We start from the raw sequence: 72,089 nt of genomic DNA on the forward strand, positions 1-72,089 counted from the left end.
TATGTTTTCTTTCCTGCAGGCTATTTTGCACTTTGTGAATAAGAACATGACATCTCTGGGACTGAACGTGACAGACCTCGATAAACAGGTGTGCAAACTCAAGTTTTTAGAGCATTTTATTTCTTCTAGAGGTCAACTTATTAAGTTAGAAGAATAGTTCACCAAAAAATTTACATTTTTCTGAAAATGTACAAAGAAATGTAGCATTCCATCACTTGCTCACCAATGAATCCACTACAGTGAATGGGTGCCGTCAGAATGAGAGTCCAAACAGCTGATAAAAACATCACAATAATTCACAAGTAATCCACACCACTCCAATCCATCAATTAAGGTCTTGTAAAGCAAAAAAACTGTATGTTTGTAATAAACAAACACATTATTTAGATGTTTTTACCTTCAGACCGAATCAGGAGAGAAATATATGTAATGTAAAAAAGGTTAATGCGACTTGTTATCTCACAATTCTGACTTTTTTCTCTGAATTGCATGATACAAACTAGCAATTCTGACTTTTTTTCTCAGAATTCTGATATGTAAACTTACAATTGCGAGTTATAAAATCAGAATTGCATGATATAAACTTGCAATTGCGAGTTATAAAGTCAGAATTCCAAGATATAAACTCGCAATTCACAGATAAGAAGTCAGAATTGTGTGATATAAACTCGCAATTGCGAGTTATTAAATCAGAATTATGAGATATAAACTTGCAATTCTGTGAACATATCAGTCTTTTTATTTCTTCTTAGAATTGGACTTTATAACTCACAATTAAAAGTTTATATCTCACAATTCTGAGGAAAAAAAATCTGAATTTTGACATACAAACTCAAAATTGCGAGAAAAAAAGTCAGAATTGCGAAAAAGAAATTCAGATTTTATTAGTGTTGGGTTTGAATCCGAGTCTTTAACCATTCGAGTCCGAGTCCAAAACGGGGCGAGTCGGACTCGAGTCCAAGTTCAAATGGGTCGAGTCCGAGTCCAACTAAATACTACTGTTTGTCAGTATCTTAACCTTGTTTTAACCTTTACAACTAGAATAAGGCAATGCCAATTTAAATGTAACAAAAGCAAACCTCTATTGCATATTGCCATTTTGATTTTTGATTTCACACCATCTCATTAGTGTCCTGCTCAGCAAACTTAAAGTCATGTAACAGAAGTTATAACTTATGTATTGTGACATATTTCAGAGTGAAACAGCTTTTAGAATGTGAATAATTATAGGGCAGGACAGGACTTGACTTTATTTGTTGTTATATAGTAAATGTATAAATTCAGTGGGGTGGGCAGGAAGCTTAGTAAATGAGACCTGGGGAGCAGAAAATGCACCTCTTATCTCTGATTGTGGCTGTGTTTATGATGAATGGTAAGACCTTAGACAGAGTAAATGGCATTTTACATTTTTTTTTCTTGGATGAAAATGAGGCTGTGAGGGTTAATGACCGTTTTTAAGTAGCAGTCTATGGAAGCCATGGAATAAAAGAGTAAAATTTGAGTTTATATTTCAAAATTCTGACTTTATTTTCCCAATTCCGAGATTATATCTCACAATTCTCAAAAGACATTCTCCCTTTTCCCCTCAGCTCAAAATCATGAGTTTATATCCCACACTTCTGGCACTTTTCCCCTCAGAACTGACAAACTAGAGAGTTGAGTTAAATTGAGTTATAAAGTCTGAATTACAATCTATAAATGACTTATAAAAAATTCTGAATTGTGAGATAAAATAGTTAAATGTAATATGACGCAGTCTGCTGCATCAGGTTTACGCTGCTGTCACTTTAAGACCTGACGCACAGATCATATATTTTGACACATCTGTATTTCTCCCAACTGTTCAAATTCACTCAAGACAAAACGTCTGCATTTGCATGAATGAGAGGCGCTTTCAGTGAGCACGCTTTGGGTGTGGGTATGCAAAGAAAGTACTGGCAAGACTTTTAAACACGTGCAAATACTGAATGTCACTTTCGTAATAATGCATGAGTCAGTAAAATTTCAGTCAACTGTCCCTGGACATGGCAATAATTCCCGAGTCTGAAAAGCTCGAGTCCGAGTCAAGTCCGAGTCAAAATGCAGCCCAAGTCCGCTAAAATTTTACTCGAGACTGGACTCGAGTCTGAGTACAAGTCCGAGTACCTCAACTCTAGATTTTATATCTAGCAATTCTGAATTTATACCTCATAGGTTTGCATTTTTATATCTCACAGTTCTGAGAAAAAAAGTCAGAATTGTGAGATACAAACTTGCAATTGCAAGAAAAAAAGTTTATATCCCGCAATTCTAATGTTATATCTAGCAATTCTGATTTTATTGCTTGCAAGTGTGCATTTATATCTCACAGTTCTAAAAAAGAAAAGTCACAATTGTGAGTCATAAAATCAGAATTGTGTGATATAAACTTGCAATTGCGAGTTATGAAGTCAGAATTCCAAGATATAAACTCGCAATTCACAGATAAGAAGTCAGAATTGTGTGATATAAACTCGCAATTGCAAGTTATTAAATCAGAATTATGAGATATAAACTTGCAATTCTGTGAACATATCAGTCTTTTTATTTCTTCTTAGATCTGGACTTTATAACTCACAATTACAAGTTTATATCTCACAGTTCTGAGAAATAAAATCTGAATTTCGAGATACAAACTAGCAGTTGCAAAAAAAAAAAAGTTTATTGTTTATTTCTGGCAATTGTGAGTTTATATCCCGCAATTCTGACCTTATATCTAGAATTCTGACTTTATAACGAACAAGTATGCATTTATATCTCACAGTTCTGAGAAAAAAAGTCAGAATTGCGAGACACAAACTCGTAATTGCAAAAAAAAAATAAGCCTTTATTGTTTATTTCTCACAATTGTGAGTTTATATCCCGCAATTCTGACTTTATAAATTATAATTATATTCTGACTCGCAAGTGTGCATTTATATCTCACAGTTCTGAGAAAAAAAAGTCACAATTGCAAGATAAAAAGTCGCTATTATTGTATTTTTATTCAGTGGCGGAAATGAGCTTCCATAGAAATATGCACAGATTTTACAAGTGAAAACAGTCAAAAACAGTTGTGAACAAATATTCTGGTGGGTTTTGATACAAGCCCTTAAAGGGTTGTTTTTAATCTCTCAGATTCATGTTTCATATGTTTGTGATTTAACAGTATGATTTTGTTAGTTTGCAGACGGAGTGATTCTCCTCTTGCTGATCGGTCAGTTGGAGGGCTTCTTCATTCCTCTCTGCGAGTTCTTCCTTTGTCCTGTCGGGAGCTCGGAAATGGTGAGAAAATGTTCAGAGTTTTGCATTTGCATTGAAACCATGTTGTTAGTGAGCTCCATTCTGCTTTACAACAATAAGCAAAATTTAATCCAGGCTTATAGGATTTTACATCAGCGTAACTTCGCATGCAACTCCAGGAAATGTCTCGCCATTGTATAATTAACGTCTCTTAGGATGACTGCGGATATGACAGCACAGCAGCATAAGGCATGTTAAGAAAACTGAGGGTAATGCAAAAGACAGAAATCAAAACTAATGATCCTGCGGTTAGCAGAGAATATGCAGTGTTGCGGGTTTGCATTACATTTAGTTGTTTTAAAATGTTTTGATCTTTTTTTCATTGTTGTTTATTTACCCATACAGCTTCATAATGTGACCCTTGCATTGGATCTTCTCATAGATCAAGGATTTCCGGTTCAATCCGTTGACCCTCAAGGTAATTATTTTGGAAAGATCCAAACCTTTGTGAACTGCCTTGCTGTCTAGAGCGTAGATCCCAAACAAAGGCACTTAAGAAATTAAAATCTTATTAGGCAGCATCATTTTTCTACCATTTGTTTGATATCGGGTAAAACTGTCTGTTTTTATTTAAATTGAATGGTTTAATCAAACATTTTTGATTACTTGTCATTTTAAACACATAATCAAGAATTCTCTCACTTCACCTTCAATCTTTCAAAAGTTTACATACACTTAATTCTTAATACTGTGTTGTTACCTCAATAATCCAAAGCTGTTTTTTTGTTTAGCGATAGTTGTTCATGAGTCCCTTGTTTGTCCTGAACAGTTAAACTGCCTGCTGTTCTTCAGAAAAATCCTTCAAGTCCCACAAATTCTTTGGTTTTTCAGCATTTTTGTGTATTTGGACTCTTCCAAACAATGACTGTATGATTTTGAGATCCATCTTTTCACACTGAGGACAACTGAGGGACTCATATGCAGCTATTACAGAAGGTTCAAAGATTTGTGAGACTTTAAGGATTTTTCTGAAGAACAGCGGGCAGTTTAACTGTTCAGGACAAACAAGGGACTCATGAGCAACTATCACTATCACTAAATATCTTATTCAGGTCAGAACTAAATAAAAAATAACATGCATTTTGTATGACCCCTATTGTTTTGCTAAAATAATTAACATTTTGCTTATACATATGCAAGGTGTATGTAAACTTTTGACCTCAATTGTATGTGCACTACTGCTAGAACTTAAACCCTTTAGTAAAATAGCTGTTTGCATTAATTGTTGATCTGTCTGGTTGTTTATTCAACAATAAGCTAATTTCTCATGCTCCTCGCAGATATTGTTTCCCAAGATGTTCCAGCCACAGTGAAAGTGCTGTATTCCTTATTCAAAAGGCACAAAAACAAATAATCTATACCTTTTGATTCAATAAAACCTTTCAGAATGCTTTAAATGATCAAATTCATTGTAAATGTGCGCTTTTCTTCTGACTGACTTCTTGACGGTCGGATTACTTTGGCACTCAGAGCGTTAGGACACATTAGAAGCAATTGTACAGAGTGTCTCTGAACCATTGAAGAGGCTCCAGAGAGAAAGTGAGAGAACATGGCCACTCATCTCATCATGGAAATTGCTTTTGGATGCCGACAGCTTCAATTTAATGTCACCTTTTCACTCTTTCATGTTTTTTTTCTTTTGGACAGATGTGCATTAGACTTAATGTATCGTTCAACAGTTTTCTGCTGACTTGCAGCTTGTTTTCAAATAAAAGTGCCACATATAGCAGCTCTGAAATGATGTCATTTCTTCTTCAATACTACTGTGTGTGCGCGCGCGCCTGTGTGTCTGTGACGCGCTTTAGCACGAAGGACCGTTTGTGGAGAAACGCTTATGTGCAAAAAACTAGATTTATTTATTATTTTTTATTTATTTATAAAACTTAGGCTAAGGTTATAAAAGTAATACATTTTTTTGAATAAAATTCAAATTACGTTTTGACGCTCTTTCAAGTCGTGTGACAGATACCTCAGTACAAGCGGAAGAAGCAGGAGCGCGCATGAACCGATCGTCTCTTCCTCTTTACAAGTTATGAAAAACATGAATGAACTTCATAGGGTATGTTGAAAGATGCAGTACAACTAACCAAAGCCTATAAACTCTCCTGCAGTCGAAAAAATACGTTAATGAAATCGCTTGTGAACAAACTGTCACGTGATGATACGTTTTACCTCAAGAAGGTCACGTGTTTTCTATGGAAGCCCGTTTCCGCCACTGAATAAAAAAGGTTATTTGGACTTGTCAGAATTGTGAGATATAAACCTGCTATTCTGTGAACATATCAGTCTTTTTTTCCCCTCAGAACTGGAAGTTATAAGCAATTGCGAGTTGATATGTCACTATTGACCATATGCACGAAATCCTTCCTTGTTTAGACAAGCCAGCTAAGTCATTTCCGGTCAACTGTACTGTGCCATAATATGAGCGTACTTTGTTCGTTTTCTCTACATAATCCATTCACAATCGAAGAAAAGTGTTGTTTGTCTAAGAGGACCAAACGTCCATGTATACCGTTTCAAGAATGACAAATGCCAGTTTAAAAAACTTTGGGAGTAAATTGGCTAAATATGCGCTATGAGTCATTGCTGTGACTGACAGTAATAACCGGACCAAACAAATGACACGCTGATGTAAAAAAAGAGCTTAAATGATTCAAACTAAATTCAGAGTAACAAAACTACAGCAGTAACAAGTATGTGTTGGTTAAATATAGGCTATTTAATAGATTTTACAGTTCAAGATAAAACTTAAAAGTAGTTCAATTCAATTTTATAAAATATTTCAAATTCCTATCGATTCATATTGAGTGCATTATTTAATTATTATACCATAAATATTTAACGTATTTGTAGTGAACTATATATTAGTATTTAAATAATTCACCCTTATAGGCTGTTTGTGTGTGAGCTTAATGACTTTCTGCACTTGCTATACTATATACTTTAGGGTGGTATTTATTACTACAATTTATTATACTGGTAAGTTTATAATAAATCGAAAAGCAAGACGTCTTGAAAAATATAGGGAGAGGCAGCTGCATAATAAATAATCCTCTGCTGCCATCTATTGGTTATATGGGTAATTCCATATTATTTTAGCCAAAAATAGACGTTGTTTTCCGTGAAAAGTCATTTTTTCCCGATGCCTTTTTTATGAATGAAAAGTGAGTCCTTGAAGTACATTTTATTTCACAGCTGTAGAGTTAGAAAATAGGCTAATAAAGGCTTTGAAATATTGCAAGATTTTAAAAATGTGTTCATGACTATAAAGGCAAGTTAGTGATTATCAAGAATACGATTAAGATGTCCTGGAAGAGAAATATCGCTAGCTAGCTAACGTTAGCCTAAACACGTTATGATAGTGTTTAGCTGTCAGCATTTAAACGTACAACTATGCAGATATGGTGAGTACGGATTACCAGGCTCCGCATTTAAATTATATGTTGTTAAATAATATGAAACTTAATGTTCATGCTGCTAACATTGTTTATAATGTTGCAATTATAATTTTTCTCAGTTTCTGATAAGAACGAGGCACTAGATCAGTCTCAAGAGTGTCCACCTAATATATAGCACATATAAAATGAGCTTCAGCGGAAGTTTACGAGCTGGCTTATCGTTATGCGGAAGTTCTAAAGAACGCTCTGTGCATATGGTCAGTTCTGAGAAAAAAAGTCAGAAGTGCGAGTTTGTATCTCGCAATTCTGATTTTATTTCTCGCAATTCTGATTTTATATCCCGCGATTCTGAGAAAAAAGTCAGAATTGTGAGAGAAAAAAAACTTTTTCTCAGAATTGTGACATATAAGCTCGCAATTGTGTGAACATAGTCCTTTTTTCTCCTCAGAACTGGACTTTATAACTCGGAATTGTGAGTTGATATGTCACAATTCTGAGAAAAAAAGTCAGAAGTGTGAGTCTGTATCTTGCAATTCTGAGAAAAAAAGTGAAAATCCTGAGGTAAAATGTATTTCTCCACAGCTCGTTAGCTATAAAAACTTAGCTAAAATCGTAAATATATTGTTTAACATTGATAATATTGGTCAGAGTTTGGACAAATTTCAAGTGAACACTACAAAAACATTATTTCTAAACTTTAGAGGAAGCTCATATACTTGATGTCAACAGTAAAGGGCATCTCTCACTGAGAGTACCCACCATCCACCCTCGTAATTTAATTTCCTTAATGTGTGTTCTCTCAAATTGGATACGGTGAATGACTTCCATTTAATCTAAATGGCAAAAGCATTATGGGCGGTTTTAAGAGAGTCTTCTCTCTGCGAATAGGCCGGGATTCGAGGTGCGGGTGGATGGATGCTCTGATGGCGTTTTAATGGTGAATTGCCCTTGGGTAATTTTTTACCATTGCTGTTACCGAGCAGAATACGTATAAGAAGCTGACATTTCTCATCCTAATGCCCGTTTGTTATTCGTTTATATTCATAACTGCAATGTTTCAGCCTTTCTTATCCCTTGCCGTGGGTGTTAGTGTCATAAAAATGAATGAAATCTGTAGGACGGCGAGTGGTGAGGAAGCAGATTGCAATAGAGACGTGTAGGTGGCTTGGACAGACAGACAGACAGACAGACAGACAGAATGTCTGGAAATTCTCACATTAATAACTTCAGAAGCAGCCTACGTGTCACGGATTGGTCAGGTTCTGCACCCACAATCACTCCCAGATCACCGTCACCTGAGTATTGATTAATGAACACCTGCACGTAATCATCACCAACACATAAAAGACACTCTCCACACACCACTCATTGTCCGGGCTCGTTCCAGAGAAAGCGGACTTCCAGTAACTCTTGGCGAGTATCACTATTGAGATTACTTACCCAATTGTACTTACCTTATCTCTGTCTCGTTCCAGTCTTCCAAGCGCCAGTCCTCTGTGTCTTCTCAGTATCCTGTCATTAGCGGTGTGTGGCCGTTAAGCTGACTTCCGCGTCAGCGGAGGGTGGTGGATCCACGAACTCTCTGAACCCCTCTGGCTTTCGTTCTTGGAATCCTCCAGTCTCGCCACCTAAAACGGAAAGGACCTGTTACTCTCTTCACGTTACCATCCAGCTCAGTATTCATCACTTCAAGTCTTGCTCACCTTCACGAACTCACCATTCACCTCCGGCACTGCTGCTTGTATAAATAAAACACCATTTGTATAACACTTACCTTCTTGTCCCGTCTGCTTCATAACAGAAGCCCGGACCATAACAGTAAGCAGCATGAGTGCTCAGGATCCATTCCAGGAACTGGTGGATAATCTGCGGAAGGTTTTGTTGTCATCCCCATCTGTCACCCCTTCCGCACCACCGGCACCCGTACCTCCATGCACTTCTTCGGAACCACCATCCAGTCCCATGGCCCGACCAGCGCCCTACGCTGGCGGGGCGGAGGAGTGCAATGGATTTCTACTGCAATGTTCTCTTGTCTTTACTATGCAACCAGCGCTCTATCCTACAGACCAGTCTAAAATAGCGTTTATCACCTCTCTTCTCACAGGACCAGCTTTGAAGTGGGCCGAATCGATGTGGCAGCAAAGCGGGCCGACCACTCGTTCCATCCAGGCATTCATCAATCACTTCAAAGAGGTGTTCAACCGTACAGACGGGGAAGTATCAGCGGGTGAGCAGCTCTATCACTTATCACAAGGATCGATGTCCACTCATGAGTATGCTTTACGGTTTCGAACCCTAGCCGCTGCCAGTGGATGGAACGAGCGGTCGTTGCTGACCACCTATCGTCTCGGGCTCGAACCCCGTCTTCGCCTCCAACTAGCTGCGTTGGATGACGCTATGGGTCTGGAGCGTTTCATACAGCAATCCATCAGATGTTCTGACCGCATGCAATCATATCATACTCTCTCCGATGTCTCTCCTAATGCACTCCTCCGCCCAGTGGAGACCGCCAGCCCTCCAGAACCAGAGCCGATGATACTTGAATCTGGTAGACTATCATCCGCTGAGCGACAGAGAAGGCTGACCCGGGGTCTGTGTCTCTATTGTGGAGCCAGTGGGCATGTTCGGATGAAATGCCCCCTTCGTCCTGTTCCTACCGCGGTGAGTGTCATCCAATCCGAAGTTGAAAAGATGTATCCTCTGTCTACATGTGTTCAGTTAACCACCTCCACATCTTCTGTCATAGCCCACGCTCTCATCGACTCCGGGTCAGCGGGGAACTTCATCTCGGGGAGCCTCTGTCGCCAGTTACAGCTCCGAACCGAAGCTTCGTCGAGCGTCTACCAGATTCAGCCCATAACACGTTCCATCACAGCACGACCCCGTATCCATCGTAAATGCCAACCCATCCACCTTCAGATAGGAGCTCTTCACCAAGAACTCATCCAACTTCTGGTTCTGGAGGGGGCCACCATGGACATCATCTTGGGGCGCCCGTGGCTGGTGAAGCACAATCCCATCATCTCTTGGGGCAATGGAGAGGTAATCCGGTGGGGTCATGACTGTTTTCCAGAGTGCTTTCCAGAAGCTCCACGCCCTATACCAAGACCCATTCCTGTCTGCGCCACATCCATCGAGAGCCCTTTGGAGCAACGATCCACCGAGGTTCCGGATACCTACTCCTCTTTCCAGGACGTCTTCTGCCCCAAGAGAGCTTCCCAGCTACCTCCCCATCGGCCATGGGACTGCGCCATAGACCTGATTCCTGATGCTCCTTTGCCCAGAGGAAGGATCTACCCGTTGTCACTTCCGGAGACTAAGGCCATGGAGGAGTATATTCACGAGGCTCTCCAGCAAGGATACATTCGTCCCTCCACTTCTCCCGCTGCATCCAGCTTCTTTTTCGTGGCGAAAAAGGATGGAGGGCTGCGGCCGTGTATTGACTACCGCATCCTGAATCAAGCCACAGTCAAGTTCAAATATCCCCTTCCTCTCGTCCCAGCGGCCCTCGAACAACTCCGGTCAGCCACCATCTTCACGAAATTGGACCTCCGCAGCGCTTACAATCTGGTGAGAATACGGAAGGGGGATGAGTGGAAGACGGCCTTCGTGACCCCTACAGGCCACTATGAGTATTGCGTCATGCCCTATGGCCTGGTCAACGCCCCTTCCGTATTCCAAAACTTCATGCATGAAGTCCTCCGGGAGTTTCTCCATCGGTCAGTAATTGTCTACATTGACGATATCCTCATCTACTCCCGGAGTGAGACTGAACACATCCACCACGTTGCGGAGGTCCTCCAGAAACTCAGGGAACACCAACTCTTCTTGAAAGCAGAAAAATGTTCATTCCACCTTCCATCCGTTCAATTCCTGGGATACATCATCGACCGTGAGGGTATTCGTATGGACGAGAGGAAGGTATCATCTGTCATGTCCTGGCCTAAACCCTCTTCTGTCAAAGAACTCCAGAGATTCCTCGGTTTTGCTAATTTCTACCGCCGTTTCATTCAAGGTTATAGTATCATCACAACTCCATTAACCAACCTACTCAAAGGAAAACCAACTAAACTTACCTGGAACCCCGAAGCCGCCGCAGCCTTCCAATCCCTCAAGGACGCCTTCACCCAGACTCCTATTCTGCGCCATCCAGATCCAGACCTTCCTTTCGTGGTGGAGGTGGATGCATCTACCTCGGGAGTCGGAGCGGTTCTCTCCCAACATCACGGAACTCCACGTTTACTCCATCCATGTGCCTACTTCTCCCGGAAGTTCAGCCCGGCGGAGAAGAACTATGACATCGGCAACCGGGAACTTCTCGCCATCAAGCTCGCCCTGGAGGAGTGGCGACACTGGTTGGAGGGAGCCAATCATCCTTTCCTGGTACTCACAGATCATAAAAACCTCCAATACCTCCGTGATGCAAAAAGGCTGTGCCCACGTCAGGCCAGGTGGGCACTGTTCTTTTCAAGGTTCCACTTCTCCATCTCCTATCGTCCCGGTCCAAAAAATATAAGAGCAGATGCCCTGTCTAGAATCCACGACTCCACTGATTCCACTGAACCTCCCAGCAATATCCTCCCACAAGACATCTTCATCAACCCCATTGAATGGTCTGCTCCCCCTAGTGTCGCTACTCCTGCTCCTCGCCCTCCGCCGGGCTGCCCTCCTGATCGACGTTACATTCCTAGGACACAACGGGTAGATCTCATTCGCTCCATCCACACTTCCCTGGGCACTGGACATCCCGGGACCAACAACACCCTCTCGCTGCTATCCGAGCGCTTCTGGTGGCCTGGGATGGCAAGGGATGTGCAGCGGTTCATCCAGGGGTGCAAGGAGTGTGCCATGTCCAAAAGTCCCAGGCATTTGCCCGCAGGTAAACTCCATCCCTTGCCAATCCCGAACCGCCCCTGGTCACACCTGGGAGTGGATTTTATGACGGACTTACCAGCATCGGATGAAAACACCTGCATCTTTGTCATAGTGGATCGATTCTCCAAGTTCTGCAAGTTACTGCCCCTGAAAGGACTACCCACTGCCTTTGAAGCAGCCCAACTCCTGTTCAATCACGTCTTCCGTCAGTATGGAATACCTGAGGATATTGTATCGGACCGCGGTCCTCAGTTTATCTCCCGTCTATGGAAATCCTTCTTCCGTCTCCTAGGTGTGACCGTCAGCCTCTCCTCTGGCTATCATCCGCAGTCCAATGGCCAGACGGAGAGGAAAATCCAGGAAGTGGGGCGGTTCCTCCGGACCTTCTGCCACAACCACCAGAACTCCTGGAACCAGTTCCTGGGCTGGGCAGAGTATGCCCAAAATTCACTGCGGCAACCGTCCACCGGCCTCACACCATTCCAGTGCGTTCTCGGATTCCAACCACCGCTATTTCCCTGGAATGGTGAACCATCTGAGGTCCCCGCAGTGGATCTCTGGTTCCGGGAGAGCGAGAGGGTCTGGGACGAAGCACATCACCACCTACAGAGGGCAGTACGCAGACAGAAAGCCTTCGCGGATCGGAGGAGGGCCCCAGCCCCAGAATTCAGGCCAGGCGATCAAGTGTGGCTTTCCACTCGAGATATCCGTCTGCGACTGCCCTCCAAGAAATTAAGTCCCAGGTTTGTTGGTCCCTTCAACATCCTGGAACAGGTCAACCCCGTCACCTACAGGCTTCAACTCCCACCTGAATATCGCATTCACCCCACCTTCCATGTCTCACTACTGAAACCATTTCATCCACCCCTCACTCTCTCCACAGAACCTGACCACGAAGAAGAACCTCCTCCCCCCCTCATGCTGGAAGATGGAGCCGTCTACTCCGTCCGGGAGATTCTCCGGTCTCGTCGTCGTGGTGGTCTACTCGAGTACCTGGTTGACTGGGAGGGTTATGGACCAGAGGAGAGGTCATGGGTCCCAAGAGATGATATTCTAGATCCCACGCTCACTGAGGAGTTCCACGCTAGTCATCCTGAGTTTCCTGCACCCCGAGGACGAGGTAGACCACCACGGCGCAAGAGACTTCGGCCCTCAGGAGCGGGCCCTGGGGAGGGGGGTAGTGTCACGGATTGGTCAGGTTCTGCACCCACAATCACTCCCAGATCACCGTCACCTGAGTATTGATTAATGAACACCTGCACGTAATCATCACCAACACATAAAAGACACTCTCCACACACCACTCATTGTCCGGGCTCGTTCCAGAGAAAGCGGACTTCCAGTAACTCTTGGCGAGTATCACTATTGAGATTACTTACCCAATTGTACTTACCTTATCTCTGTCTCGTTCCAGTCTTCCAAGCGCCAGTCCTCTGTGTCTTCTCAGTATCCTGTCATTAGCGGTGTGTGGCCGTTAAGCTGACTTCCGCGTCAGCGGAGGGTGGTGGATCCACGAACTCTCTGAACCCCTCTGGCTTTCGTTCTTGGAATCCTCCAGTCTCGCCACCTAAAACGGAAAGGACCTGTTACTCTCTTCACGTTACCATCCAGCTCAGTATTCATCACTTCAAGTCTTGCTCACCTTCACGAACTCACCATTCACCTCCGGCACTGCTGCTTGTATAAATAAAACACCATTTGTATAACACTTACCTTCTTGTCCCGTCTGCTTCATAACACTACGTAATGACCCCGAGCGACCAGACGACACCCCGTCTAGAACTGTGGAAAATATCCCTCCCTGTCCAGTTCGCCCTCTACGTCCACTCCGAACCATCTAATGACCTGCAGGGGTGGGGTGATTTATGGGGTTGATGAGGGGGTTACTGAAGGCGGCGAATGGTTTAAATTAATACAGACGCCAGCAACGTACGCCTCAAAACCCCCTGCTGATGTCTCATCATCTCACGCCTAGAGCAAGAAAGACGTCTGAGTCACTGCTGGAGGTAATGCTTCAAAACTGTGGTAAGGATAACACAAACAAAAACTGTAACTTTCTAAAAGTTTATTTTTCCTGTGTTGTACAAATTTGACAAAGTATAACATAATGCTACTTTGTACATAGTACCCACTTGTGAATCAATGACGAGAGTTGTGTTTGTGTGTGTTTACCAGACCACCTGTTGCGAGGTAAAAGCCACGAAGTCGTACGAACAGGTGAAGATTGACAGTAAGGCAACTGCTGATGTGGAGGAGCACGACATTGGACTTTTTAGGTAAACACTGTAATTTATGGTAGGTAAAAACAGTTACGGAATCCAATTACGGAAATGATGACTTTCATAGTTTCCTTGACTATCATGCTGAATAAAGGTCGAGGAATGACTCCTGGAAGGTGGGAACAGGTTGTTCAAAAGCCACCCGTTGTACGCCGATCCCTGATACGAGTTCAGTCAAATTATTTAGTATGACTAGCAATCAGAAAATGTCACCATTAGTGCAGTTTTTAAAATAGAAATCTCAATACAAACACCTCCTGGATCCTAGTCAGTTGTTATTTAGCATGGTTGCATGTCAAATAAAATCAAAAGGAAAATAAGAAATTATATTTCGCTTCAAAAAACAATTCATTGCAAAAAGGAATTATTAAAATATTATGCTTTTAAACCCTAAAAAAATTTTCATTTCATGCTTATTTTAATTAGTATTTTTTACTGTAATAAAGTAAAACAAATATGTATTGTAATGAGAATTGTTTTATATAATCATATATTATACTTATAATGACAAAATGTAAGAATTCATTACAGTATTTTGAAGTTAAAATGTGTTTAAACGTCATATAATCTGATTTAGTCTTAGTAGTATGCTTTATTTTCGTCATGCAAAATATGGTTTCTTATTAATTCCTTTTGATTTTAGAGGTGAAATCTGACCTGGACGTGTTAGCAATGCCTACACTCTTAAAAATAAAGGTTCTTTGAAAGGTTCTTCACAGCGATGCCATAAAAGAACCATTCAGTCAAAGGTTCTTTAAAGCAGCGGTTCCCAATTCCAGTCCTCGCGCCCCACCGCTCTGCACATTTTGCATGTCTCTCTTAGTTAACACACCTGATTCAGATAACCAGCTCATTAGAAGTGAGGTCCGTGCAGGAACTGCGATCCGATTGACATGGTCCCTGCAAAGTGTTCATTGCTCCCTGCTCCCTAAGCCGGGGAAATCTGTTTACTGTACTTCTAAACATTCATTCACATATTTGCGCTACGCCACCGCATGTAGCGTCTTCACACAGATGAAACTTACTAGAGAAGTGTGACATAAGTGCATCTGTAAATAAATGCATTTTAAATTTGCGTCTCGCACGCTTTAATGACCTTCAAATTGAACACATACGCTTGCTTCGAACTAATGAATAATGGCGGAATATCCTTTGATGTCCACTTCGAAGGGCAGTAACGTTGGAATAGAACAAACGTCGGAAGCGATGCGTGAAACACACAAAATGTGCAGAGCGGTGGGTCGCGAGGACTGGAATTGGGAACCGCTGCTTTAAAGAACCATCTTTTTCTCACCTTTTTATAATCTGAAGAACTTTTCACCACAAAGAACCTTTTGTGAAACAGAAAGTTTCTTCAGATGTTTAAGGTTCTTAATGGAACCATTTAGACAAAAAGGTTCTTCTATGGCAGAGGTTCTCAACTCTGGCCCTCGAGGTCCACTTTCCTGCAGAGTTTACCTCCAACCTTGATCAAACTCACCTGCCTGTAACTTTCTAGTAATGATGAAGAGCTTGATTAGCTTGTTCAGGTGTGTTTGATTAGGGTTGGAGCTAAACTCTGCAGGAAAATGGACCTCGAGGGCCAGAGTTGAGAACTCCTGTTCTATGGCATTGTGAAGCACCTTTATTTTTGAGAGTGTAGGCCCACACAGAATCTGCACATTGTGCATTTTTGCTAATTGTGGCCAAAAAAAGAATTTTGTGGTATGGTTTTAATTTTAGAAAATATGTCAAACTGAGCTGAAAGCATTCTCAAATGAACATTTTAAGTAAACAAACACACCAGGGTGCAAGCTTTGTAAATAATGAGTGAATTTTGCAGAAATCTGTGGGCAGTGATTTCATGCAGGCCTAGCAATGCCCAAACATCTTCAGCAGAGTTTCCATATTCTCCAGAATAGATGATGAATCACAGTCGATCCTCCTGCCAGCTGACACCATAATTAAACTCACACCTGCTGAAACCAGAGATCAGGTCTCCTTCTCGTAATCTCGTCTGATCACCTTCACCTTGAGCTCGTTTCTGAACCACCAATTACTTCAGTCCAAAGATGGTGAAGCCACAGCCATGATGGTGCTGTTCAGCTGTATGAGTGTAATGAGGGCTGCTGTCTGCCAAAAACTGCTCTGTGGACTCCAACCAGCAGACATATTCTTAATTTATTGCTCAAAACACGCTGTAACTAGTTTGGTGCAGACAGAAGGGCTTGTTTTATAGACTTCAGCTTGCTGATCAGTGCACTTGAAGTAAGTTTATGCTTTGTTCTGTTTTCAATGACATCTGGAAATTAGCCAAGTAGATGTTCCTTGGTCTTCAGTTGCTCTTGGAGCATTTCTATTAAACAACCATTGACTAAATCCTAAAATCAGAGAGAAAATATTGGATGATATAAATGCCATAAGCTTAAAATTTGCTTGGCTGACATTAATGTTCTTCCAGAACAAGCGAGGATGTTGATGATTGACCATGTTCTACTTGGCCATATCAAGTTTAGCTAAATTTCAACAGTCATGAGAAGCTTATACCCAGCTAACAATGAACATTTTAAGAAATTTGGCTAATGTTCTGACAAGGTTCTCTCAAAGTTATGAACAAATGTTCTTTCGGTATCAATAATAGAATTTTTAGTTCAGAAATATTAAAAAATGTTCAACTTGGATGTTCATCTGTTTTTTTTATATGTTACTACATGTTTTAGAATGTTTAGAGAACATTCAAAAGTAACGTTCCCATAATGTTTGGTAAATTATAAAATAGAATGTTCCCACAGAACGTGATTTTCAATTCTAATGCGCTACTTTCCGTTGTTTTTCTATGTAAAGGTGTTAGATGTATGACCATTGTACTTGCATCTTTTGCAGTGTCTAGCACATAAGCGATGCATTTTCAAGATTATGTATCAAGTTTTTTAAATGTTACTTCATGTTTCAGAATGTTCAGAGAACATTTAAAAGTAACATTTCCAAAATGTTTGGTAAAATATAAAATAGAATGTTCCCACAGAACGTGTTTTTCCATTCCAGTGTGCTACTTTCCATTGTTTCTCTATGTAAACACATTAGACAGACCTGTATTTCCATTGCACTTGCATCTCACATGAGAGACACTTTTTAATACGCTGTCAAGTTTTTAAAATGTTACTACATGTTTCAGAATGTTTAGAGAACATTTAAAAGTGACGTTCACAATGTTTGTAAAATTCTAAAATGGAACACACAAAACACGTTTTTCCATTTCAATGCGCTACTTTCCATTGGTTTTCAATGAAAACATGTTAGACGGACATGTATGACCATTGTACTACATTCAAAAGTAACGTTCCAATAATGTTTGGAAAAGAAGAAAATGGAATGCTCCCCGAAGGGTCTGTTTACACAGAATGCATTGTTCCATTCCAGTGCGCTACTTTTCATTGTTTTTCTATCTAAACACATTAGATAGACATAAATAACCGTTGAACTTGTGTGTTTTGCAGTGTCTTTAAAGTGTCTTTAAGACGCCATGTCAAGTTTTTTACATGTTATGACATGTTTCAGAATGTTCAGAGAACATTTAAAAGTAACATTCTCAAAATGTCTGGGAAATTATAAAATGGATTGTTCCCTTAAGGGGCTGTTCAAACAGAACATGTTTTTCCATTCCAATGCGCTACTTTACATTGTTTTTCTATGTAAATGCGTTAAACGGATGTGCGATGCGGTGCACCATTGGACTTGCTTCTTTTGCAGTGTCTCGCTCATGATTGTGTGTTTTTAAGACAGTGTGTTTTTAACTCTTTAACTTTTACAAACTGCGCCGCTCATCAATGTCAGTTCTAAAAACAGTCGACGTTACAAGCTTTTGTTTACCATAGCAAGTTATGTCAGTTGTTTTATTTGACGGCAACATGGTGGAGGAGGCATTCTGCATTGACATTTTGAATGTTCAAAGAACATGCAGTAACGTTTTCATAACATTAGCAAAACATTCTTAGAATGTATTTTTGTTAGCTGGGTAACGCCTTACAAAACCAAGGTAAACAAAGGCCATTTTAAAAAGTTTGCGTTTTGCTGACCTTTCTGTAAGTGTGTGACTGTCTGCTTTGTCAAGTTCAAAGGAGTGTGGAATCATATTTTTATTTTGCCATTTCACTCAGAAACTAAAGTCTAAATGAACTCAACCGATCAATATCAATAATAGAGCGCGTACCGCTGAACAAAACCTCTTCAGAGGCCTCAAAACAACGTGACAAACATACACAATGAGCTCTATGGTGGGGAACAAAAAAAATGCAATTTAACACAATTTGCTACCTCACTGATCCTTACAGATGAGAATATGTCAAATCACAACAGTAGTCAAAAACAGACATTCACCGTACTATTTCATTTCACTGCAAAACCACCCACGACATGTGAGTTTTGATATTTACTGCGAAAAGGTAATTTAACTTCTAGTATTGAGTCATGAGAGTGGTGCTTGGATCTTTTAAATGATGTTTGACGTCTTCATTCATCACTCAACGTTTTCCCTGACTACGAATAAATAAACCAACACCGCACAGTCACAGAGTTTAATCCAGAAGAGCTCACAAAATGGTGCAGAAACGGCTACATAGGTCCTCCAAAGACGTCCTGGGTGAGTTGTGTGTCCATCGAAGTCCAGTTCGGTCTGAAGTCTGGTTCCGCATTTCCACAAATCTCGGTATAGCCGCTTTTCAGAATCTCTCGTTCCACCACTGGACCATTTCCAGTGGGTTCTGACTTGAGGTTCTGGGTTTGTCGAGGGGTTGAAGGTTGTGCTCTGTGAGATTTAGACCACATTGAGAGGCTTGGGGCAAACGGGCCCCTGTGACATGTAGGTCCATGTGGCAGGGGCATGTACTACGTTTCCCATAATGCACTTCCTCACCGGGGGACTCCAACAGTTGGTCCTTACATTTGGTCAGTCTCTGTTAAAAAATAGAGTATAAGGAATTGATTAGTAAAATATTGGAACAAAAGGCATCTGCTAAATGGAAAAAAGGTAATGTAATTTATAAGTGCATTTTTGAGTGCAATATGCACTGAAGCATTGTCTATTTATGTAACTGGCAAAACTTAGCAACTGTGTGTGTGTATCTGAAGGGGTGGACAGCACAAATGTCACACTCTCTGGCCTGTGTTTGGTACGGATCTTGGAGCACACGCACTCAAGAGTGGACATGACAAGTGCAGGTTTCACTGTGTGCTCTTACAGAAATCTGCCCACAGTACAAGAGAGGGAGAGACATTGAGTTGGCAGACCTTCTCTAATACACCATGTGCTGCTCTGAATCCAGGCCATGTCTCTGGTGTGAAGCAGACATATGTACCCCTGACCAGACCGGGGCACAGTGCATGCTGGTAGATCAGTCTCAGAGCAGCAGGAGACTGAGAGGTTAGCCAGTGTTAACATTAGCACAATGTTAACCCAGAACTATCATATACATACAGCCAGACACATTAGTTTCTTTTCAAAATAGGTTTGAGAAAATTCCAGTTGCTTAACAATTGATTATGCAGTGTATAATGCACATGCACTGATGTGATGTAATGTCTTTAACAAAACGTTATATTGTTATACATCACGTGAACAAATTATTTAGGTCTCAGAAACCTTAAGCACAACATGCTGTACAACACTGTATCAATTTGAACAAATCATTTGCGGTTTAAATTAGTTAATTAGTGGCAGAATCAGACTTCTCAGGATCACTGATACTCCACGAGACGAGATCTTGCATGGAGCCCCAGTCCAAGGGAGATTGACAATCATCTTGAATTTCTTCCATTTTCGATTAATTGCGCCAACAGTTGTTGCCTTCTCACCAAGCTGTTTGCCTATTGTCCTGTAGCCCATCCCAGCCTTGTGTAGGTCTACAATTTTGTCCCTAGTGTCCTTAGACAGCTGTTTGGTCTTGCCCATAGTGGAGAGGTTGGAGTCTGATTGATTGAGTGTATGGACAGGTGTCTTTTAAACAGGTAACGAGTCCAAACAGGTGCAATTAATACAGGTAACGAGTAGAGGATAGGAGGGATTCTCAAAGACAAATTAACAGGTCTGCGAGAGCCAGAATTCTTGCTGGTTGGTAGGTGATCAAATACTTATTTCATGCAATAAAATGGAAATTAATTATTTAAAAATCATACAATGTGATTTTCTGGATTTTTTTTTTTTTTTTTTTTTTTTTTTTTTTTTTAGATTCTGTCTCTCACAGATAAAAATTACAGATCTCTCCATTCTTTGTAATTGGGAAAACTTGAAAAATCGGCAGTGTATAAAGAAATGACTCATAAGAGCCACTCTCTTGAGAATTAGAATTGACTGGTAGTGCTGTATGTTTGTGATTCGCTAAAAAGAACCGGCTCATTAGAGTCATTCTCAGGAAATCACACTTCACTGGTTGTGCTCTATGTTTGTGATTTGCCAAAAAGTACGGATTCATGAGAGTCATTCTGTTGGGGATTTAACTTCACTGGTCACACTGTAAATTTGCGATTCGCTATAAGGAAATTACTGATAAGAGTCATTCTCACAGAAATCGGACTTCGCTGATTGTGTTGTATATTTGTGATTTGCTATAAAGAAATGTCTCATAAGAGCCATTCTCTCGGGAATTGGACTTGACTGGTAGTGCTGTATGTTTGTGATTCACTAAAAAGAACCAGCTCATATGACTTATTCTCTCTGGATTCGGAAATCACGGTCACACTGCATATTATCTCAAGACTAATTCTCACAGGAATCTGACTTCAGTGCTCATGCTGTATTTTTGTGATTTGCTAAAATGGAACGACTCGAGATTCATTAACTAGGAAACTGGACTTGACTGAGCATGCTGTATGTTTAGTGCTTACAATATTGAACACGTTCAGAGTATTTTAGGAATTAAAAAGAATGCATGTGTAAGAATGTTAACGGATTTCTAATTGTCTTGGCTCCCAACTCTACTTGAATAACTTTTCATTACATATCTTTCTCATTGACAGTAATAGTTTAAACTGAGAGCAAATAGAGACATTTTTTGTCAGGAGGAACGTCTGAAAAGCAAAGACAAAAGACCCCTGTAATCCCATGTGTGCCATCTAGAGATTCAGAAGAGATTTCAGCAAAGTCCTAAAAGCAATAATGAATAACACAGCAATAGATGTTTTCTCTTGTGTTTGACAATGTCTAAAAAAACCATCAATCTGACATGCTGAGCAACCAGGATCTAATGGCATAAACCATCAGAGAAGCTCAATGTGTCTTAAGGGGGCACTGAAATATGGCTCTTAATAAAATGTGTCCTGTTTATAGGCATTTAAAGCTGATTCCCATGCATGACACGTCAGTCAAACCAGATGCTGTCGAGCGAACACACAAGATCTTCCCCCATCATTCCCCTGGGCCTCTGCCCTTCTCTAGATCACACAATATAAGAATCAGATGCCATTTAAAGACCCTGGCAGTGTTTTCTCAGGCCAGCAGGAGGGAAACGGCACGTAGCCCTCAAATAAAACAGTAAACGGGCAAAGAGTGACCTGACCCATATAAACGGCTTTATGAATAGACCATAAGCAGTAATTGAATTCGCTTAGTTCTATTTTGGTCAGGGACCTCCATTTGTGGTTGTCTTTTTCTCTTTTTTTGTATTTTTTGTCCTCTCTAACAGATGTTCCCCTCTGAGCTGGGCTCAATTCAGTAAATTCCCACAATGCTCTTGGGGAAGGGGCTTTAAAGATCTCGACCATCCAACTCTGAGCCCTCTTATGAAAGGCTATTCATCTTTTCAGCTAGTACAATAACATGCTGTGCTTCTTCAGTGCCACTAAAGAACTAATTTAGTATAGACTGCTGAGAAAACAAAACTGTAACTGGCTTTATACCTATAATATATAATATATAAAATAATAATGGTAATAATAATAATAATAATAATAATAATAATTTAATAAGACAATTCATTATTATTATTATTATTATTATTATTATTTTATCACTTTAAAACGTTTTCACCAATTTCAACTTAAGTATAGCAGCTGCCTTAAAATTGTAAGTTAAATCAACTCATTTTTATTGTAATAAGTTCAAATGACTTGTTTTAAGCTGATTTAACTTAATTTTAAGGCAGCTGCTGAACTTAGGTTTTTAAGTTGAATCTGGTGAAAACTTTTTACAGTGAGATTATTATTCTAATATCTCTATATATTATTGTTATTCTTACAATGATTTATTATTACATGTGATTTAGTAGTAATAACAATAATTAATACTCACAAATATGATAATAATAAGACAATTTGTTATTATATAACTTGTATATATGAAAAATAATACATTTATTATTCTGACAATGATTAATTTTATATGTGATTTAACAGCAGTAGTATAAATACTCACGTATTATTATTATTACTAATAAAAATAATAACTATAGATATGAAAAACAATTTTATTATTATTGCATTTTTTACAAATGTTTATATACACACAATGATGATTAAAAATAACAACAACTTTTAGAAATAATAATTTTATTACAATGATTTATTATATATGTGATTTTATTATTATTAGTAGTAGTAGTAGTAGTAGTAGTAGTAGTAGTAATAATAATAATACGCTCACATAATATTAATAATAATAATTTTATAGATATGGAAAAGAATTTTATTACTATTATTATTGGTATTATTATTATTATTATTATTATTGTTGTGTGTGTGTGTGTGTGTGTGTACACACAAAATAATAATAATGATGATGATAATAACTAGAAATAAAAAAAATTATTCTTACAATGATTTATTATATTAATGATTTAGCAGTAGTAGTATTTATACATATGTTTATATACATAATAATAATAATAATAATAATAATAATAATAAAACTGTATAGAAATAAAAAAAAATATTCTTCAATGGTTTATTATATATGTGATTAAGTAATGGTAGTATTATTAGTAATAATAATAATAATAATAATAATACAATTTATTGTTCTAGTTTTTATACATATATATGTACATAATAATAATATTAATAATAATAATTTTTAGAAATAAAAAATATTATTCTTACGATTTATTATTTATGTGATTTAGGAGTGGTGGTAGTAGTAGTGATAAAATAATAACACACACACAGCACATACTTGATTGACATGCACATCTAAATGGACAGTTTTTAACCAATGAGATTTCACAGTGGGTGTGGCCACCCAGCACAACCATTTAACCCTCTGGGGTTCTTCCCCGACCAGTCACACTCAGGGCCCTCACGGTCAAAAGTGACCGGAGCCCTGAAATCATTATTTCCTTTTTTTCAGTAAAATCAATCAAATGTATTTTTGTTCAATAATATTTTTTCTTTTTTTCTGTCGTGTTTTGACAGAATTTTATGATAATAATTAATATTTATGCTACAATTATGATCTATTTTTTGCCATTGAATATAATAGAATTTTTTTTAATATATATAATTTTTATTCTTTTTTAATTAATGCTGTATTTTAGTTTAAAGTAGATACCTGGCCTATAGAAAATAATTTTTTGAAGTCGGATTTGTGCCATCTGGTGGCGTAGTGAGCATAATTACCAGGCAATATCCTATTTTAACCACTAGATGGATGTAATGCTCTCTATAGAAGGATTTGTGAATTCTAGTTGTTTTTGCACATATTTGCCAATGCCTTTTCAGGTTGTGGATTTTATTATATAAAATTAGATTATCAAAGACTATTTTTTTATTATTTGCCAAGTTTTTTGTTTGTTTGATTGGTTTAACTGGTAATTTGAAGTGCCAGTTTTACTTTATAATACAGTCAAACCAGAACATTGCATTAGAAAGAGAAACAATGGAAAGCATTTTGTTACCCATTGTTTTAATTCTAACTGAATAAAAATGCCGTTCTTTCAGTCATACCATTTTTTTTTTATTTTGTAACCTTTTTATAATGAACATTTTGATTTAAATAATTTTTTGTAAAATTCAATAAACAATAACTCTTATTTAGCACAGGAATTATGAACAGCAACAGCATGGGCAACAAAATAACAGCAAAAGTATAATTATCAAACATTAAATGGAAAATAGAGAAATAAAAATATTTTAAATATCATCCTAACCCTATTTACATTTTATGTGCATTCTTTTTTTACATATTCAATGAACAGTAACTCTTATTCAAAAGGCAACAGCAATTATGAACATAAATCTAAAATAACAGAAAAGTATAACAATTGTCAAATAGTAAATAAAAAAATAGAGGAAAAAAAAGTTTGTTTTAAATATCATTCTAACTATAATTACATATTATTTACATACTAATTGTGATTACAGATCAGGTTGTGACAAATCACAACAGAGTGTCTCCATATAGCACTTTGAGCAAATGATGCTTGTTTTGAAATCTTTTTTCCGTGTGTGTGTGTGTGTGTGTGTGTGTGTGTGTGTGTGTGTGTGTGTGTGTGTGTGTGACATGGTGTGTGACTTTTGGATTTTGGATCCAATGTCTCCCTTTTATTTGATTCATAGTCTCACATTCCTCTGTTACAGTCTCACCAATCTCATATTTCCCTGTGTGTGTGTGTGTGTGTGTGTGTGTGTGTGTGTGTGTGTGTGTGTGTGTGTGTGTGTGTGTGTGTGTCTGTGTGTCTATTTTGGAACTCTGATGGCTTACAGTCTCATGCTTTCATTGCTGTGTGCTTTATTTCTTACATTGATTGCCTCTATTTCACACATTTCCCAAAATTAGCTTTTGAAATGACACACATTCATTTGTGTGTGCGTGTGTTTTTGTGTGTATAAGTGTGTGTGTGTGTGTGAGTGTATTGTAGTGTTTTGCACTCTTGATGTTTTAGAGAGTCACCCCTTCACAGTTGTGTGCTTTTTTTCTGGATTGTGGCTGATTTGTAGATTGTATGCACAAAAAAACTCTGTATTTTCATATTTTTGCCAATTTCCCATTCATTTCCTATGGCCGGTCATTTTGACCCGAAGACCCCGAGTGTGACTATTTTTTTTACGACCACTTAGACTTTTCCAATCCTGTCCCCAATTTTTTTGTGTGTTCATATACCAAGTACCATAAAAGTCACCAGGTTTCATACCATTCCGATGAAGCTACGATTTTTAAAATTTTTTTATTTAAAAAATTCCGGTCAAAAGTGACCGAAGAACCCCAGAGGGTTAATAGTTTAGTAGTGTTTCAGAAAATGTCTTGTAGTGTGTTAGTCATAATTGCTTAAACTCAGATTTACATAAAGACGTGAATTATCTCTTGAAGCTTTCTGGAGTCGTGTCTGCTTGAACACTCACACATGAAGTCTCAGTGTCATACTCATCTCGTTTATCTGTCTCGCAGCAGAGTTTCAAAGTCTCCGCTCAGAGGCTGAAGCTTTCAGGGACTCCTGTGATTGTTAATGAGAGGGTTCAGCACAAACGACAGGCTTAATTAGATGGGTATTCACTCAGACTAACACGGCTGCAGCGTCTCGCTGACACACTCGCGCACTGTAAGAGAATAGTGTGTGTCTGTATGCGTTCCTCCTCAGACAGCACACCCACGGGCGAGTCGCTGGAGTTCACAGAGTTAGCGAGGTTCATGCGATCAAATGCTTGATAGATGTTCAAGAGACACTAAAAGATCTGTCAAACTACGTTTAAGGTGATAGTTCATCCAAAAATGAAAATCCTGCAATCATTTACTCATTTCAAACCTGTATGACTTTCTGTGGAACACAAGATGATATTCTGAAAAATATAAACAAATTTTGTCCATATACACTACCAGTCAGAAGTAAATTTTTAATTTTTAATTAAGTTAGTCTTTAATTTTACATTTTTAAGATTTATGTTTTTTTTAAAGAAGTGTCTTCTGCTCACCAAGCTTGCATTTATTAGATTTTGAAATATTTTTACTATTTAAAATAATTTAATATTTTTAAAACGTGATCCAGCACATCAGAATATTAGAATGATTTCTGAAGGATCATGTGACTGGAGTAATGATGCTAAAAATTCAGTTTTGAAATCACAGGAGTAAATTACATTTTTAAATATTTTTAAATGGAAAGCAGTCATTTAAAAAAGTAAAAATATTTCACATTTTTATTGTTTTTGCTGTACTTTAGATCTAATAAATGCAGGTTTGGTGAGCAGAAGAGACTTCTTTAAAAACATTAAAAATCTTACTGTTCAAAAACTTTTGACTGGTAGTGCAATCAAAGTCAATGGACCCCTTATGACATTAAGCTTAAAAAAATGATGTTCCTCTTCAGTGTTTTTCTCTTTATTTCCAGGACAAATATCTAAACATTATTAAATCAAGATACATTTACGTAAGAAACAAAATTACTTGAGATACTAAGTCTTGGTTTCTGAAAAATTAATTGAAATGAGTTTGTCTAAAAAAAGAGAAAATATCTGCCAATGAGATAAGAAAAATATTTTCCCTTGGATATGTTAATTTCCTGATCCTATTGGCAAATATTTTTTCTTGTTTTAAATATAAACATACTTAATGTTGATTATTGTTGAGAACGTTTTGATATTTGAACTTTTTTTTTATTATTTTTTTTTTTTTATTCTGTTCCCATTGAAAGCAAAAATGCTGCACAAACCAACCAAATCTCAGCCAATCAGAACATATTTTATGACAACACAGCTATATGGACTGAGTTTTTGACCAATGAGATATCACTGTGGGCGGGGCCACCCAGCACAACCACATAAATAGAAACCAAACAAGCAATGATGTAATGATTTGATATTACTTGTACTAAAAAACAAGACAAAACACGAAACAAAAAAAACATTGTTTTGCAGTGTAAAATGTTTCTTAACCATAATTTGAATTGAAAGATGGTTTAAACCTGAATTTTGTATTGTGACTGTCATTGTAAAATAATAGAATGCTGGTTGCTTAGCAACAGACAACCAATCATACACCGCCCCTGTGTTCACCTCATTAAATATTTATGATCTTTGTACTGTCGTATAAATTTTGACTCACTGTTTAGTAGCAGCATCTGAGGAATTGTTAATGTTAAACAGCAAGTGTTATTATTGAAGTGATGACAGATATAAGAATGTTAACGGATATATATTATTTATTTATTTTTGCTACAAGAGTTTGTAGTGAAGTTTTGTTTACTTTTTAAAATTTTTGACCTGTAAATGTCAGAATCAAGGACAGCAGTCTAGCAACAGAAAAATGATTCTTGATTGCGACCTAGTTCTGCTAGTAAACAGATCTGGTGTTTGTGTAGAAAAAGGTATTTTTAAAGCGTTGGATCTGCAGCTCGGGATGATGATGATGCATCTGGTTCATGGCCAATTATGTGTAACCACACTGTCTCCCCTGAGAGGATATACACACGTCAGTTTGAGTAAACTCCTCGCGTGCGTGCGTGCGTGCGTGCGTGTGTGTGTGAGTGAGTGATGTGGGGTTTAGTTTACATGGACTGTTTGTAAAGTTTGTGAGGATTATAAAAGAGTGTGTGCTTAAAAATATTGGAGGTTTAGTACAAGTTAACCTCAATCCACTATAATTATTTGAACTTGTCCTTTGTGTTCTTTAAAGAAAGCCAAATTGGAGGTTACAGATGAGAGAAATGAGCCACATATCTGAGGAATTTAAGGAAAAACACTACTGGGAAAACCATTGTTTTTAAGGCCCTTTCCAGTTTTGAGATTTTGCCACCATAGATTGTCTTCTTTCAGACTAGTGGAAAGAAAAGTATCCAAAGTACACATTAAGTCTTTCATTTATTAAACTTTATCTCTTTGCGTCTGTAGATTTCAATTATTTTGAAAGGCAATTTCTAACATCAAGCACTGAACCAGAAATCTCCACTTCGGTAGCATTTACGTCAGACTTTACAGTTTTATTCTGAAGGTTTTTACAGAGGGGTTTGTTCAAATATCATATATTCTATTCCTAAAACAAATGGATTTACTTTTTTCTGGCTTTTGACAGTATTTTCTAATTTATCAACCTGGTCTCATGACGAAAACGTTCCTGATGCGAAATATGTACCAATAAGTAGGTTATGTGTCACCGCAGTTCTGACTTGAAATGTCCATTGAGTGGAGCTGTAACTCTAATGCTCTATGATGTTTTAAAATAACGTACCATCTGCGATACTCCTAAACCTACCCGATAGTGTGAACAAAAGCCAGTATAACGTAAAAACACAATCGCATACATGCCATTTGAGCTTCTTTTCGATTCGTACTCTGGAATCCCGCATGTCCAATTCCATGCCGGCTGATCTACCGAGCAAGCTTGTTACCTCTGGAAAGTTAATCATAATTGTGTACGAAAAGAAGTGCTAGCCGTTTTAAGGCGGACATTTCTATTGGAAACTGCAGTGATATGTATTATTGGTACGTATTTCGCGACTAGGGTTGGGTATCGTTTGAATCTTATTGATTCCAATTCTGCTTATCGATTCTGATTCTTAACAATTCATAGTTTTGATTCCAATAACACAAAGTCAATAAATTAAGTCAAATATTTTTATTCTGTGTTTTTACAAAGCTTTCTGTTGCAGCTGAAAAACCGAATCAGCAAAAATCAGCAGCCCACAGAACACTTAAGCCTAAAAGGAAGTTTTGCCTATGTTTACTTGTCTTTAACAATTTAATGTTAAAGACAAGTAAACAAAATAGGAATAAGCAAATAAATTAGCAATAGCATAAATAAATACAACTGAACAAATTGCACGTACAGAAATTTAAATCAAAAGTTTAAAAAACACTGCATAGTTTTCTTTTTTATAAATAAAGTATTGATCCTTATTAAAGTTACGAAAGTTATTCATTCAAGATCAGTGAATGATTTTTTTTGTTCATTTCTTAGGCTGCTGTCTCTTTAACACCGAACGCACATAGATCTAAAAATACTGAACCTGGCTTTATTTCGGTTCTGGAAGTTTATGCAAATTAGTGCATATTTAATTATCTATTTCCTCACTAGTTGTTGCATAGTTGCATACATTATATATCAAAAACTTTTTTAAATGATTTTTAAAAGCACTTTAAAAAAAATATATTTATTTGTACAATGTTTAAAAATGTACAGATGTTTAAATCTTCTCTGTACAATTTTTACTGTCATTTTAGGGTGTTAAATTGTGTTTATGAAAATTGGGGTTGGGGTTTGAAGTATTGCATTAGAAACAAGTGATGGAAACAGAAAAAATTTGTAAAACCACCTCAAATGAGAGTTTTTACGGTCACTTGAGGTGGTTGTTGTCTTGTGCGGAAAAGACATAATGCGAATAATGGGAGATGGAAACACATTTGCCAAATAAATTCCTCCATGCGCATCAAAAAAGTTGTGTAACTTTGCATGATTGGATGGGAAAACCTGACTAGTGGACCAAACTTGTTGCACAAGCATCTGAAATATTATGGTAATTCTTAAATGCGCGAGTGAAGTCTGTCGTCAAAGTATTTCTGTATACACTATGCGATTTTTGCCCCAATTTTCCACAGATTTACAGTCTGGAGAAGTTGAAGCTAGCTGCTGAAAGTCAGAGCGAGTCTGCAGGTTTGAGTTGACAGATTCCATAGAAAAGTCGCGTAGTGTATGATAGTCACAGACTCCGATTTTTTTTTTTTAGCTTCAGACTTTGATTCTCCAGTCGGAGGATATCAAACATGTTTGGTATTTTCAGCCGATTTTAGAACCATATTGTTTTCATTTGTTATGCGTCTCCTAGCAACAAGACTCCCGTTTCTGCATGAGTTTGTTGTGATTGGAAGGACTTCAAAGTCTGCTAGTGTATTATCCTCAGTCGTGTAGTGTATGATGGCCAGTTTTCCTCTGTCACTGTTTACAAAGTCGGTAAGTGTATGATGCCTATTGTTTCAAAAATCTGTTCAGATTTTAAAAGTCGTGTAGTGTATTCCAGCCTTTACAAGACTGCATTCCCAAACATCAGACATCCACCTCCGAAAGCAATGACCGCATTTATTGTGCTTTGTCTGCTCGCTCTGAGCACAAGTAGTTTATTATATATCAAAATTATTATATTCAATGGCTTTTCCTTACTTGGTGATATTTAGTGCCAGATTATCAGTAAGTGGTGATTTTGTTCTTTTTTGACTCGCTAAATGAAACGGTGCTTATTCGCAAATGTTGTATGCGATATTCCAGTTTTGCGCATCAGTTAAATTCACAACTTTGGATAGAAACCAAGCTACTGTAGCCCAAATTGATAGCCTAAAATGAGAAAAATGAAATATTCCTTTAAAGGATTAGTTTACTTCCAGAACTAAAATGTACAGATAATTTACTCACCCCATTATCATGTTCATTTCTTATTTTCTTCAGCTGTAAAGAATTTTTTTTGAGGAAATCATTCCAGGATTTCTCTCCATATAGTGGACTTCAATGGTGCCCCCAAGTTTGAACTTCCAAAATGCAGTTCAAATGCAGCTTCAAAGGGTTCTAAACGATCCCAGCTGAGGAATAATCTTATCTAGCCAAACGATTGGTCATTTTTATAAATAAATTAGTATTTATTCACTTTTTAACCCCAAATGCTCATCTTGTCTAGCTCTGCGATGCACATGCGCACTCCCGTTCAAGACAGTTAGGGTATGTCGAAAAACTCCCATCTCATTTTCTTCTCCAACTTCAAAATCGCCCTACATAACTGTTTTACCTTTTTTTTTTTTTGTAAAGGGCGTTTGACCACCTTTGTACATTCACTTTGTAAACACTGGGTTGGTAGTAGGGCTGGGCGATATGGCAAAAATGTATTCTCGATAATTTTTTCCCATATTGAACGATAATGATATATATTTCGATATAAGCTGTTGATGTTGCCAGCTTTAAAATGGTATCCCAACAGTGACTAAAGCCACAAAAATTAAAGGGTTCATTAAATTACATTTTAAAGTATAGTTTATTAACAAAAACAGATTACAGATTTGGCCTTAAAATTAAAACAACTTACTAAAATAAATTTAAAAAATAAAAGTTGTATATGAGTATGGTAAATGTACAAAATGTAAACCATAAAATTATTGTAAAAACATAATTTGTAACAATTATTTATTTATTTATTATTATTAACATAATTGTTTATTTTCTCTATTATAGGTTGAGCTATTTAAATTAGAGGCAACCACTGCATTTTGAAACAATCTACAGTATAAATAACCAAAAATTACGACACAGTTCTTTCTTAATCGTATTAAGTGCAGATAATTCAGCCATAATCAAAGTAGGCTACTCTCTCATTATTCTAATTGCAAATAGAGACCGAATATTTCAAGCATGATACAGAGCTATAGACATACACAACCTATCATAGCCTACATACTAATAACAGCCTAGATATGTCATGTAGCCTAATTTGTGTGCATTGGGGAGTCACTCTTTAAACAAGGGGGATTAAAATTGCTTTTGAATGCGCGTGCGTTTTTTGCTTTCGGTTTCAGTTTTAACAATCGCGCCAAACTCTCAGCTGAGCTGAGAGTCACTTTTTAGATAGCCAAACCACTTATATAACGGAATTCGTGCTACCTATTTTTGTCGACATGTTTCAACATCTTTGGATAATAACTCAAGGTTAGTTTCACTTTCGTCGCTGCTTCCACTCTCTCTTTTTTTTTTTTGTCGTCCTGGTGTTAAGTTTGCTTCGCAAAGTGCGGTAATAAATGAACTTTGTACTTTGACGTGCACACGCACGCTGCACGCTGATTGACTGTTGTCTCATATTTCTGCTGTGTGATTGGCTCTTAGATTAATCCATATCGAGCAAAAAATGTCTAGAGCTTATCGTTATTAACATAAATTTTATCGCGATTCGATATGATATCGTTTATCGGCCCAGCCCTAGTTGGTAGCAATGTGGGATGATTTTAAAGTTGGAGGAGAAAATAAGATGGGAGTTTATCGACATACCCTAACTGTATTGAACGGGAGTGCACACATGCGCAACGCAGAGCTAGACAAGACGAGCATTTGTGGTTAAAATGTGTACAAATATTAATTTATTTATGAAAATGACTGATTGTTTCACTAGTTAAGACCCTTTGAAGCTGCATTTAAACTGCATTTTGGAAGTTCAAACTCGGGGGCACCATAGAAGTCCACTATATGGAGAGAAATCCTGAAATTTTTTCCTCAAAAAACATAACTTCTTATCGACTGAAGGAAGAAAGACATGAACATCTTGGATGACAAGGGGGTGAGTAAATTGTGTAAATTTTAGTTCTGAAAGTGAACTAATCCTTTAAGATGCACTCAGTATTTTTCAAACAGTATGGTTCTACTCACCAGGCTGTTGTGGTATTGTGTGCAGTCTGTGCCGGGCACTGTGCGTCTCCCGCCAGGCTGTGTCTGATTTGACTGCAGCTGTGTTCGTGATGATGCTCTTGAGGTTCTGACGGGGCTGCGGGTTGAGCGGGTTGAGCGGGCCGTCCGTCCCTCTCCTCCTGTCCGTCGCCGTGCCACTGTCCACGGGCCTGTTTCAGCCAGCGGCCGCCCAACCCGCACTTCTCCAGATAAACTCGGCACACCTCATAGTTCATGGCCGAGTAGTAGAGGAAATCAAGCGCTAGCAGCACCATGACGAAGAACCCGTAGATCCACACGCCGATTAATGCAGAGTAATTACTGCGACAGAGAAAACAGGGAAGAATTAGATGCACTTAACATTTTATGTGGCCATAAACAAATGTTTCTTTTACGACATGCACTATCAAAAAAACACGCAAAGGAGATGGAAACTCTTTAGCAGCTCTAGTGGTCTTAAAAAAGCTAAAGTACTTCAATAAATTCAAAATTCATTAGCGTTATATGAGGCATTTAGTCTTAATAAAGCATTTTACAGTTCCTTCTGAGTATAAATCCCTGGCCAGACTGAAAAGAAACTGCAATACGTTCACGTTTTGATGAAGCACAGGCCTTGTGCTGTCTGACAAGGCCACAACTGACAGGGACAATATTGAGGAGCTGATAATGTATCGTGTTATTAGAGACAAGAGCAAAGGGGAACAGATGCCATGCGTGTGATATCAGATCTCTTTGATGCTGGAACCCAGAGTCCAACAGGAACGCTCTCAGAACGGGAGTGAAACTGGATTTGGCGAGTACATGAAGCAGAATTACTGACTAGTTTTAAACGAATTGCAGTGTAATACATGCGATTAAAGGGATTTTCGCTTTTTTATGTGATGTGAAAAGCATCAAAGAGATCCAAACAGTCTGCTAAAGGAAAATCAACTTTGATTAAGCAGAAAATTTATTCAGATGTTTATCTAGGAAATTATTATTATTATTTTTTTTACTGCTACAATTCCAGAAATATCTGGTGACATACTACTGCCAAAATAGATTTATGAGGACAAAAAGCAAAGTGGGTTACAAAGTTTTTGCAAAGTGACTGGCTTTGTCCCATATGATGCAATGTGTATATAATAAATATATATATATATATATATATATATATATATATATATATATGACAGTAAGAAAGTAAAATGAGTAGAAAAAATAAAATAACAGTATTTAAGCAAAAATATTTATATAAAATATTAAAATGCTTCAATTATTATTATTATATTATATATTAGTCAATTAAGCCATTATGGTTTATTGTTTTATACTTTATATAAAACTATAGTCCTGTTTTCTAGTTTATAGTTTGTTTTATGATTTTGCATATTTATAGTTTTTAATATTTAATTTATATTTTTATTATATATATATATATATATATATATATATAAATAATAAATCAAAACAAATAATAATACTGGTGATATAGTACTGCCAAAATTGTTTTTATGAGGAAGAAATATTATGAAGGAGATTAATATTAGATTAATATTAGATATTATATTAATAACAACAATAATAATAATAATGTCTATATAACAAGGACATTTTATTTAAATATATATTTTTTTCTGTGGCAGGTCAGTGCAGGTCATTTTGTCACTTTTGTGTGAAATAATTAATCCAATATATATTCTTTAAAATATATATTCTGATAATATACAAAATAAAACTGGGGCCTACACACAACCTCATAAATCCATTTTACCAGTAGAATGTCACCAGTTTAAAAATTAAAATTAATTGAATTGTTGTTGTTTGTTATTAATAATAATAATATTATTATTATTATTATTATTAATAATAATATATAATTATTATATATTTCTATAATATACATTATTATTATATTATTATTATTATTATTATTATTAATACTTATTATTTATTATATATTATTAATAATAAATATATATATATATATATATGAAATATATTATAAGCAACCTGTATTTCCTAATATTCACAATTTAATACATTAAATTAATTAATTTAATTTAATATTTAAAATAATATATCATATTAAAATAATATATAATAAAATATTAATCTTATATTAATCTTTCCTGTTTTTGTTTTAGTATAAAACATTATCTAGATTATATATTTTAATAAAAAAAAGACTAAAACATATTAAATCTAGAATTTATAATACACTTTGATAAATCATATTTTAAAATATTTATTACAAAGAAAAACATTTAGATATTTAAAATATATATATATATATATATTTTTTTTTATATTAAATATTTATATATCGGTCTCAATGACAAAGACGATGAATTGACCTTTTATTTATTCATTAATTTGCTTGTTTGTATTTATTTATTTATTTTTATGGCAACTAATGCAGCTCATCCATTTCTGTGGCTCCAGAGCATCAGATATTCCAGAAATACTGCATAAATGAAAAAAAAATGGACATAAAATATTTGAGTTTAAATTATGAAGTGATATTAAAACAGATTAAAAATAAAACCACTGTATAGGAAACCAATGCATGGGTGTCATTTTTCATAACTCACATCAGAATGATGCTATTGAATTAACTCGTTTTTGATATATTTCAAATCTTATTCACATTATTTTATTATTAATTATTAACATAATAATTTGTGGTTCTCTGCCATAATCAGACTCTAAGCATGTGTTGTTGACGTCAATGTGGCATTATTTTTAACCTGAACTCACAATAGCCTGATGCACAATAACTCAAATCGGCAGCAGATATGCCTTTATATACAGAAGCACCGAACCATGCTGGTTTCTGTCCTCTTGGCTGCTTCTGAGGGTGATTTAACCTCAGGCCATCAGTAAATATCACTGGCTACATCCTGCTGACCACAGATGAGAATGAAATGGCTTCCCACCAGGACGGCCGGCCTTTCAGGAACTTCCAGCCTGCCTGAGAGCGCAGCGGCACACCACGGTCTCAGACATTTCCACATCATTAGCTGTCATGAGACCGTCTCAGAAGGACAGTGTGAGGCTGTTAGTCGGATCTGAGAGCAGTTAGTAGTTTCAGTTAATATTTGATGAGAAGGGAGCACTTCATAGTGATAAAAATTAAACAGAACAGGTGTGACCTCTGGGCAAAAAACTAAAATTGGCTTTTATAATCTTGTGAAACAATTTTCTATTGATAAAAAAAATATTAACCAATATTATGAGCTCTGAAATACTTGATTCTGATTGGTCATGAGCATCATTCTGATGTCAATTATGTAAAATGACACTCATACAATGGTTTTCTACAGTGGCTCTATTTTTAATCTCTTTCTTTCTGAAATTTCTGAATTTCTGAAATGTATGGTGCTCTGGAGCCACGGAAATGGATAAATGAACTGCATTATTTGCCACAGATAAATAAAATAAAAATGCAAAAATAAATAAAATTTTATATATATATCATAATAAATGATCATTTAAAATATGATTGATCAAAGTGTATTAGAAGTTGCAGATTTAATATGGTAACAATTGTTAATAATTGTATTTTCTCAGTGACTATTTGAATTTAAAATATATAATTTTTATATTATATTTTATATTAAAACAGTAAACGGGTAATATATTTAATAAAAATATTTATATCAAATATTTATATATTAACTAAATGATATATAATTTAGATCATATAATTCTAAATATTATATATATATATATATATATATATATATATATATATATATTATAAATGTACATATTTTTCTTAATAAAAAATATTAATGAAAATATATTAATGTATTATTATTAATTTAATTAAGCCATTGTGATTTATTGAATTGTGGATATTTTTAATTAAAGTTTGTTTTATATTTAATGTAGTAGTAATAATAATAATAATAATAATAATAACGACACAGATATGCAAAAATAAATAAATAAATTAATATATATAAAATGAGAAATACATTGTCGTGGAGACAAAGATATAAATATTTAAGAAAATATTTATATATGATCTAAATGATATATAATTTAGATCATATATAAATATTTTATATATAAATATGTCTTTTAATAAAATAAAATATGAATTAAAATATATGAATTAAAATATTTATTTAAGCTATTGTGGATATTAATTATAGGTTGTTTTATATTTAATGTAATAATAATAATGCCACAGATATGCAAAAATAATTAAATAACTAATTAATATATATTTGTATATAAACAAATTTAAATGATTCATATAATATTAATTTAAAATATGATTGATCAAAGTGTATTATGAGTTATAGATTTAATTTGGTAATAATTGTTATTAATTATATTTTGTCAGTAACAATTTGAATTTAATCTTTTGTAAATTTTATTTAAAATATATAATTTAAATCATATTTTATATTAAAACTAAAAAACAGGAAACAGGTAATGGTATTTAAAAAATGTAATAAATTATATATTAGTAATTATTATAGTACAATAATAGTATTATAGTATAGTAATAATTAATTAATTGCATGTAATGTGTATATATTATGTATATCTTTTTTTATATATATATATATATGTGTGTGTGTGTGTGTATAAAATATGTATATTTATGTGATCTAAATTATATATACAATTTGATCATATGTAAATAGAAATATTTTATATATAAATGTAAATATTATTAATTATTAACAGTGACTTTGAATTTAGTCTTTTAAATTAAATATATCATTTAGATCATATATTAAAACATAAAACCATAAGGAAATGGGTAATAGTATTAATAAATAATAATATTTATATGTAAAATATAAATTTTTATATGATCTCAATTGTATATATAATTTGGATCATATATAAAAATACATATTTTATATATAAATATAAACGTTTTAAAATAAAATAAAATTAATTATAATATGTTAATTAAAATATTAATTTAATTAAGCTATTGTCATTTATTGATTTGTGAATATTAATAATTATGGGTTGTTAAAATGTTTGGCTTTTCTCATATATGATGCAAAAGGATCTAAAAGATACAGAAATATAAACAATATGAGTACTATAAGTACTTCTTATAATAAGTAATAACTACAAATATGATGATCTTTTTGTACATTATGCGTTATCATGTAATAGTAATGCTAAAGCATATTATGTTGGCCTTTTTCAAATGCAGTTCTTAATATTTTCCATATTTCTATACTACTCACCTTGTGAGTTTGGATACTTTTGTTGGGGAAAAACTAATAATACCTGAGAAATACACTTGGCACTAGTAACCAAAATTATATTGTATGACACTGCAACCAGGCTATTAGTGTCAGTATAAACTCCAGGATCACGGTTTTGAATTTCAAGGTAGAAATGACTTTTGTGCAGCTTCTCCCTGCTATAATGATCTGGAGTCAATGCTGTGTTTGTAGCTGAAGACAGGAGACTCACTTGTGAGCGTAGCCGTCCGGAGACGTGGTCAGGTTGACCTGCATGACTGTTTGAAACTCGGTCTCGTTGCAGCAGTACTTGAAGGCTGTGTTGTTGTGGTGACAGCAGAACATGTACGTCTTGTTGTCCGAGAGACGAGGACAGTGGAATCCAAAGTGGTAGCGCCCCTTGTGGTCGGTGTAAGGCTCACACACCCGAAAGTGAGCAGAGAGAGCTGTACAAAAAGACAGGCATAGACAGGACAGTGAGCATGTGATGTTAGATTATTAACAGTCTGATTAACTAGCAATTAGGACTTGGCTAGTCTTTTTTTTTTTTTTTTTTTTTTTTTGGACAGTCTTTTTTTTTTTTTTGTCAGTGTTGCCAAGTCTTGGGCTACTTTAACACTATTGCTACGGGTTGTTTTTCATGGCCATGAGTTGGAAGGACCCCAATAACGTTATATTTAGTCCCTGACTCGACCAAAAATGTATATTTTACACCCTAAAACACTATTTTTACCCCTGAAATGCGATTGGGCTACTTTTGAGTAGCAATTGGGTGGGGTTTTCTATGAAAACCTGGCAACCCTGCTTATTGTGTCTTTACATTCTTAATGAATGTTCTCTTATTACGTCTTACTGTAAACAATTTATTAGTTCTCACCATTTCCAATATAATATAATATTATATCATAGAAGTGAAATTAATTGCTGTTAATATAATATAATATCATATATATGGCATATTGTAGAAGTAAAATGTAATCTGTAATATAATCTATAAAATCAATTTAAAGTTTATTATATTATATTGTAAATGTCATATTGTAAAAGTCAAATTAATTGCAAATATAATTTCTGTCATATTAAAGATATTAAATTGATAAGGATTACAATATAATAAAATATAAAATTACTAATATATAATATAAAAGAAGAAAAATGAATTGCAAATATAAAATTATATGTAATACATGTTATATTAAAGATAATATAATATAATTTCATATTGTGGAAGTAAAATTAACTGTAAATATATTATATAATTTCACATTAAAATATTTATAAAAAAATATAGTATAATAACTCATTGTGGAAGTAAAATGAATTGAAAATGTAATATACAACGTCACATTCAAGATATTTATTTATTTAAAAATATTTTTAATATTATATAGTATAATATAATGTTGTGTAAGTAAAATTAATTGGAAATATAATATATAATTTCACATTAATTATATTTATTTAAAAATATAATATAATAAATCATATTACAGAAGTTAAATAAAGAATACAAAAATTAATATCACATAAAAGTATTCATTAAAATAGTATAATATAATGTTATTTTGGAAGTAAAATGAATTATATTTAATGTGACAATATACATTATATTTACATTTATTTAAACTTAATATAATACAATACAGTATATTATATATTTGTATTATTTATTTTATTATATCACATTATATTGTATTATATTAAATAAAATAAATATTGTAGAAGTAAAATTAATTGGAAATATGATTATATAATGTCATTTACATTTAATGATATTTATTCAAAAATATAATATAATGAATCATATTGCTGAAGTTGAATAAAAAACAGACAATGAATGTCACATTAAAATTATTTATTAAAAATAATATAATATAAAAATATAGTAAATGTTATATTGTAGAAGTAAATGAATTGCAAATATAATATGTAATGTCACATTAAAGGTATTTATTTATATATACTATAATATAATATACTATAATATTATATTATATTATATTATATTATATTATATGTCATATTGTGGAAGTAAAATTAATTGTAAATATAATATAATCATAATAAAAATAACAATAGATAAGGATTACAATATAATAAAATATTATATGCAACACTTCATATTAAAGATATATAATAATGTAATGTAATATAATATAATATGAAAAATGTCATATTGTGGAAGTGAAATTAATAGAAAATGCATAACAAATGTCACATTATAAAGATATTTATTACAAATATATAATATAATTAAAATTGTAATACATTTCTTTATTTGAAACTATTTTTGCACAAATTAGGGCTGTCTCCTAATTAAATTTGCTCCTAATTAAAAAAAATTAAAATGAATATCAAATTTATATTATATTATACTGTATTATATTATATTTAAATACATTATATGAAAAATGTCACTATTTATTTAAAAATATAATATAATATAATATAATGCAGAAGTTAAAATGAATAGAAAATATGTAATGTCACATTAAAGATATTTATTTAAATATAATATAATATAATATAATATAATATAATATCATATAATATCATATAATAATATAAAAAATGTGTGAGTAAAATGAATAGAAAATGTAAAATGTCACATTTAAGATATTTATTTAAATATATAATATAAAAATGTCATATTGTGGAAGTAAAATAAATAGAAAATGTAAAATGTCACATTAAAGATATTTATTTAAGTATAATATAATATAATAATATACAAATGTTATATTGTGGAAGTAAAATGAATAAAATGTATAATAAATGTTACATTAAATATATTTATTTAAAAATATAATATAAAATAATATAATATAATAATAAATCATATAACAGAAGTAAAATGAATTACAAATACTAGATCCGTGGTTACTTTGTTATTTTTAGGCAATAATAAAAAATGAATGGCATGGGGATGTTGCAGGCAGGACTCAAACATTCAGCGCTTGCACGAGGGCCACATCTTCACATATTAAGTTGCATGCAGTTCAGCTCGCAGTTCAATTTCAAACGACTGATCGTCAGCCAAGTCTTTGAATTATTAAGAGATGCATTTTAGTTAATCACTGAATTTGACTTATAATTCACCCTGATTTAATGATGTTCACCACATTTAGCGGACCTCTTACAAATTGCATAAAGACGTGCTTGGAATAATGTTTCAATGCACATGCACGAAAGCAACGCTACAAGGCTTGTTTTTAATAGATGACAGTCGTAGTTCTGCTTCATTATTCATCTCCGAATTCAAAACAGAGAGTGACAGCGAGGTCTGAGCGACTAACCCATGTTGACACGATTGAACAACTCAAACAGAACCAGCAGACACAAGCCAACTTTCCTTGCCGCAGCACCACATGTACTTGTTTTGAATCTCAATCACTAAGAGTTTCAGCCTTAATAGTTTAGATACATTCACAGATGGTGCAAACCTACTAAATGAAACCTTATACATTTTGGTGATAATCACCACACCGCATATCTAAAGACTCGTGACGCTATCGGTGTTTGTTTCGTGATGATTTTCTCCTTGCTGTCCAAGGCTTTCCACTCTGCTGCGGAGAGAATGACTCACGCCTGTCTTTAATAATTAAAGAGGTCTTTCGATTTGATCCAGCTTTATGACCTGTAATCTCACACAATCTCACACCCGATCAATGTTATGGGAGCTTCGGTCTCCCAGCGGAGGCAGAACTCACAGTGAGACTCCATCTAAAGCTCAGTGAGACACAGATGGACAATGGACGAAACAAATTGGACAGCTCAGAGATTCTGGGAAGAGAAAGGCTGTGTGAGAGCGGTAAATCTCATAAAAGGATGTTTCTTCATCCACAGGCACCTTTATGTCCCATGGGTTGGTTTTTATTGAAACAAATGGGTTTGAACTGTGTTGTGGTCACTTTAAATCTGTCTTGAACCATGTCTTTATCATTTATTTTTCCTATTAAGTCAGTATATATTCAAATTGGGTTTTTAACCATTTTTGAACAAATTATGGCTCAATTTGCTCTTAATAAGTTACATTTAAAATGAATTTCTAATTGAATTGCCTTGCCTTAAATTTTAAAATTAATTTAAAAAACTTAAAATGATCCATGCATCTAATATATATATATATATATATATATATATATATATATATATATATATATATATATATATATATATATATATGTAATTGTGTATATTTACAGTATGATAAATAAGTTTCATTTATCATTTATTTTTCCTACTTAATGTTTTACTCAATAAAATAAATTAATAAAAATATGAATTACTACATTTAACTATAATATAAATAAAATAATTTTCAGTTATTCACACAGTAAATATTTACATTTTATTTGCATTTATGTTCAATTTAAATCATTTTTCACAAATAATGCTCCAAATAAATTCTATTTAAAATGAATTTCAAATTAAATAAATGAAAATATTGTCAAATGTAAAATGATCTAGAACTGTGAAAATATTTTGTATATTTACAGAACATACATTTTTAAATTAACCCAAACCAAAATAAAAGTTTATATAAAACTGAATAAATATTTAAAATAATAAAATCAATTTTTGCTTAACTGTCTGTCAGTTTGCTTATTAAATTAAATTTTAAATTAATTTAACATAATACAAATTTAAATTACATATAATACATTGTGTATATTTACAGTAGGATAAATAAAATACTTTTAATTTTAAAACAAATTTAAACTTGACTTTTTTTGTGGTCGCCTTAAATCTGTTGAACCATTTATTTATTTCTCCTACTTAATGTTTTCCCCATAATAAAAATATAAATTACTACATTTATACAATTATAATAAGAATGAAATCATTGTCAATTAAATCACACAGTAAATATTTAAATTTTATTTAAATGTATGTTCATTTTAAATATTTTTGGCACAAATTCGGGCTGTTAATTTGCTTTTAATAAATTACATTTAAAATGAATATCAAACTAAATTAATGAAAATATTATCAATTAATTTAAAATCGTCCAGCACTGTGAAAATAATATTTTGTATATTTCATAAATTTTTAAATCAAACCAAAGACAAATTAAATGTTAATATTAACTGTGCAATGTGATTAAGAAACAGGTAATTAAATAATTACATTTTAAAATAAATAATTTAATTAAATAATTTATTTAAAATTAGTAAAAAGCTCTTAAACACAATTTTAAATGAATTTTACAAATTTAAATTTTAAATGAAATTAATAAATTGATATTACCAAATTAAGTTATCCAAAAGTATATATCATTTGTGTATATTTACAGTATTATAAATAAAATGTTTTATTTTAAGCAAATTGAAACTCTACTTTCTTGTGATCTGTTATGAACCATGTCTTTATCTATTTTTCCTACCTAATGTTTCCATTACAAAATAATAAATTACTACATTTGAACTATATTAAGAATTTAAAACAACCTAAATTAAAATTACATTTGAATATTTACAGTCTGATTAGATAAGCCAATTTTCACCCAATAAAATTAATTTATTACATTTATTTTGAGCATTTTAAATAAAATGAAATTAAGTTAATTAAATTAATATGTTATCATATCATTTAAAATAAGCCTAAAGTGTGCAAAAATCTAATATTTGTGTATATTTACTGTATAATCATTCATTTCTAATTCTTCACATGCCCAAAAGTACCTATAGTTGAAGAAACAACCTAGTGCTTTTGAATGCTGTCAGTTTTAGATATTCCTCAGGGGTTCTGATGCTTCTACCTGCAGAACTCAGACAGCATGTATATAATGAACCACTGTTGCGTATGTAAGTCCAACCAAACCATCTGCCCACGTTGTCTTACCTGTAGTACACAGAACTAGGAAGATGATGGTCAGGATGTTGAAGGAGTGATGACTGGTGACACTCATCTTCTTGTCCTCCCTCAGGGGAGGATGGAGACATGAAGCCTGACAGCTTCAGCTGCTTCCAGATGTCATCTTTATCTCCAGCTTCTGTTCATGACTGCGACAGTTTGCCAGCACACCTGTAGCAGAAGAGGGCAGGTGTTATGATCATGCCAAGACATCTGTACGGTAAGATCTGTCACGGCTCGTGTCTTTCTACAGTCCAACATTCCTGGAGGTTCACCTTCTTATACAATTTATTTCCAACTTGCTTTGTCAAGACAAACCAAAAACTATGAGAATTCAAAGCCAGAAGCCAGTTTTTGACTGAAATGACTCAAAACAAGGTAAAAGATAAATGCAAACACACCAGATTTAATTGTTCAATGCCTTTTGTATATTGTTGAAAAATAGCAGTGAAGCTAGAAAACAAATTTTTTTTTTGTTTGTGTGGCAAAACTCATGTCCAATCACCCTTTGAACTAGTGCAAGCATGTTAAAATATACATAAAGCACGATTTACACATTTACTTATTTTTAGCATTACCACTTAACAGGGGCGCCGCTAAGGGGGGGAAAGTTAGGACAATTCTAAGGGCCCACGCATTTAGGGGCCCCCAGAGATCTGCTTTTGTGTGGTAGGGGGGCCCAACCTCATATTTTGTCATAGGGCCCAAAATTGCGAGCGGCGCCCCTGCCACTTAAAGTAAAAAAAGAGAAAGGAACTAAATAAAATGTTAATCAAATGTGAAAACGTTTCCATTGCTGTTTTGCAAAATATTTGCAATATATTTTTTCGAATTGCCTGAAAAACCACCTCATGTGAGCGTAAACTTTTTTTGCGATATATGGGAGTTTTTCCACAATTAACGCATTTCCATTAGGCGTATTTTCAATTCGCAATTTCATTTTGCGCAATTTAAGGGGTAATGGAAACGCAGCTACTGTTGGGAAAACACAAACAGTTGTGAACGGAAACTGTAATAAATGTAATTTGTGTTTCCATTGCCCCTTAACAAAAGAAAAATCCAAAATAGCATTCCTATGACTTTCCAAAAGAAGAAGATTTGTCAGAAGTAAGGAAGGTGTCAAATTCATAAAAGCCCATTTCCGCCACTGAATAAAAAATGAAAAAAGGCAAAAGCCACTTTTTATCTCTTTTTTTTTTCGGAACTGAAAGCTATAAACTCACAATTCTTGGAAATAAAGTCTTAATTCTGAGAAATGAAGTCAGAATTGCAAGATACAAACTCATACTTGCAAAAAAAAAAAAAAAAAGGCTGAATTGTGAGAACTTGTATTTGTAAGAAAAAAATCTGAATTGTGAGATATAAATTCACAATTCTGGGAAATAAAGTCACAAACTCTTGTTTGATTTGCAAGAAAAAAGTCTCACAATTCTGACTTTTCTCGCAAATGCGAGTCTGTATCTCGCAATTCTGACAATATATCGCAATTGTAAGCTTATATCTCGCAATTCTGGTTTTATAACTCACAACTGCAAGTTTATCACACAATTCTGACTTTATTTCTCACAATTGTGAGTTTATATCTCAGAATTGCAAGGTACAAACTTGCATTTGTGAGGAAAAAAAGGCACATTTGTGAAAAAAAAGTTAGAATTGTGAGAAACTCAACTGCAGTTGCGAGTTTACGTATCACAATTCTGACTTTTTTCTCAGAATCGAAAGCTATAAACTCGCAATTCTGGGAAATAAAGTCGCAATTTTGAGAAATTTAGTCAGAATTGTGAGATACAAACTCATATTTGCAAAAAAAAAAAAAAAATCTGAATTGTGAGAATTTGGATTTGTGAGAAAGTCAGAATTGTGAGATATAAACCCGCAATAAAACTCACAAACTGACATTTGCAAGAAAAAAGACTCACAATTCTGACTTTTCTTGCGAATGCGAGTTTGTATCTTGCAATTCTGACTATATAACTCGCAATTGTGAGCTTATATCTCGCAATTCTGATTTTATAACTCGCAACTGCAAGTCTATGTCACACAATTCTGACTTTATTTCTCACAATTGTGAGTTTATATCTCAGAATTGTGAGAAAAAAGTTAGAATTGTGAGAAACTCAACTGCAATTGCGAGTTTACATATCGCAATTCTGACTTTTTTCTCAGAATTGAAAGCTATAAACTCGCAATTCTGGGAAATAAAGTCGCAATTTTAAGAAATTGAGTCAGAATTGCGAGATACAAACTCATATTTGCAAGAATTGTGAGATAACTTAGATTTGTGTGAAAAAATTCAGAATTGCGAGATATAAACTCGCAATAAATCTCACAAACTCACATTTTCAAGAAAAAAGTCTCACAATTCAGACTATATAACTCATAATTGTAAGCTTATATCTCGCAATTCTGATTTTATAACTCACAACTGCAAGTCTATATCACACAATTCTGCCTTTATTTCTCACAATTGTGAGTTTATATCTCAGAAATGTGAGAAAAAAATCAGAATTGTGAGAAAATTGTTACTTTTTTGCAAGTTTACAGAATTGTGAGATAACTTACAATTCGTACTTCTTTTCTCACAAGTTTACAGAATTTGGGGAAATAGTCTAAATGAAAAAAAAAAGTCTGACTTTATTAGCAAACGCAAGTTTATATCACACAATTCTGATTTGTTTGTCTTGCAATTCTGCAATTTTTTTTTTTGTGCTTATTTAAAAGAAAAACGCAAATAAACACCACCAGATTTATTTATGTTCAATGCATTTTGTACATTGTTGTTGAAAAATAGCAGTGAAGATAAAAAAAAAAGAGATTTCTTGTGTGGCAAAACTAATTTCCAATCACCCTTTGCACCAGTGCAAGCATGTTAAAATATACAGTCGTGGCCAAAAGTTTTGAGAATGACACAAATATTAGTTTTCACAAAGTTTTCTGGTAAACTGCTTTTAGATCTTTGTTTCAGTTGTTTCTGTGATGTACTGAAATATAATTACAAGCACTTCATACGTTTCAAAGGCTTTCATCGACAATTACATGACATGTATGCAAAGAGTCAGTATTTGCAGTGTTGGCCCTTCTTTTTCAGGACCTCTGCAATTGGACTGGGCATGCTCTCAATCAACTTCTGGGCCAAATCCTGACTGATAGCAACCCATTCTTTCATAATCACTTCTTGGAGTTTGTCAGAATTAGTAGGTTTTTGTTTGTCCACCCGCCTCTTGAGGATTGACCACAAGTTTTAAGATTTGGGGAGTTTCCAGGCCATGGACCCAAAATTTCAACGTTTTGGTCCCTGAGCCACTTAGTTATCACTTTTGCCTTATGGCACGGTGCTCCATCGTGCTGGAAAATGCATTGTTCTTCACCAAACTGTTGTTGAATTGTTGGAAGAAGTTGCTGTTGGAGGGTGTTTTGGTACCCTTCTTTATTCATGGCTGTGTTTTTGGGCAAAATTGTGAGTGAGCCCACTCCCTTGGATGAGAAGCAACCCCACACATGAATGGTCTCAGGATGCTTTACTGTTGGCATGACACAGGACTGATGGTAGCGCTCACCTTTTCTTCTCCGGACAAGCCTTTTTCCAGATGCCCCAAACAATCGGAAAGAGGCTTCATCAGAGAATATGACTTTGCCCCAGTCCTCAGCAGTCCATTCGCCATACTTTTTGCAGAAGATCAATCTGTCCCTGATGTTTTTTTGGAGAGAAGTGGCTTTTTTGCTGCCCTTCTTGACACCAGGCCATCTTCCAAAAGTCTTGGCCTCACTGTGCGTTCAGATGCGCTCACACCTGCCTGCTGCCATTCCTGAGCAAGCTCTGCACTGGTGGCACTCCGATCCCGCAGCTGAATCCTCTTTAGGAGACCATCCTGGCGCTTGCTGGACTTTCTTGGACGCCCTGAAGCCTTCTTAACAATGCAGAGGAAAGTTTTTCGGGATTAAGTTAATTTTCATGGCAAAGAATGACTATGCAATTCATCTCATCACTCTTCATAACATTCTGGAGTATATGCAAATTGCTATTATAAAAACTAAAAACTTCCATTTTCCAATATTTATGTAATTCTCAAAACTTTTGGCCACGACTGTACATAAAAGTTTTTAAACAACAACAACAAAAAAACGTAATTGTTGTTAACAATTGCAGTAATCCGTCATCACAGTGTACGAAAGGAAAAAACACACAGTATGCGATAGGCTTTAGCGAGGGCTTTGTACTAAATTACACCCGGTTCTTTTGTGTCTGATTTTGAAAGCATTTTGAAATGGAACCACTGCTGTTAATCTCCATGCTGTGATTATTTATTTTGAGCTGGTGATAGATATAGCGTTTATTTTTGCAAATGTTTTTGTAATTTCACCTCATTTGGGCTGATTGTGCTGCTCTGTAGGAGAAGGAAGCTTGAGACAAAACCCAGACGCATTTGTTATTTCCGACAGTGTTTTGCTTTTCCGTGTTGTCTGCGCGTGCCGTTGTTCTGTGGACGAGGGCGGATCTGACAAATCTGAATGTGGAAGACGAGGTGTTGTTGGGTTTACTTCTCAAAACACTATAGATCTGATAGTTGAGTTGTTGGGGAGGATGAATGGTGCTGCTGCTACAGGCTTGTGTGAGTTTCTGCTCTTGATCTCAGTCAGTTGAAGTGGAGTGGGATTCCCCAGCAGTTTGACAATACAAGCTCATGCACTACACACAGAGTTTTGTTTTCTAATGTGCTGGATGAGATTTCAGTGGCTGTCTTTAATTTAGACTCATTCCCCCGGTTTCACAGACAAGGCTTAAGCCTAGTCCTAGACTAAAATATAAGTCTGAGCTGTTTAAACTGAAAGAAACTTGCACAGACTGATCTAAAAATATATTGGTGCCTTTGTTTTGTCTCAAGATGCACAACAGTAATGTTTTTTTCTAAGCATGTTTATAAAAATTGCATACATATCCTAATTGAACTATCTGCTAATCCTGGCTTAGTCTAAGCCCTGTCTGTAAAACCGGGCCATAATGTATACTTTGGGCATTGGCCAGTGATGGATTCGAGGAATCGAGTAAGAAGGGATCATTATGTCAGATAAAAAAAAAAAAAAAGTATTGTAAGGTGCTACATTTGATGAAAAATTTAAAAGCATTTTTTATATGCACAATAGCATTTTTTAAACGCACTTAGCAAATAAATAGTAGTAAAAGTTCTACTGCTTTTTTTTAAATAAGGATTTATAAAAAATTATTTAATTTAATTTTATCCATATTTATTGTACTTTCTAAATGAATGTCCAAGGTTTTATTGTGCACAATTCAACAAATTAAACTAATAAAAAAAGTTAAACTAATCTTTTATCAAATAAATGCCCAATAATATTGAAAGTTATTAATTTTGCAGGTAAATATTAGTAAAAGTAGTTTTATTTTTTATATTTTATGATTAAACATTTATTTATTTTATTTTACATTTTAAGAATTTTATGTATTTTCTTAATCAGGTTTCGTTGTGCACAATTTATTAACACATTAAAATCATGATCTTTTATTGAAAAATATGAACAATAACCTTAACAGTTGTTCATTTAGGAGATCAATAGTAGTAAAAGTATTTTATTTTTTTGTAATTGTTTATTGATTTTGATTAATTAGTTTTAATTTTTTTGTTTTGTTTTTTTCGTGTAAATGTGCACAATTCACATAACTATTTTATTTTATTTTTGTTTTAAATGAATGTCCAAGGTTTGTTATTTTTTTTTAATTAAATGTTTATTAATTTAAGTTATGTACTGTTTTAAGGGGTGTTATTATTATTATTATTATTATTATTATTATTATTATTATTATTATTATTATTATTATTATTATTATTATTATTATTATTATTATTATTATTATTATTATTTTCTCGCATATACCTGTAACAAAATATCATAACCTTTCATCAAATAATGTGCAGTAACATTTACGGTTATTCATTTAGCAGATAAATAGTAGTAAAAGTGGTCTTTTTATTTTTTATTTTATTTTATTTTATTTTATTTTATTTTATTTTATTTTATGTCCCAGGTTTTATTGTTGTGCACAATTCATCACACCTTTTTTTTTTAAAAATCCAATCTTTTATCAAATAACGTGCAATAATATTGTAATAATTAATTTAGCAGATTAGTAATATTAAAAGTAATAGACTTTTATTATTTTTGTAATTCAATATTTTATTTTATTTAAATTTATTTATTTATTTTTATGTGAAAGTGAATGTCCAAGGTTTTATTGTGCAAATTCATTAACACACACACACATATATATATATATATATATATTTTTTTTTTTAAATCTATTCTTTCTTCAAATAACTTACAAAATAATATTTGAAATAAATAATTTTGCAGGAAAGTAGTAGTAAAAGTTATACTTTTGTTATTTTTTAATAAAATGTTTATTAATGTTTATTAATTTAGCAGATAAATGGTAGTGAAGGTGTTAGTTTTATTATTTTTGTAATTCATTTTATTGATTTTTTTTTTTTATATATTTTATTTTATTATTTAAATGAATGCCCCAGGTTTTATTGTTTTATTGTCACCTTAATCAAATGCAATATTTAATTTAATATAATTAAAAAATTTTAATGAGTGGCCCAAGTTTTATTGTTGTGCACAATTTATCACACCTTTTTTTTAAATCTTTTATCAAATAACGTGCAGTTAATTTAGCAGATAAATAGTATTAAAAGTAGTAGTATTTTATTATTTTGTAATTTAATATTTAATTTTTTTTAAATTAATGCCCAAGGTTATATTGTTGTGCACAATTCATCACAATTAAGCCCCCTCCCCCCAGTAGTAGTAGTCTTTTATTATTTTTGTAAGTCAATATTAGTTTATTTGCTTCATTTATTTACTTACCACATTTAATGTATTTCTTAATAAATGTGCATGGATTTATTGAACACAATTAATCAAAACATTTAATTTAATATTTTATCTAAATTAAAACATTTAACATTATCATGGAAGCAAGGGGAAAAAAGAGAAATGTAATCAGTGATATGAAAGTGTTCCCTTTTCACACTTCTGGTGAGATAAAATAACATCATAAAGGTTGTGAAGCAAGAAAAAAATAATTTAACATCAAGTCAAAAAAGGATATTCTACAGAAATGTCAGGAAATTGCACCCGAGAAACTTTCCCATCTTTAATCTTAGTCAACAGAATGGATATTTGCCTAAGCCAGAGAAATAATTAAAACATTTAAAAGGAACATGCTAATCAGCTCTTAAATCATTAATAAAGGCAGTAATAAAGTACAGCGGCTAATAATATGCTTGATTTAGCAGACTTTATCTTGGCGGCAGAGTTGAAATGTTAACATGAAATATTAGGCGGCGCTTCTAAATGTGTCAGCTGTCTTTAAGAGAACATTTGTTTGGCTCACTGCGGTTTTCTGTTGATTACCGAGCGAGCGAGAACAAGGCAAGAACGTCATGTAATATTTTTAGCATTTTAATTTGGTGTTGAGTGTCAGAATGTGACATTTCTCCTTTTCTACAGAATTCATAACTAGCTATTGTTCCTATTCCTCTAAAAAACAGTATGTACCTTTTCTCCAATACTGCTAAAGTCCAGCAGATTGATGTTAAAACCTTGTTTGCAAAAGGTCATATTATCCATAAGTAATGCAAGATTATTCCCTATAGGGTGTTGTGGATGGTTGCTAGGTTGCTATGCAGTTGCTAGGGTGTTGTAAATGGCTGTAATGTAGTTGCTTAATTAGCCCAAATCAAAAATAAGAATGTAGTAAATTATAAATTGAATTAAAAAAAAAATATATAATTTCTTAATTTGATCTGTCTGTCTGTCTCGTTCTATCTACTGTTCTACCTCTATCATTCTGTCGTTCTATCATCTTATATATTCAAATATGCATTAAATGTAGAATGTATTTATTTTTTTGTAATTCTTTAAATTGTTTTATTTTTGTATATATTATTTTCGGAATATATATAATTTTTTTTATTTAAAGTTATTTTTAAATATATTGTAATTTTTACTTTTTATCTGTCTTATATATTAATAAATGAATATATTTGTATTTTCTATTTTTATTCAAAATTAAATTTATCTTATGTATGTGAAAAAAAAAAAAAAAAAAAAAAAATTATATATATATATATATATGTATATATGTATGTGTGTGTGTGTGTGTGTGACCCTGGACCACAAACCAGTCTTAAGTCGCTGGGGTATATTTGTAGCAATAGCCAAAAATACATGGTATGGGTCAAAATTATTGATTTTTCTTTTATGCCAAAAATCATTAGGAAATTAAGTAAAGATCATGTTCCATGAAGTTTTTTTTTTTTTTTTTGTAAAATTCCTACTGTAAACCTATCAAAATGTAATTTTTGATTAGTAATATGCATTGTTAAGAACTTAATTTGGACAACTTTAAAGGTGATTTTTCTCAGTATTTTGATTTTTTTTTTTGCACCCTCAGATTCCAGATTTTCAAATAGATGTATCTCGGTCAAATATTGTCCTATCCTAACAAACCATACATCAATAGAAAGCTTATTTATTGAGCTTTCATATGATGTATGTATCTCAGTTTTGTCAAATTTAACCTTATGACTGGTTTTGTGGTCCAGGGTCACATATATACTTTTTAATGTAATTATTAAAAATACATTATACTTCTTATTCATCCATAGATCTTCTATTTATCTTATTTATAAATAAACATAATTTATTTACTATTTATTTAATTCAACTTTTTAAATTTGTTGTATTTTTCTATATATTTGTATTCAAAATAAATAATAAAATTTTCTCTCTCTCTATACGTATAGGTCATTATAAAATATATTTTACATGTTAACTTTATCTATCTGATATATTAATGTATTATATTTAGAATTGATTTAATTCATCTTTTTAATTGTTTTATTTATTTGTGTGTGTGTGTGTGTGTGTGTGTGTGTGTATATATTTTATATTTATTATTTTTTTACATTTTTTTAATCCATGTAGCTATCTATTAATGTGTATTAAATTCTGATTTTTTTTTAAATAATTGTTTTATAGTAATATTATTATTATTATTATTATTAATAATAATAATAATACAATTGTTTTATTTAAAATTAATTTTATTTGTATAATCAATTTTTTTTGGACTTGGGCTAAACAGCAAATACCTTGCTTAATATATTAATATATATTGTTTAATTAATTAATCTATTTTATTTATTTATTTTTGTAGAAACTCTGATAACCATAGTGAATTGTAAGGTTTGTCTTCCATCATGTTGAACTTGAATGTGTTTTTTTTTTTTTTTCTCTCTGTGAATAAATTCAGTATTTCCTCTGATTTCCAATTTTCCTGTTTTCCGGTTCTAAATCCGGTCAGTTCCGCCCTCTTCCTCCAGTATTACAGCTTCTTTGTGCTCTCTGAATATATTTTCATCTGATTGAGGACGGTCTCTAAATATACAATAATTACTGTCCTGTGACATTTTGCTTTCTTAACCTTGTTTGTTGATTGACTTCATGCTAATGACCAAACAATGCTCATCTCAAAAAAGCATTTTTGGCTCATGCAATCATAAGCTGTTGAATAACCACAACATCACACTGTACTAAACACCAAAATAAACCTGCAGAAGTAAGTAAAACACCCACCCACTTCAAACAGGCATCTTGTTAAAAAGACCAGCATGAATTTGCAGCTAGTTTATGATGGTGTGACCAACATTGCTTTGTCAGGTGCCAAAAATCAGTCTAAAACCAACACATTTGACCAATAGAAATCTCAGAGCTGGTCTGCATTTGGTATTCTTGCCTGCAAAATGCCTGAAAATCACCAGACAAACTAAAACTGGCCTAGAAACCAATATAAACCAGTTAGAACCACCTAACTGCTGTAGACCAACAGTTCTGGTCTTTTCTGCAGGGACAGCATGTTTTTTTTTTTCTTCTAATTTGGCAGGAAATAATCCTGAATGATGCACCACTGACATTGGCTGATGTGGTGGGACTTAATCAGAGTCGCTGACATTCGTGTCACTGTCCTGTTTCGTATATTTGCCCTCTATTTGTGAGCGGGACCAAATGTCACGTCTGCGCGGAGCTTCGCGATTAGCATCCAAGGTCTGAATTATCATAAAGTGTCTCTATTAGCATACAGTCGTCAGACTTGCTGGCTTTCTCAATTTCCAGCACCGCCTAGAAGCAAATCACAGCCTGTCAGGGGTGAGTGTCAATCAGAGGAGACCTCAGAGCAATCGTTTTCTTTAATTGGAGGGTGAGAAATAATTTTTTTTTCTGTTCTTTAACTCTTCATATCTCTTTATCCTTCTCTAGTTCATAAAGCCTTATTCAGTGATGGAGAAACATGGCCAGAAAGAACAAACTGTGTGGCCAAATCAAAAATAAATATACATTTTTTTTTTATATACACTATCAGTCAAAAGTTTTTGAACGGTAAGATTTTTCATGTTTTTTAAAGAAGTCTCTTCTGCTCATAAAGCCTGCATTTGTTTGATACAAAGTAAAGCAAAAACAGTAATATTGTGAAATGTTTTTACTATTTAAAATAACTGCTTTCTGTTTGAATATGTTTTAAAATGTAATTTATTCCTGTGATCAAAGCTGAATTTTCAGCAGCATTACTCCAGTCTTCAGTGTCAGATAATCCTTTAGAAATAATTCTAATATGCTGATTTGCTGTATTAATAGTTATAATATTATTATTATTATTATTATTATTATTATTATTATTATTATTTACAGCATTTATATTAAATAAAAAGCTTTTGTAACATTATACACTATACCATTTAAAAGCTTGGAGTCATTGTTTTTAATTTTTTTTGGGAAAGAAATTCAAGAAATTAATACTTTTATTTATTAAGGATTCTTTAAATTGATCAAATGTTACAACAGATTTCTATTTCAGATAAACACTGTTCTTTTGAACTTTTATTTATTAAGTAAACCTGAAAAACATCTTCTCATCAGTTTTCAACATAATAATTATAATAATGTTTTTGAGCAGTAAATCTGAATATTAGAGTGATTTCTGAAGGATCGTGTGACTGGAATAATGCTAAGAAATTCAGATTAAAATCACAAGAATGAATTACATTTTAAAAAATATTAAAATAGAAAGCAGTTATTTTAAAAAGTAAAAATATTTTGAAATTTGAATGTTTTTGCTGTACTTTGAATCAAATAAATGCAGGCTTGGTGACTTTAAAAGAGACTTTAAAAAGAGACTTTAAAAATATTAAAAACTTTTGACTGGTAGTGTATATTTTTAGATAGTGTCAGTGTTATTTTAGATTTTTTTTTTTATATACTATTATAGTGTTTATTAATATTTGGAAACTGCTTTTATTTTTATATTTTCAGTTTTATTTTTAATTTAAGTTTTGGTCATTTTAACAATTAACATTTATATAGTATCATCTAGTATTCATCTCTAATATTTATATTTTATTAGAGATTTTTCAATTGCCAAAAATACATTTTTAATATATTTAGTTAATGCTACAATTAGCTAAATTATGGATGAAAATAAATATATAATAAACAAAATGTATTTTATATTAATATTTATTACTTTTAATTGTTGTTTTTTTATGTAAAATTTGATCTTGTCATTTTTGTATTTTTTTTATATTTCTGTATAGCTTTGTATTTATTTAGGTTAAATGAAAATGTTTAAAATAAGTTTAATATAATAAAAGTTAAGTTTTATATTTTCAGTTTTCATTTTAAGCTTTCATTTTTTTCATTATAGTTTTAGTAATTTTAGTACTTCCTAAATGAAAAACTCTCTGGGTTACTTTTCAGTAACCCTGTTCCCTGAGAGAGCGGAACGAGATGCTGCGCTTGCTAAAGCGCTATGGGAACGTCTCTATTCGTGACCAGCTGTGAATGATGTGTGTAACACGTCAACAGAGTTGACCCGGAGGTATTATAGCCTCGGTTGATGACGTCATCAGAGCGCACCGTGACACGTAGGCTATAAATAGATGAGCCGCAGGTGCATCGTCAGGATATTTTGTCTGAAGAGCAGTCCTGCTGGACATCTTCAGCACGGCATGATAGCGCAGCATCTCGTTCCGCTCTCTCAGGGAACAGGGTTACTGAAAAGTAACCCAGAGAGTTCCCTTTTGAGAGCTACACTCGATGCTGCGCTTGCTAAAGCGCTATGGGAACGAGAATACCCACGCCGCCGTGCTTGAACATGTCTGGACCCCTATGGCTGTGCAGGTGTGTTTCACAAGAACGCAAGGAGGCCTAGACATTAGCTTGCGATGTCGACTCAAGGACGTGAGAGCCCGGAGTGGCATGAACATCCAAACTATAAAATCTTATAAATGTGTGCGGAGAGGACCAGCCTGCCGCACCACAAACTTGTAGCAGGGGAGGACCCCTTGCCAACGCATTGGACGAGGCGACCCCTCTGGTGGAGTGAGCCCTTTGACCTATAGGCGAAGCTTGACCGCGCGCCTCATAGGCAAGAGCAATAGCATCCCTAACCCAATGAGACATAGTCCGCTTGGAGGCAGCTGCCCTTCTGTTATGGATACCATAACAGATGAAAAGTTGCTCTGACTTACGCCACTGGCTAGTGCGGTGGACGTAAGCCTGAAGAGCACGGACTGGACACAGTCTATGAGATACCTGCTGCTCCGGCGTTAAAAAACGGTGGAGGACAGAAGGCTTCAAGAATGACCGGATGACCAGCCGAGAATGGAACCTTGGGCAGATAATCAGGATGAGGATGCAAATTACTTTCACCATACCTGGGGCAAAGTCTAAGCAGGATGACGAGATAGACAGAGCCTGCATATTCCCAATTCTCTTTAAAGAGGTTATTGCCATTAGAAAAACCATTTTAAAAGTCAGAAGTTCATAGACGCTGACTCCAAAGGTTCAAAAAGGGGGGTCCAACCAGACCCTCCAGGACTGTTAGATAAGTCCCAGGAAGGGATCTTGGTCTTAACTGGAGGCCTCAGTCGTCTGGCTCCGCAGAGGAAGCGAGAGATCAGAGGGTGTCTCCCGAGTGGTGCACCGTCAATTAAGGCGTGGCAAGCCGAAAGAGCGGCCACATAAACCCTAAGAGTAACAGGACATTTGCCTGTTAATAACTTACCTTGCATTAAGTCCAGTACTGAAGCAATATGGCAGTTAACTGGATCTACATTGTGCTCTGCGCACCACCTTTCAAAAGGTCCCCATTGATGGCATAATTTTTCCTAGTGGAGGGAGCCCTAGCACTTAGGATGGTCTCAATAACGGCAGGTGAAAGCCCAGTGTCCCTCAGTTGGTTCCCCTCAGGGGCCAAACATGAAGATTCCACAGGTCGGGCCTGGGATGGAATATCATTCCCCCCGCCTGAGATAGAAGGTCCCTCCTCTGCGGAATCGCCATGGCGAGCCGTCGAGGAGAGATATTATCTCTGAGAGCCATGCTTAGTTCGGCCAACATGATGCCACCAACAGGAGGCAAATCCCTTGTTGGCGAACCCTGGCTAGAACCCCTGGGGGCAGAGAAAGACTGGAGGAAACGCATACAGGCGCAATTTGCGTCATGTGTGTGATATCGCATCCAGACCCAAGGGAGCTGGGTGACTTAGAGAGAAGTAGAGGGGACATTGCGCTATCTGAAAAGAGGCGAAGAGGTCCACTTCCGTCTGATAAAAACTGTTCCAGATCTGATTCACTATCTCTGGGTGGAGTTTCCACTCCCCTGTTGGTAGTGTCTGTCTGAACAGTGAATCTGCTCCCACGTTCAAATGCCCTGGAATGTACACTGCCCTGAATGACAGGAACTTTCCTTGGGCCCAGAGAAAAATCTGTCTCGCTATCCTGCTAGGTTGCGAGAGCGAAGACCTCCCTGGTGATTTAAGTAAGAGATTGCCGCTGTGTTGTCCACCCGCACTAGGACATAACAGCCTCTTAATTGAAGGAGAAAATATTTCAGAGCCAGAAATATAGCCATCAACTCGAGGCAGCTGATGTGCCAAACGAGCTGACGGCCCTCCCGTGCCCCTTAAGCTGGACGACCACTTAAGGCCGCTACCCAGCTCATCAGGGAGGCATCCGTCGTTAGCATTTTTGCGACGACAAGGAGCCCTTAGAGTGGGACCCAAAGTAAAATACCGGGGTCTGAACCACATAGTTAGTGTACGAAGCCATTACGGCGCGCCACTTTTATTTGCCTTAAAGGATTGGCTCTTGGATAAAATCCTTCGGCTTTTAACCACAACTGAAACTGTCTCATGAGCAACAGCACCAAGGGAATCACCGTGGATGCTGATGCCATGAAACCTAACATTGTTGGCACTGACGAACAGTGCATTCTTGGCCTGGCCTGACTTGGTCATGGTCTACTGAATGGTCTCGATTCGAGCGGGAAGCTGCTGCGCCCACATCGTAACCGAATCCCAAAAGATTCCGAAATAAATAATTCTCAAGGTAGGAGAATGAACACTTTCCTTGGTGTTGAGTCTCAACCCTAGAAAAATCATATGAGCTAACACGATGTTTCGTGATGGATCTCCATCTCTCGCGATTGTGCTCAGAATTGACCAATTGTTTATACAGTCCAAAACGCGAATGCCCAGGAGTCGTAATGGAGCCCTGTGCTGCATCCATGCATTTTGTGTATGTGCGGGTGACCAGGCTAGGCCGAATGGAAGAACCCGAAATTGGTACGCTTTGCCCCCTAAAGCGCACCTCAGGAATTTCCTGTGATGTGGCAATATTTCTATGAAAGAAATATATATATATATATGCGTCCTTCAGATCGATTGTGAAACCAAACGCAATGTTGAATTTGATTCACAACCAAATTGATAATTAACATCTTGAACTTGAGTGCTTTGACTGAATGGTTTAAGCCTCAAAGATCTAAGATTGGACGCAGTCCCCCATCTTACTTGAGAACCAGGAAGTATCTGCTGTAACAGTCTGACTTTCTCTCTGGCAGAGGAACATGTTATATGGCCTCTGTGCTCAGAAGAGATTGTAGCTCTTGTGACAATACGTGCATCAACTCCGGCTTCACGGAAGTGAGAAACCACGCCGTTGAAACGCAGAGGATGATGACAGAATTGAATTCTGTATTTTACTGTCTTTAGCACCCAAAGGGAGATGCCTGACAGAGATTTTCATGCTGCCAGACTCTCTGAGAGTGGTATAATTTTGATACTTCCTTTTGAGGGGGTGTCAGATGTTCCGCGTCCAGGATGACAGCTGGAAGCAACGGAACATCCAACATTTCACTGGAAACTTCTGCCCCCCGAAACACACGAAGTGGCGGGGAAGGAGAGTTTTATGATGTTATTAGGAAGGGGCGACAAGATCTAACTGCGCCCCCTTCCGCGAGGGGGGGGGGCTACCCCACTGATTGCCGGACCATTAGGACTTCCTCTTTTTGTTAATGAAAGTCCTGAGGTCCGGCTTGGGATTTTGCTGAACGTGGTGAACCCTCCAATTCCCACGAGGGGGAGCGCGCTCAGCCACGCTCAGCTTTGAACTTCCCTGGGTTTTGAAGGACCGGGGTGAGGCTGGGTGGCAGACAGCCCCTCCCCTTGAGTGCGGCGAGGAAAGAATTTCTGAAAATTCTACATGCTTCATGTTTTTTAATCCCCTAAAATCTGGTGACTACTGAGTCAACAGAGTCAACAAATAAGCCAGAGGAAAACACAAGGGAAAAAATCCAACAGGAATAAAGTATCTTTCTCTTTAAATCCTGTTAGATTTAGCCGCAAATGCCTCTCTGTGCTGACTAAAGCAATCATTGAACGGCCGATGGTTTACACGGGCCGTCTGCTAGGTCGCACAGAGAGACAGATCTTTGCTCAACGGAGCTCCGCCCACACTCAATTCCTTCAATAAGTCGGCCTGGTATGCCTGCAACATAGTTTCATTATGTGCAGCGCAGTACAAGCCTGACTTGCAGCTTAGTAAGCTTTACCCACTAACGTTAATGTAATACGATAGGTTTCACTTTCGGTTTAGTGGGGAAGGGCTTTTTAATTGAAGATGCCGAAGCGGGCGAGAGATAGCTCACGAGCGTCTTTTCAAACCCGAGGCATCTCCGTATACCCTCGCGAATTTACACCCACGATAGTCGAAAAAAGTCGACGTCGAAGGCACAAAGACGCGAGAAGTATATGGTTTTAATTCAGTTTATTATGTTTGGGGGTTTTTTGTTTGCATAGCCAGTCAAGCTGTAACCTGGCAACAGCACGAGCAACCACCTCTAGCAATTCCGCTACAGATTCTTTCGTGTGAGAAATGCTCAAAGGCTGGCTGCTCGAACAAAGAAAAACGTCATCCCTCTCATGAACCGAAGAAGCAAGAGCGCGCTTCGTGATCACGAGAGGGAATGTTAGGATTTGGTGACACGGCAAGCGAAAGGGACAGACCCGTCTCTTGCTCATGAACCAAATCCATATGAGAACCCCACGATGTTAATGTGGGTGCGGAATGGAAATAGTTCAGACGGGAGCGAAGCATTTAAACTGTGAGAAGATCACAGTGCTCGCATCCGCCTTTCTCTATCGCCATAACCGCATGTTCTTCCCCCAAACAAACAAAGCAGTAATCGTGTGTGTCTAACTCACTCATAGGACGAGAGCAAGGAGGCACACAGCGCTTACAGCTTTGTAGACTCATTCTCTGCTTTCAAACTGTTAAACACGTTGAACAAGAGAGAAAGAAAGAGAATGAAAGTTCTGCACACTGACTGCTGACAACTAACTCCTAACAAGATCAATAGTTTGATTTGAGAGAGAGAGAGAGTTCTTGCCACACACACGCACAGAATGATCTGAAGACAAAAGACCTGACGATGCACCTGCGGCTCATCTATTTATAGCCTACGTGTCACGGTGCGCTCTGATGACGTCATCAACCGAGGCTATAATACCTCCGGGTCAACTCTGTTGACGTGTTACACACATCATTCACAGCTGGTCACGAATAGAGACGTTCCCATAGCGCTTTAGCAAGCGCAGCATCGAGTGTAGCTCTCAAAAGGGAACAGCGTTTCAGCACATAACAAACTTGGTTCTGGTATTGCAAGCTGAAACTCGGCCCAAAATTAAAATTGCAGTCTGTGCATGAATAAAACCTATTTTGCAGCACAGAGAAACATATCTGAAGGTGTTAGAAGTGTTTTGCATGATTTTTGAAGTTAGAGCCTGAAATGTCAGAAAACGGCGTTTCAGCACATAACAAACTTGGTTCAGGCAATGCAAGGTGAAACTCGGCCCAAAATTAAAATTGCAGTCTGTGCATGAATAAAACCTATTTTGCAACACAGAGAAACATATCTGAAGGTGTTAGAAGTGTTTTGCATGATTTTTGAAGTTAGAGCCTGAAATGTCAGAAAAAGGCTTTTCAGCACATAACAAACTTGGTTCTGGCAATGCAAGCTGAAACTCGGTCCAAAATTAAAATTGCAGTCTGTGCATGAATAAAACCTATTTTGCAACACAGAGAAACATATCTGAAGGTGTTAGAAGTGTTTTGCATGATTTTTGAAGTTAGAGCCTGAAATGTCAGAAAAAGGCATTTTAGCACATAACAAACTTGGTTCTGGCAATGCAAGCTGAAACTCGGCCAAAAATTAAAATTGCAGTCTGTGCATGAATAAAACCTATTTTGCAACACAGAGAAACATATCTGAAGGTGTTAGAAGTGTTTTGCATGATTTTTGAAGTTAGAGCCTGAAATGTCAGAAAACGGCGTTTCAGCACATAACAAACTCGGTTCAGGCAATGCAAGCTGAAACTCGGCCAAAAATTAAAATTGCAGTCTGTGCATGAATAAAACCTATTTTGCAACACAGAGAAACATATCTGAAGGTGTTAGAAGTGTTTTGCATGATTTTTGAAGTTAGAGCCTGAAATGTCAGAAAACAGCGTTTCAGCACATAACAAACTTGGTTCTGGTAATGCAAGCTGAAACTCGGCCCAAAATTAAAATTGCAGTCTGTGCATGAATAAAACCTATTTTGCAGCACAGAGAAACATATCTGAAGGTGTTAGAAGTGTTTTGCATGATTTTTGAAGTTAGAGCCTGAAATGTCAGAAAACGGCGTTTCAGCACATAACAAACTTGGTTCAGGCAATGCAAGCTGAAACTCGGCCCAAAATTAAAATTGCAGTCTGTTCATGAATAAAACCTATTTTGCAACACAGAGAAACATATCTGAAGGTGTTAGAAGTGTTTTGCATGATTTTTGAAGTTAGAGCCTGAAATGTCAGAAAACAGCGTTTCAGCACTTAACAAACTTGGTTCTGGCAATGCAAGCTGAAACTCGGTCTAAAATTAAAATTGCAGTCTGTGCATGAATAAAACCTATTTTGCAACACAGAGAAACATATCTGAAGGTGTTAGAAGTGTTTTGCATGATTTTTGAAGTTAGAGCCTGAAATGTCAGAAAACAGCGTTTCAGCACTTAACAAACTTGGTTCTGGCAGTGCAAGCTGAAACTCGGTCCAAAATTAAAATTGCAGTCTGTGCATGAATAAAACCTATTTTGCAACACAGAGAAACATATCTGAAGGTGTTAGAAGTGTTTTGCATGATTTTTGAAGTTAGAGCCTGAAATGTCAGAAAAAGGCTTTTCAGCACATAACAAACTTGGTTCTGGCAATGCAAGCTGAAACTCGGTCCAAAATTAAAATTGCAGTCTGTGCATGAATAAAACCTATTTTGCAACACAGAGAAACATATCTGAAGGTGTTAGAAGTGTTTTGCATGATTTTTGAAGTTAGAGCCTGAAATTTTAGAAAAAGGCGTTTCAGCACATAACAAACTTGTTTCAGACAATGCAAGCTGAAACTCGGTCTAAAATTAAAATTGCAGTCTGTGCATGAATAAAACCTATTTTGCAACACAGAGAAGCATATCTGAAGGTGTTAGAAGTGTTTTGCATGATTTTTGAAGTTAGAGCCTGAAATGTCAGAAAACGGCGTTTCAGCACATAACAAACTTGGTTCAGGCAATGCAAGCTGAAACTCGGCCAAAAATTAAAATTGCAGTCTGTGCATGAATAAAACCTATTTTGCAACACAGAGAAACATATCTGAAGCTGTTAGAAGTGTTTTGCATGATTTTTGAAGTTAGAGCCTGAAATGTCAGAAAACAGCGTTTCAGCACATAACAAACTTGGTTCTGGCAATACAAGCTGAAACTCGGCCCAAAATTAAAATTGCAGTCTGTGCATGAATAAAACCTATTTTGCAACACAGAGAAACATATCTGAAGGTGTTAGAAGTGTTTTGCATGATTTTTGAAGTTAGAGCCTGAAATGCCAGAAAACGGCGTTTCAGCACATAACAAACTTGGTTCACGCAATGCAAGCTGAAACTCGGCCCAAAATTAAAATTGCAGTCTGTGCATGAATAAAACCTATTTTGCAACACAGAGAAACATATCTGAAGGTGTTAGAAGTGTTTTGCATGATTTTTGAAGTTAGAGCCTGAAATGTCAGAAAACGGCGTTTCAGCACATAACAAACTTGGTTCAGGCAATGCAAGCTGAAACTCGGCCCAAAATTAAAATTGCAGTCTGTGCATGAATAAAACCTATTTTGCAACACAGAGAAACATATCTGAAGGTGTTAGAAGTGTTTTGCATGATTTTTGAAGTTAGAGCCTGAAATGTCAGAAAACAGCGTTTCAGCACTTAACAAACTTGGTTCTGGCAATGCAAGCTGAAACTCGATCCAAAATCAAAATTGCAGTCTGTGCATGAATAAAATCTATTTTGCAACACAGAGAAACATATCTGAAGGTGTTAGAAGTGTTTTGCATGATTTTTGAAGTTAGAGCCTGAAATGTCAGAAAAAGGCGTTTCAGCACATAACAAACTTGGTTCTGGCAATGCAAGCTGAAACTCGGTCCAAAATAAAACTTGCAGTCTGTGCATGAATAAAACCTATTTTGCAACACAGAGAAACATATCTGAAGGTGTTAGAAGTGTTTTGCATGATTTTTGAAGTTAGAGCCTGAAATGTCAGAAAACGGCGTTTCAGCACATAACAAACTTGGTTCAGGCAATGCAAGCTGAAACTCGGCCCAAAATTAAAATTGCAGTCTGTGCATGAATAAAACCTATTTTGCAACACAGAGAAACATATCTGAAGGTGTTAGAAGTGTTTTGCATGATTTTTGAAGTTAGAGCCTGAAATGTCAGAAAACAGCCTTTCAGCGCAGAACAAACTTGGTTCAGGCAATGCAAGCTGAAACTCGGTATAAAATTAAAATTGCAGTCTGTGCATGAATAAAACCTATTTTGCAACACAGAGAAACATATCTGAAGGTGTTAGAAGTGTTTTGCATGATTTTTGAAGTTAGAGCCTGAAATGTCAGAAAACAGCGTTTCAGCACTTAACAAACTTGGTTCTGGCAATGCAAGCTGAAACTCGGTCCAAAATTAAAATTGCAGTCTGTGCATGAATAAAACCTATTTTGCAACACAGAGAAACATATCTGAAGGTGTTAGAAGTGTTTTGCATGATTTTTGAAGTTAGAGCCTGCAATGTCAGAAAAAGGCTTTTCAGCACATAACAAACTTGGTTCTGGCAATGCAAGCTGAAACTCGGTCCAAAATTAAAATTGCAGTCTGTGCATGAATAAAACCTATTTTGCAACACAGAGAAACATATCTGAAGGTGTTAGAAGTGTTTTGCATGATTTTTGAAGTTAGAGCCTGAAATTTCAGAAAAAGGCGTTTCAGCACATAACAAACTTGGTTCAGACAATGCAAGCTGAAACTCGGTCTAAAATTAAAATTGCAGTCTGTGCATGAATAAAACCTATTTTGCAACACAGAGAAACATATCTGAAGGTGTTAGAAGTGTTTTGCATGATTTTTGAAGTTAGAGCCTGAAATGTCAGAAAACAGCGTTTCAGCACTTAACAAACTTGGTTCTGGCAATGCAAGCTGAAACTCGGTCCAAAATTAAAATTGCAGTCTGTGCATGAATAAAACCTATTTTGCAACACAGAGAAACATATCTGAAGGTGTTAGAAGTGTTTTGCATGATTTTTGAAGTTAGAGCCTGAAATGTCAGAAAATGGCGTTTCAGCACATAACAAACTTGGTTCTGGCAATGCAAGCTGAAACTCGGTCCAAAATAAAAATTGCAGTCTGTGCATGAATAAAACCTATTTTGCAACACAGAGAAGCATATCTGAAGGTGTTAGAAGTGTTTTGCATGATTTTTGAAGTTAGAGCCTGAAATGTCAGAAAACGGCGTTTCAGCACATAACAAACTTGGTTCAGGCAATGCAAGCTGAAACTCGGCCAAAAATTAAAATTGCAGTCTGTGCATGAATAAAACCTATTTTGCAACACAGAGAAACATATCTGAAGGTGTTAGAAGTGTTTTGCATGATTTTTGAAGTTAGAGCCTGAAATGTCAGAAAACAGCGTTTCAGCACATAACAAACTTGGTTCTGGCAATGCAAGCTGAAACTCGGCCCAAAATTAAAATTGCAGTCTGTGCATGAATAAAACCTATTTTGCAACACAGAGAAACATATCTGAAGGTGTTAGAAGTGTTTTGCATGATTTTTGAAGTTAGAGCCTGAAATGCCAGAAAACGGCGTTTCAGCACATAACAAACTTGGTTCAGGCAATGCAAGCTGAAACTCGGCCCAAAATTAAAATTGCAGTCTGTGCATGAATAAAACCTATTTTGCAACACAGAGAAACATATCTGAAGGTGTTAGAAGTGTTTTGCATGATTTTTGAAGTTAGAGCCTGAAATGTCAGAAAACGCCGTTTCAGCACATAACAAACTTGGTTCAGGCAATGCAAGCTGAAACTCGGCCCAAAATTAAAATTGCAGTCTGTGCATGAATAAAACATATTTTGCAACACAGAGAAACATATCTGAAGGTGTTAGAAGTGTTTTGCATGATTTTTGAAGTTAGAGCCTGAAATGTCAGAAAAAGGCGTTTCAGCACATAACAAACTTGGTTCTGGCAATGCAAGCTGAAACTCGGTCCAAAATAAAACTTGCAGTCTGTGCATGAATAAAACCTATTTTGCAACACAGAGAAACATATCTGAAGGTGTTAGAAGTGTTTTGCATGATTTTTGAAGTTAGAGCCTGAAATGTCAGAAAACGGCGTTTCAGCACATAACAAACTTGGTTCAGGCAATGCAAGCTGAAACTCGGCCAAAAATTAAAATTGCAGTCTGTGCATGAATAAAACCTATTTTGCAACACAGAGAAACATATCTGAAGGTGTTAGAAGTGTTTTGCATGATTTTTGAAGTTAGAGCCTGAAATGTCAGAAAACAGCGTTTCAGCACATAACAAACTTGGTTCTGGCAATGCAAGCTGAAACTCGGCCCAAAATTAAAATTGCAGTCTGTGCATGAATAAAACCTATTTTGCAACACAGAGAAACATATCTGAAATTGTTAGAAGTGTTTTGCTTGATTTTTGAAGTTAGAGCCTGAAATGCCAGAAAACGGCGTTTCAGCACATAACAAACTTGGTTCAGGCAATGCAAGCTGAAACTCGGCCCAAAATTAAAATTGCAGTCTGTGCATGAATAAAACCTATTTTGCAACACAGAGAAACATATCTGAAGGTGTTAGAAGTGTTTTGCATGATTTTTGAAGTTAGAGCCTGAAATGTCAGAAAACGCCGTTTCAGCACATAACAAACTTGGTTCAGGCAATGCAAGCTGAAACTCGGCCCAAAATTAAAATTGCAGTCTGTGCATGAATAAAACCTATTTTGCAACACAGAGAAACATATCTGAAGGTGTTAGAAGTGTTTTGCATGATTTTTGAAGTTAGAGCCTGAAATGTCAGAAAACAGCGTTTCAGCACTTAACAAACTTGGTTCTGGCAATGCAAGCTGAAACTCGATCCAAAATCAAAATTGCAGTCTGTGCATGAATAAAACCTATTTTGCAACACAGAGAAACATATCTGAAGGTGTTAGAAGTGTTTTGCATGATTTTTGAAGTTAGAGCCTGAAATGTCAGAAAAAGGCGTTTCAGCACATAACAAACTTGGTTCTGGCAATGCAAGCTGAAACTCGGTCCAAAATAAAACTTGCAGTCTGTGCATGAATAAAACCTATTTTGCAACACAGAGAAACATATCTGAAGGTGTTAGAAGTGTTTTGCATGATTTTTGAAGTTAGAGCCTGAAATGTCAGAAAACGGCGTTTCAGCACATAACAAACTTGGTTCAGGCAATGCAAGCTGAAACTCGGCCCAAAATTAAAATTGCAGTCTGTGCATGAATAAAACCTATTTTGCAACACAGAGAAACATATCTGAAGGTGTTAGAAGTGTTTTGCATGATTTTTGAAGTTAGAGCCTGAAATGTCAGAAAACAGCCTTTCAGCGCAGAACAAACTTGGTTCAGGCAATGGAAGCTGAAACTCGGTATAAAATTAAAATTGCAGTCTGTGCATGAATAAAACCTATTTTGCAACACAGAGAAACATATCTGAAGGTGTTAGAAGTGTTTTGCATGATTTTTGAAGTTAGAGCCTGAAATGTCAGAAAACAGCGTTTCAGCACTTAACAAACTTGGTTCTGGCAATGCAAGCTGAAACTCGGTCCAAAATTAAAATTGCAGTCTGTGCATGAATAAAACCTATTTTGCAACACAGAGAAACATATCTGAAGGTGTTAGAAGTGTTTTGCATGATTTTTGAAGTTAGAGCCTGAAATGTCAGAAAACAGCGTTTCAGCACTTAACAAACTTGGTTCTGGCAATGCAAGCTGAAACTCGGCCAAAAATTAAAATTGCAGTCTGTGCATGAATAAAACCTATTTTGCAACACAGAGAAACATATCTGAAGGTGTTAGAAGTGTTTTGCATGATTTTTGAAGTTAGAGCCTGAAATGTCAGAAAACAGCCTTTCAGCGCAGAACAAACTTGGTTCAGGCAATGCAAGCTGAAACTCGGCCAAAAATTAAAATTGCAGTCTGTGCATGAATAAAACCTATTTTGCAACACAGAGAAACATATCTGAAGGTGTTAGAAGTGTTTTGCATGATTTTTGAAGTTAGAGCCTGAAATGTCAGAAAATGGCGTTTCAGCACATAACAAACTTGGTTCTGGCAATGCAAGCTGAAACTCGGTCCAAAATAAAAATTGCAGTCTGTGCATGAATAAAACCTATTTTGCAACACAGAGAAGCATATCTGAAGGTGTTAGAAGTGTTTTGCATGATTTTTGAAGTTAGAGCCTGAAATGTCAGAAAACGGCGTTTCAGCACATAACAAACTTGGTTCAGGCAATGCAAGCTGAAACTCGGCCAAAAATTAAAATTGCAGTCTGTGCATGAATAAAACCTATTTTGCAACACAGAGAAACATATCTGAAGGTGTTAGAAGTGTTTTGCATGATTTTTGAAGTTAGAGCCTGAAATGTCAGAAAACAGCGTTTCAGCACATAACAAACTTGGTTCTGGCAATGCAAGCTGAAACTCGGCCCAAAATTAAAATTGCAGTCTGTGCATGAATAAAACCTATTTTGCAACACAGAGAAACATATCTGAAGGTGTTAGAAGTGTTTTGCATGATTTTTGAAGTTAGAGCCTGAAATGCCAGAAAACGGCGTTTCAGCACATAACAAACTTGGTTCAGGCAATGCAAGCTGAAACTCGGCCCAAAATTAAAATTGCAGTCTGTGCATGAATAAAACCTATTTTGCAACACAGAGAAACATATCTGAAGGTGTTAGAAGTGTTTTGCATGATTTTTGAAGTTAGAGCCTGAAATGTCAGAAAACGCCGTTTCAGCACATAACAAACTTGGTTCAGGCAATGCAAGCTGAAACTCGGCCCAAAATTAAAATCGCAGTCTGTGCATGAATAAAACATATTTTGCAACACAGAGAAACATATCTGAAGGTGTTAGAAGTGTTTTGCATGATTTTTGAAGTTAGAGCCTGAAATGTCAGAAAAAGGCGTTTCAGCACATAACAAACTTGGTTCTGGCAATGCAAGCTGAAACTCGGTCCAAAATAAAACTTGCAGTCTGTGCATGAATAAAACCTATTTTGCAACACAGAGAAACATATCTGAAGGTGTTAGAAGTGTTTTGCATGATTTTTGAAGTTAGAGCCTGAAATGTCAGAAAACGGCGTTTCAGCACATAACAAACTTGGTTCAGGCAATGCAAGCTGAAACTCGGCCAAAAATTAAAATTGCAGTCTGTGCATGAATAAAACCTATTTTGCAACACAGAGAAACATATCTGAAGGTGTTAGAAGTGTTTTGCATGATTTTTGAAGTTAGAGCCTGAAATGTCAGAAAACAGCGTTTCAGCACATAACAAACTTGGTTCTGGCAATGCAAGCTGAAACTCGGCCCAAAATTAAAATTGCAGTCTGTGCATGAATAAAACCTATTTTGCAACACAGAGAAACATATCTGAAATTGTTAGAAGTGTTTTGCTTGATTTTTGAAGTTAGAGCCTGAAATGCCAGAAAACGGCGTTTCAGCACATAACAAACTTGGTTCAGGCAATGCAAGCTGAAACTCGGCCCAAAATTAAAATTGCAGTCTGTGCATGAATAAAACCTATTTTGCAACACAGAGAAACATATCTGAAGGTGTTAGAAGTGTTTTGCATGATTTTTGAAGTTAGAGCCTGAAATGTCAGAAAACGCCGTTTCAGCACATAACAAACTTGGTTCAGGCAATGCAAGCTGAAACTCGGCCCAAAATTAAAATTGCAGTCTGTGCATGAATAAAACCTATTTTGCAACACAGAGAAACATATCTGAAGGTGTTAGAAGTGTTTTGCATGATTTTTGAAGTTAGAGCCTGAAATGTCAGAAAACAGCGTTTCAGCACTTAACAAACTTGGTTCTGGCAATGCAAGCTGAAACTCGATCCAAAATCAAAATTGCAGTCTGTGCATGAATAAAACCTATTTTGCAACACAGAGAAACATATCTGAAGGTGTTAGAAGTGTTTTGCATGATTTTTGAAGTTAGAGCCTGAAATGTCAGAAAAAGGCGTTTCAGCACATAACAAACTTGGTTCTGGCAATGCAAGCTGAAACTCGGTCCAAAATAAAACTTGCAGTCTGTGCATGAATAAAACCTATTTTGCAACACAGAGAAACATATCTGAAGGTGTTAGAAGTGTTTTGCATGATTTTTGAAGTTAGAGCCTGAAATGTCAGAAAACGGCGTTTCAGCACATAACAAACTTGGTTCAGGCAATGCAAGCTGAAACTCGGCCCAAAATTAAAATTGCAGTCTGTGCATGAATAAAACCTATTTTGCAACACAGAGAAACATATCTGAAGGTGTTAGAAGTGTTTTGCATGATTTTTGAAGTTAGAGCCTGAAATGTCAGAAAACAGCCTTTCAGCGCAGAACAAACTTGGTTCAGGCAATGGAAGCTGAAACTCGGTATAAAATTAAAATTGCAGTCTGTGCATGAATAAAACCTATTTTGCAACACAGAGAAACATATCTGAAGGTGTTAGAAGTGTTTTGCATGATTTTTGAAGTTAGAGCCTGAAATGTCAGAAAACAGCGTTTCAGCACTTAACAAACTTGGTTCTGGCAATGCAAGCTGAAACTCGGTCCAAAATTAAAATTGCAGTCTGTGCATGAATAAAACCTATTTTGCAACACAGAGAAACATATCTGAAGGTGTTAGAAGTGTTTTGCATGATTTTTGAAGTTAGAGCCTGAAATGTCAGAAAACAGCGTTTCAGCACTTAACAAACTTGGTTCTGGCAATGCAAGCTGAAACTCGGCCAAAAATTAAAATTGCAGTCTGTGCATGAATAAAACCTATTTTGCAACACAGAGAAACATATCTGAAGGTGTTAGAAGTGTTTTGCATGATTTTTGAAGTTAGAGCCTGAAATGTCAGAAAACAGCCTTTCAGCGCAGAACAAACTTGGTTCAGGCAATGCAAGCTGAAACTCGGCCAAAAATTAAAATTGCAGTCTGTGCATGAATAAAACCTATTTTGCAACACAGAGAAACATATCTGATGGTGTTAGAAGTGTTTTGCATGATTTTTGAAGTTAGAGCCTGAAATGTCAGAAAACAGCGTTTCAGCACATAACAAACTTGGTTCTGGTATTGCAAGCTGAAACTCGGCCCAAAATTAAAATTGCAGTCTGTGCATGAATAAAACCTATTTTGCAGCACAGAGAAACATATCTGAAGGTGTTAGAAGTGTTTTGCATGATTTTTGAAGTTAGAGCCTGAAATGTCAGAAAACGGCGTTTCAGCACATAACAAACTTGGTTCAGGCAATGCAAGGTGAAACTCGGCCCAAAATTAAAATTGCAGTCTGTGCATGAATAAAACCTATTTTGCAACACAGAGAAACATATCTGAAGGTGTTAGAAGTGTTTTGCATGATTTTTGAAGTTAGAGCCTGAAATGTCAGAAAAAGGCTTTTCAGCACATAACAAACTTGGTTCTGGCAATGCAAGCTGAAACTCGGTCCAAAATTAAAATTGCAGTCTGTGCATGAATAAAACCTATTTTGCAACACAGAGAAACATATCTGAAGGTGTTAGAAGTGTTTTGCATGATTTTTGAAGTTAGAGCCTGAAATGTCAGAAAAAGGCATTTTAGCACATAACAAACTTGGTTCTGGCAATGCAAGCTGAAACTCGGCCAAAAATTAAAATTGCAGTCTGTGCATGAATAAAACCTATTTTGCAACACAGAGAAACATATCTGAAGGTGTTAGAAGTGTTTTGCATGATTTTTGAAGTTAGAGCCTGAAATGTCAGAAAACGGCGTTTCAGCACATAACAAACTCGGTTCAGGCAATGCAAGCTGAAACTCGGCCAAAAATTAAAATTGCAGTCTGTGCATGAATAAAACCTATTTTGCAACACAGAGAAACATATCTGAAGGTGTTAGAAGTGTTTTGCATGATTTTTGAAGTTAGAGCCTGAAATGTCAGAAAACAGCGTTTCAGCACATAACAAACTTGGTTCTGGTAATGCAAGCTGAAACTCGGCCCAAAATTAAAATTGCAGTCTGTGCATGAATAAAACCTATTTTGCAGCACAGAGAAACATATCTGAAGGTGTTAGAAGTGTTTTGCATGATTTTTGAAGTTAGAGCCTGAAATGTCAGAAAACAGCGTTTCAGCACTTAACAAACTTGGTTCTGGCAATGCAAGCTGAAACTCGGTCTAAAATTAAAATTGCAGTCTGTGCATGAATAAAACCTATTTTGCAACACAGAGAAACATATCTGAAGGTGTTAGAAGTGTTTTGCATGATTTTTGAAGTTAGAGCCTGAAATGTCAGAAAACAGCGTTTTAGCACTTAACAAACTTGGTTCTGGCAGTGCAAGCTGAAACTCGGTCCAAAATTAAAATTGCAGTCTGTGCATGAATAAAACCTATTTTGCAACACAGAGAAACATATCTGAAGGTGTTAGAAGTGTTTTGCATGATTTTTGAAGTTAGAGCCTGAAATGTCAGAAAAAGGCTTTTCAGCACATAACAAACTTGGTTCTGGCAATGCAAGCTGAAACTCGGTCCAAAATTAAAATTGCAGTCTGTGCATGAATAAAACCTATTTTGCAACACAGAGAAACATATCTGAAGGTGTTAGAAGTGTTTTGCATAATTTTTGAAGTTAGAGCCTGAAATTTTAGAAAAAGGCGTTTCAGCACATAACAAACTTGGTTCAGACAATGCAAGCTGAAACTCGGTCTAAAATTAAAATTGCAGTCTGTGCATGAATAAAACCTATTTTGCAACACAGAGAAGCATATCTGAAGGTGTTAGAAGTGTTTTGCATGATTTTTGAAGTTAGAGCCTGAAATGTCAGAAAACGGCGTTTCAGCACATAACAAACTTGGTTCAGGCA

The 72,089-nt window shown here is 35.4% G+C and overlaps 2 protein-coding genes across 2 annotated transcripts in view; one reads left to right on the forward strand and one right to left on the reverse strand.

Annotated features, from left to right (window-relative positions):
• Positions 1 to 5,019, forward strand: part of LOC141312739 (gamma-parvin-like) — a 14,492-nt gene extending 9,473 nt beyond the window's left edge. Inside the window, exons 10-13 of the mRNA XM_073832617.1 lie at positions 20 to 88; positions 3,181 to 3,282; positions 3,646 to 3,718; positions 4,581 to 5,019. Of these exons, the coding sequence (XP_073688718.1) occupies positions 20 to 88; positions 3,181 to 3,282; positions 3,646 to 3,718; positions 4,581 to 4,654 (318 nt within the window). The 3' untranslated portion in view covers positions 4,655 to 5,019. The remainder of the gene's footprint in view (positions 1 to 19; positions 89 to 3,180; positions 3,283 to 3,645; positions 3,719 to 4,580) is intronic.
• A 12,933-nt stretch (positions 5,020 to 17,952) lies between these two features.
• LOC141312734 (protein shisa-like-1a) lies at positions 17,953 to 43,386 on the reverse strand. Its single transcript, XM_073832613.1, has 4 exons — positions 43,208 to 43,386; positions 37,596 to 37,809; positions 32,139 to 32,477; positions 17,953 to 18,783 (listed from the first exon to the last, which is right to left on the reverse strand). Coding segments are annotated over exons 1-4 (621 nt in total). The 5' UTR covers positions 43,275 to 43,386; the 3' UTR covers positions 17,953 to 18,782.
• Positions 43,387 to 72,089: the final 28,703 nt, after the last annotated feature.

This window comes from Garra rufa, unplaced genomic scaffold (assembly GCF_049309525.1).
Source record: "Garra rufa unplaced genomic scaffold, GarRuf1.0 hap1_unplaced_004, whole genome shotgun sequence".
Lineage (NCBI taxonomy): Eukaryota > Metazoa > Chordata > Actinopteri > Cypriniformes > Cyprinidae > Garra > Garra rufa.

Coding starts and splice junctions, on each gene's coding strand:
- LOC141312734 (XM_073832613.1), bottom strand. CDS start 43,274: ATGAGTGTCACCAGTCATCACTCCTTCAACATCCTGACCATCATCTTC. Junction 37,810..43,207: donor CCTAGTTCTGTGTACTACAG/GTAAGACAACGT, acceptor CTTTTTGTACAG/CTCTCTCTGCTCACTTTCGG. Junction 32,478..37,595: donor CCGGACGGCTACGCTCACAA/GTGAGTCTCCTG, acceptor TCTCTGTCGCAG/TAATTACTCTGCATTAATCG.